We start from the raw sequence: 68783 nt of genomic DNA, 5'->3' as shown, positions 1-68783 counted from the left end.
CCCCACCCTCCCCCTCTTGCAGGCTCATGACAGGCCTGGGGTCCCTACAAGATGAAAACCAGGAGACAGCGTGGGAGAAGAGAAAGACGTGTTGCTTCTCAGGGTTGTCCTTGACTCCCAGTCGTTCCAGGCCTGAGAGATCCAAGCACACATCTTACGGTTCCCAGTCTGCCCTGAGGGTTGCCTCGGGCCACACTTTCTACTGCACTAGTGTGGGAAGGTTCCTGTGGGCTACCCCAGCTGTCCTGGGATAGCTCTGGAGAAAAGGAAGTCAGGGTAGCCCCAACCTGAGCCTGCTTCCACCTCCAATGCCCTAGAGCCACCCCTCTGCCTTTGGGAGCTTATTTCCCTTGTAAAGCAAGAGGTGTAGACATTAGACATGTTTTTGCCGTGGACACCTTCTGCCTTTGCCAACATGTGATGTCCTGTGGGTGGTGGCCCAGGAGACCGTGGCATAGATTACGACCCCGGGATGTGCCTAGTGAGGCCTCGGTTTTTCAGTTAGGTGCTGCTAAGAGGCTGTATAGTAAATAGGGCTGGCTCCTTGGAGGTAAAGGGCTCGGGGTGGGGTTTTCTATCCACACCCTGATTCACTGTGCTCTGGCCCTAGGTTTTCGACGCCGGGGAGATGTTTGGGATAATGCAGGTGGAGGAGGTGGAGGAGGCTGAGGATGAGACCGCCAGGGAGGCTCAGAGAAAGCAGCCCAATCCTGGGGGCGAGCTGTGCTACAAGGTCATTGTGACCAGTGAGAGCGGTGTCCGGGCTGATGACCCCAACAGGTAGGATCGGGATCTGGGCATTCATTGTTCTTTAGAGAGATTTCTTCTGGACCCTGTGATATATGTGGACAGTAGCATCTCTGCAGGCTTTGGGGTGATGTCTAACCTGTGCTGTTGACAGTTTCCTCAGGACCAGGAGTTGAGCTTGATGCCCCACAAGAGCACATCCCTGTGACCTCCCTGTCACGATCACCACCTCCTAGTGCTAGAGCTCCTGGTTTTGCTAAGGGAGAGCAAACTGAGGGAAGGAAGGGCTTGTATGAGGTTGTCAGTGAGCTAAAGATAGATACACATTCGAAACCCAGCAAGACCTGACAGAGCCTGGCTGTCCTGAGGACCTTTGTCCCCTCTCCCTCAGCCATGCTGACTCAGTCCTGGGGAAGGTTCCCAGGAAGCAGGAAGACCTGAGACCTAGAGCAGGCCTGGTGTTGCCCAGAGACTCAGGACTTCCCATCACCCGGGGACCTGGATGGGCCTGTGGATCCCTGTGACAGGGGCTTTGTCGAAGCCTAAGGAAGGAACTTCTTGAGTTTCCCTGGCATCCCTGGTGCCAAGCTTTTATCTTCCCCTTCACCAGACCGAGAGAGCAGTAGGGGCCACCCTGAGCAGCACCCCTGCCTGGGGCTCACATTTACCTACAAGTGACTCAGGCACTGCCCCAGGAGCTTGAGCCTCACTAAGCTCAATGCTATCCTACACCTCAGCACTCTGGGGAGTGGCTGGGGATGGACCCACAAACTGGTTAGAACCTGCCTTAGTAACCTCATGATAAAATATGCCAACCAGTCAGCTAAGGGAGAAAGGGTTTGCACTAGCTCATGGTGAAGGATACAATCCATCATGGAGGGTGGGCTGGGTGCAGGAGGGTCCAGCAGCAAGAGCTTGAAGCAGTCTTTCGTGACAGGTAGGAGAGGGTACAGGGGGATCCAATAGCAGGAATTTGAAGTAGTCTTTCTTATTGTCTGCAATCTGGAAACCGAACAATGAATGCATTGTTGGTACTCAGCTGGTTGTCTGCATTTTACGAAGTCCAGGATCTCCTGACCAGGGAATGTTACCTCCAGATGTGTCTTCCCACATCAGCTAACATAATCAATTCGGACAGTCCCTCACAGGCATACCCAGAGGCCCATCTCCTAGGTGACTCTCCATTCTGTCAAGTTGACATCTCAGACCCTCATAGGGCACAGGTGTCCTTTTAAGTCCCCTCTGCCCTAAGGACTTTGTCCCTTTGAGTTATTCACATTTGCCAGGCCCTGGAAGTTCTCGGCCCTCTTTACCCCACACCTACCTGGGTATGAGTATTGTCATACTTCATGGTCACCCCCAAGTGCACACCTCTAGGGCATGACTCTGTGTTGCACACTGTTGTGCAGGAATAAACCTGCCTTTGTTTCAGAATATACAAACAGACTAGGGAAGTAAGCACAGTAATATATTCCTGAACTTGACCTCAACCGATGAGGTCAAGGGGCTGTGTGCTCAGGGGAGGGGCTGCCATGTCCATTGGACACCTGTATATATGGATCTCCCTAATTCTGCAAAGCTTACTGAGGCCAGTATTAGGACAGCCCCAACCTCTCTCATAGGAAGTTCTTGATGCTTTTAGGTCCTGGGGTACATGTGCATGTACTCGTGTGCTGTGGTTCTGTCACTTGCCTGCTGGTGTCACAGGTGCTACCAGTCTGTAGATCCTTCGTGTGTTGAATGCTTGTCATTGCTAAGTCTGCAGCAGCAGAGTGGCAGCAGGAGCCTTCGCCCTGTACCTGCAGCCAGGCATTGACACTTCCGACATGGTGGCAGTCAGCGTGTCCACCTTTGTTCCATGTGATGCTTATGTCTGTCAGTGGGGACTCCCGTTGTCCTGCTCTAGAGAGGGGGAGCTTAGAGAGAGTCACACTGAGTGGGGACAGAGTGGTGATATAGATATTTATATCACAATTCATAACAGTAGCAAAATTACAGGTATGAAGTAGCAACCAAACAGTTTTATGGTTGGGGGTCACCAGGGCATGAGGAACTGTGTTAAAGGGTCACAGAGTTAGGAGGGTTGAGAACCGCTGACTTGGTGGCTCGTGTGTGGCTTGTGCCTGCAGCATCTTTCTCATCGACCATGCCTGGACGTGCCGTGTGGAGCATGCACGCAAACAGCTACAGCAGGTCCCTGGACTCCTGCACCGCATGGCCAATCTCATGGGCATCGAGTTCCACGGGGAAGTGCCCAGCCCAGAAGTTGTGGCCCTAGTGCTGGAGGAGATGTGGAAATTCAACCAGACCTATCAGCTGGCCCATGGGGTGAGCAGGCTCACTTTCTCCCAGTGCCTTTATCAGAAGTATGTTACCAGCTGGGCATGGTGGCACACACCCTTAATCCCAGCTCTTAAGAAGCAGGTGGATCTTTGAGTTCGGGGCCAGCCTGTAAATGCTGTCTCAGAATAACAAAAGATGATGATGGTGATGATGATGATGATACCACCAATCAAAACAGTCAAGTTACAGCCAGTTGTGGTGGTCACCCCTTTAATCTCAGTACTCAGGAGGAAGAGGCTGATATATCTCTGAGTTCAAGGCCAACCTAGTCTCTAGCTAATTTTAAGCCAGCCAGGGCTACATACAAGACCTTATCTTGGTACCTGGGACAGACCAACCAAGGCTGGGGAGCAAGGTACCTACTCTGCCTCTGTACTCATGGAACACAGCCCTGCCTCAGACCTCTAATCCCGGGCACCCCTTCCAAACACGTTGCCCTCTGTGGTTCTCGCCACCCTTGAGAGAGGAGAGCAGAACGCTTTGACTCACCTTCAGGCCTTCACCCGCCACCCTGCCAAGCTTCCAGGCTCCTTCCCCCCAACCCCCCCCAGACTTGAGGCCCTGCCCACTCTCAGTTGGGGAAAGCCATGCTGGTTTCTTCCGGTCTAGCTCCTTGGACCTCCCTACCTCAGCTTACTGTATGTGGAACTCATCCCCGCCATTACGGCACCTAGGCCCTTGTTTCCACAGGCCCAGGCTAGTTATTAGGATTGAGGGGACCTCCAGGCTCAGAAGTGGGCAGAGATGAACAGCGGTGGGTGGACATGTGGCCGAGGATTGTCGTATTCTCCCACAGACAGCTGAAGAGAAGGTGCCCGTGTGGTACATCATGGACGAGTTTGGCTCACGGATCCAGCACTCCGACATGCCCAGCTTCGCCACGGCCCCCTTCTTCTACATGCCCCAGCAAGTGGCATACACGCTGCTGTGGCCCCTGAGGGACCTAGACACAGGCGGTAAGTGGGGTGCCTTGCACACCCCAGAGGATGGGCCGTGGGAGGGCCTTCCATCACCCCCACTGATGGGCACGCGTGTCTTGGCGCAGAGGAGGTGACCCGGGACTTTGCCTACGGAGAGGCAGACCCTCTGATCCGGAAATGCATGCTGCTGCCCTGGGCCCCCGCCGACATGCTGGACCTCAGCTCCTCCACGCCTGAGCCTCCTGCCAAGTACTACCAGGTGTGGCCCTGCGCCCGCAACCTCGGGCCTGGTGTTCGGTGGTCTCTGGAATGTTCTCTGTCCATTTACCAAGTGTTAAATGTTGGCTGAATTCTGGTTCCAGACTAGCTACTCTGGCATGGAAGAGGCTTACTGTGCACCAGCTCCTGTAGCCACACAGTGTGGCTATTTGTCCTGGTCTAGATCCTAGGTGGCCTGGGTTTGGGAAGAGGAGCTCTGTGCGGCTAGATCTGGCCATATGCACTACTCTGTCTCTCTTCTCATGGTGCTCTCTCAGAGGGGACAAGAAGACACTAATTGTTCCTCAGTGTCCATGGGGATGGGTTGCAAGACTGAACGGATACTGAAATCTATGGGTACTCCGGTTTCTCACGTAAGACTCTCAGCACTGTCTCAGTATCCCTTGTCTCCCCTGGATAGTTTGCGGTTCTCAGTACAGTAGAGGTGCACTGTAGACAGTCATGTAGTTTGGGGACAATGACAAGCACACATTCTCTACTGAGGACTTTTTTCCCCCAAAAACACTTCTGACCTACTGTTGGTTGACTCAAATAGTGGAGCCTGAGGCTCGAAGGGCCTACTGTATTGTACATTGTACAACTCAACAGGCCGTCATGGAGTCCTTGCTGTCACTGGGAAGCCTGTACGTCAGGACCCTGCAGGTTCACTCAGAAGTGCCTGACTAATATGAGTTCACAAAGGCCCAGTACCAGTCAGAAGCACAGTCCCTAGCATCTAGAGAAATTATTTGGTGGTACAAGCATTAGCCGCTGCCACAGAGTGTCTCTATTCGGTTCCCAGCACCCAGGTCTGGTGGTTCACAGTCGTCAATAACTCAAGTTCATGGTATCCAACACCCTCTCTGGCCTCTGTGGGCATTGAACACATGTGTACAAATGCACATGCAGGTAAACACTCAACACATAAAAATAAGTCTTTAGGGGAGGTGGTGAAACCAGGCCCCTTCGAGAAAGGACCGCCTCCCTTGTTGAGTCGATACACACAGACGCCTGTGTCTGGCACCTCATAGATGGGCTGATCTGTGTTCACAGTTGTGTTGATGGTAAACAATCTGGGGTGTAAAGAAGTAGAGATCCGGGCTGGAGAGATGGCTCAGCGGTTAAGAGCACTGACTGCTCTTCCAGAGGTCCTGAGTTCAAATCCCAGCAACCACATGGTGGCTCACAACCATCTGTAATGAGATTCGATGCCCTCTTCTGGTGTGTTTGAGGACAGGTACAGTGTACTCATAAATGAAATAAATAAATCTTTAAAAAAAAAAAAAATCACATGTTTTAAAAAAAAAAAAAAGAAGTAGAGATCCAAACCTAGGGTCTACAGTGGCTTGCCAGAGGCTGCAGCCCTCACCCTACAGTGTTTGAGTCTACCCTGGCATGCAGAGGTCTGAGTCGGGGAAGGTTGTAGATGGGTTAAGCAGATTAACGTGGGTGATAGTAGGTGCTCTGTAAGATGCTAACTGGGCAGAACAGACCACAGTCATGGTCTCATGGCGCCTTGTTGAATCCAGAAAGACAGAGGAGGTGCTGTACCTCAAACTGGGGGTTCAGAGTTGCTCTCACAGCCTCCTGAGTACTCATACCTAGTCATGTTTGGTAAACACGGAGTTGGGTACTTGAGGCAAGGTTTGAGGCTGGCTAGGGAAGGTTTTGTTGCCCTCCAGCTATGTGTTGAGAATTGTCAGTCTCCTGGGGAAGCTGCTGCAGGAAAGAGTGGCAGGAAACCAGACAGTCCTCACCTGAAACCTGTTGGTTCAAAACCATGGGTCCAGGCTGTGATCTGGCCTTGAGGTGACCCGGGCTGGTGGCAAATTGCTCCAACAGCTTAGGACAGTAAATACTTATTGCCTCCCACAGTTTCTGGGGGACAGGAACTGGAGACAGTGCTTAGCAAGTGGTTCTGGTTCAGGGTTTTCTGGGCGCATAGACTGCCCCACAGCTGAGGAATCAGAGTCTTTCTGAGGCTGAGATGTTCGTGTGTAGCACTCGGGCTCTGAGAATCAAGCTGGCCGTGGAGAGGTCTCAGCGTCTCCACACAGGTGCCTCTCTATGGGCTTCTGAGTGTCCCTGAGGTATGGCAGCTGGCTTGAGCCAGTAATCCAGGAGCAAGCCGGAGGGAGTTGAGCCTGTGATCTGGACTCAGGTCTCCCTCTTGCTCTCTGCTGCTCATTCAGAAGTAGCTCCTTGGATCCTGGGATGAACCACATTCTGCCTTTCAAGGGAGTGTCAGAGACTGTGGACATATTTTAAACTGTTAACCAGCTTAGCCCAGGAACAGCCCTGGGGGGGCTCCCATCAGACTGAGCGGCTCCTCCCAGCACAGGTTTGGCACCCCTCGCACTGTGTCGGGAAGGCACCATGGAGAATGAGAACAATGTGTGTCTTGTTCTTTGTCCAGCCTGGATTCTTGGGGATTTGAGAGGCCTGAGTCCAGCGCGTCAGGTCAGGTAGCCCTGGGCTGCCACTGAGAGAGGCAAGGATGTGAAGGGTGGGGGCCTGGCACACAGGGTGAAGAAGCTCGTGGTTGTTTGCTTCCATTGTTGAGGTCTGTTTCTGTCTCTCTTCGATTCTAGGCCATTTTGGAGGAGAACAAGGAGAAGCTGCCACTCACCATTAGCCCAGTGTCACGTCCCGAGGGCCACATCTTCAGGTACACAGCCCTGTTCTCTGCTGTCACTGAGACTTGTCTTCTATAACAAGACTTTTCTGGGCCCCAGGTCAGTTGCTGTGTCCTGGAGGCTTGGAATCTAGATGCAGTGGCAGTGCTACCAGAGTACTTAAAATCACAGAGGAGTGTGAGAAAGCAGGCAAGGCTGCCTGGAGGAGGCGGCTGTTACACTTGCCCTGGAACATTAGAAACAGCTAGGCCCAGCGGCCTTCCTATAATCTCAACATGAGAAATGGAGGCAGGGCCAGGCGGTGGTGGTGCACGCCTTTAATCCCAGCACTTGGGAGGCAGAGACAGGCAGATTTCTGAGTTCTTGGCCAGCCTGGTCTACAGAGTGAGTTCCAGGGCAGCCAGAACTATACAGAGAAACCCTGTCTCGAAAAACCAAAAAAAAAAAAAAAAGAGAGAGAGAGAGAGAGAGAGAAATGGAGGCAGGAAGATTAGCACAAGTTCTCAGGCATCCTGGGTGAGATAGGGTGAGACCCTGTCTCAAGGGGGAAAGGCACCTAGATTACCAGGAGAGCCAATCCAAGAAGTCTGAGGGTGTAGGCAATGATGGGGAAACTGTACCTCCATGCTGCCGGGCCTGAGTACATGCCACACTTACCTAGTGCTGAGCAGGGCCGCTCCCTACAGGCTCCCAGATGTCATACCTATGGCTACTCACACTTGGTACAGCTAGAATTGGGCTGTGTGCTCCACTCTGTCCAAGTCCACCAGGTCCTAGGGTCAGCCTCTCTCTACGGGGTCCTCCTCTTGCCTGAACCCAGAGCCCTAGCCAAGCAAAGGATATGTCTCCTAAGAAACAGATTTGGCTGCGAACCCCACTCACACACACACCTCTTCCCTCTGGAATGGACTGGATGGGGACCCCATAAGTCCTGATTGCAGCCATGGTTCACACGCAGTCTAGACTCAGGCAGGTTAACTGCCCAGTGCCAGCCCCATCCCAGAAGGCTAGGCTCACTGAGCCCTCCCACAGCAGCGTCCTCCCAAGCTGCCTCCTCACTCACCCTTGTGGCCTGAGTCCTCTTTGCTTCACACTTAATAACCTCAGAAATACAGCCACCTCTAGGCCCTGTCCTCACTTCTGTGCTGGCTTTGAAGTATGACCTAAGACCTGTGCCAGGTCATTGGAGCCCTGCAGATTCAGGAGAGCCCTCTGGGGAGCACTAGTACTCCTCACTGGCTGAGATCAAGCAGGACTGGGAGGTGGCTGCTCTCAGCCTAATTGCAGCGGTTGAGTGTTTCCAGGTTTTTAGTCTCTTATTGGAGAAAGAAATAAAAGGCCAGCAAGATGGCTCGGCCAGTAAAGGCACCTGTTGCCATGCCTGACACCCTAAACTCAACCCCTAGGACCCACATGGTGGAGGGAGGGGACCAACTGCCTACTGCAAGTTATCTTCTGGCCTCTGCCCACGCGTGTGCACACGCATAAACAAATGAATGTAAGAAGGAAAGTTCACACAGATCATAGAGTAGCAAAGGAGCATATTGAAAACAGAGGTAGTGGAGATTGGAAGGGAACACGCTGTCCAGACTGATGGTGTGGGCCACAGACTGGAGATACTCGGGTTCCAGTCACTGTTTGGGGTTTCCTTGTATGGAGTTCAAGAGAAAGTTAGTTCCTAGGGGTATAGCTTGGGTGGTTCTTGTTGGTGATGATGTTGTTTGAGACAGGGTTTCTCTCTGTAGCCCTGGCTGTTTCAGAACTTGCTCTATAGACCAGGTTAGCCGTGTATTAGAGACACGCCTCCCTCCCTGCCTCCCTAGAGCTGAGATTAAGTGGAGCCCCACTATACCTGGCTTCTCCATTTCAACTGAGAGGCTTAGATCCTTAGCCCTTTACTCACTGTGCATGTCCAGTCCCATAAAGCATCTGACCTCAATCAGATCTGTTGCCAATTATGCGTGGGCATAAGATGGTAAGTAACGGAAGGGTTCTCCCTAAAAGTTCGCTTGAGGACAGGTGTGGCTTATTGCCCTTCCTCCCTAAGCCAACTCAGGCCAGATTGACCCTCCTCCAGAATGTAGTTTTGAATAGGAACTTTTCAAGTTTGGTGTCATTACACGGAGGAGAAATTTGCTTCATTGTTTGTTGTTCAGAGTGGAGTGTGTGTAGCCCAAGCCAAGCGGAGTCCCAGATGCTAAGCTCTCCCTATGCTTGCCTGAGTCCTAGCCATCTGTTTTCATATGAGAAACCAGCATCTACCAAACATCTAAGCCATCCCGTCATCCTGATGGCAGATGTGAGACAAGCGCTGTGGTACCATCTTCTATAGGGAGCCTGGGCATAGGAGTGTCTTCCTACAGCTGGGCAGAGGGGATGAGTATTCCTTGGGGCTTGCAGACACAGGAGAGGGGTGAGCAGGAGCTCCTGCCTGCCATTGGGCCACTGCTCACTCGGGTCTCTCCACAGAGTCCACTGCGACGTGCAGCAGGTGCTTGGCCACCTCACACACCCTCGCTTCACCTTCACTGACAGTGAGACCGACGCCGACATCTTCTTCCATTTCTCACACATCAAGGACTACATGTAGGTACCTTGCAGCCCTGCTCCACATACCCAGGGCCTCTGATGGCTGTCACACTCCCCAGGATGTTAAACTGACCTCTCTGTTGGCCATACCTGTCTCCACCCATAGGAAACTCAGCCAAGAGAGCCCACAGGTGCTACTCAACCAGTTCCCCTGTGAGAACCTGCTGACTGTCAAGGACTGTCTGGCCTCCATCGCTCGCCGGGCTGGGGGTCCTGAGGGTCCCCCCTGGCTACCCCGAACCTTCAACCTGCGCACTGAACTGCCCCAGTTTGTCAGCTATTTCCAGCACCGGGAGAGGCGGTAAGTTGCCTAGACTCCAGACAGGGCGAACAGACCCTGCTGCCCAGTTCCATTATGAAGCTGCAGCTCTGTCCCCGTCCTTATCCCATGCCCAGCCTGCTCCTTAGCTGAGCACCTAGTAGCTTCTCTTGTTGCTTTGGGGTGGAGGGGGTGGGGTTCCTCCCTCTAACATTCCTTAGGTTCCATTACATTCCTAACCTGGTATGACGTTGGGTTTCCTAAAAGACATGGGCTGGCCAGTCTGCCTCTAACTCCTCAGGACACATTGTCTGAAAGGCAGGTATAGCTCAACTGTCTTCTCTTAGGGGTGAAGACAACCACTGGATCTGCAAGCCCTGGAACCTGGCCCGCAGCCTGGACACCCACGTCACCAACAACCTCCACAGCATCATTCGACACCGAGAGAGCACCCCCAAGGTAGGCACACAGCTCCCCCAACCCAGGTGCTCCAGATACAGGCAGAGACATCAAGGAGAGTCAGCTGTGACTTGGAGTCACTCAGCTCGTGGGGATCAAGTCATACCACCGCAGCACATGGCTCACCACCCACGGAGCCCCCAGGTCTGTGGAGTGATCCTGTAGAGACAGGACTTCCTGGGGCTGTCTGAGGAGCTGTGTCAGGACACCAGGGGCTCCTCAGCCATGGCAACGGTGCTGGGGCACATTCTTGGCACAAGCCGGAAGGAAATGGACTTTGAGGGCTGTCAGTCATTGTTGGGGACTTGAGACAGCAGGCGGGATTGGATGGAATATTGCTGAGAAGCTGCCAACTAGAGCTCAGGCAATATCTCAGTGGGTAAAGAAAGTGCTCGCTTTGTAAGCATGAGAACTGGAGTTCATTCCCTTAGCCCATGTAAAGGGGAAGGGGAGCCAAGCACGGCCAGCCTTGCCTGCTTGTCACACTCCGGGCCAGTGAGAGACGCTGGCTTTAAAAAAAAACATACACAGATCACACCTAAGGAACGGCACTCGAGGTTGACTCAGGCTTACACATGTGTGCATACACAAATGCTGAAACTCAGTGGGATGCTGTCTCTTTAAATAAAAAAGGTAGGGATTGGAGCGATGGACCAGTGCTAAGAACACTTGGCGTTCCTGCAGAGGACCTAGGTTCTGTTCTCAGCATCCACATAGCGGCTCACGGCTGTCTGTAGCAGCAGTCCAGGACATCCAACACTCTCTGGAGGACAAGCACTCTTACACACAAGGAGATCTTTAAAGTACAAAATCAGGGTGAACATAAAGAGTCTGCCCTGCCCTAGCGAGAGTTTGAAAGTGCAGGAGGAGGGAGCAGCCACAGCTGGCTGAGGTGGCATCACATATGGAGTCCTTTTGTGGACACAGGTGAAACCATCGTGGACCAGTCTGGTGCAGGAGCTCCCAGATGCTCTATCCTGCTGGGTGAGCTGGGAGCTACTGGCAAGTCTCCGTCTGTCCTCCAGGTTGTGTCCAAATATATTGAAAGTCCCGTCTTGTTCCCCCGAGAAGATGTGGGGAACGTCAAGTTTGACATTCGCTACATTGTGCTGCTCCGCTCAGTGAGGCCGCTGAGGTTGTTTGTCTATGATGTGTTCTGGTTACGCTTCTCCAATCGGTGAGTGGGCCAGGTGGGGACCGAGGGCTGAGGGCTGGGCGGGGGAACCCCTCCTTCACTGTAGGGCCAGAGCGCCTGCACTGGGCATCATCACCACATCCCAGAGCCCACAGCTCCTCAAGTGTTTGGTGACATGATTGCTATAGTAAATGTGACACTCATGGACCTCAGTGCAGAATCATAATGACATACTGTGGTTTACAGAGCATCTCCACAGCACATCACTTGTCTTGACTCCCAACTCAGGCTGAGGGGCTATCCTAGCCCACAGACAAGAGGAGCAGTGTACCCCAGCCCCAGCAATGTGTGGCTGCTCTCCATAGTGCTTGGGAGCTCATGCTTGCCTGTCCTCTTGTCTCTCAGGCCCTTCGCCCTCAATGACCTAGACGACTATGAGAAACATTTCACCGTCATGAATTATGATCCGGATGTGGTGCTCAAGCAGGTAGGGCCTGGTGGGGCCCAAGAGCAAGTCTAGGTTCCAGCTGTCACAGTCAGGTTTTGTGTCCTCTCTGGCTATCACAGTCAGGTTTTGTGTCCTCTCAGGAAGTCCTTCCCAAGGTGCTAAAGAGCTCCCAGTATTCACAGTGGAGAGGCAGGGTTCCCTGATCCCAAGACCAGTAAGTGGATTGAGGTCTCTGTAGGGGGCACTGCCACACAGTGGGTACAGTGAGATCTGTATGTCAGGGCTAAAGGCAACAAGGCAGAACTCAGACCAGCAGTGCATCTGGGACAGTAGGGTGCAGCACCAGGTCCTGACTCTGGGTATGTGTTGGAAAGGGAGCTAGACTATTAGATTTGTTACATCAAAGTCTCTGTCCTGGCCAAGGAGTATAAGTACATAACACCTACCCTGTCTGACAGGAGACCAGGAAAGCCCCATGCTATCTCCCACTGCCCTCCCTTCCTAAAGTGTGTGATTTTTCCTCTGCAGGCACACCTGAGTTCTTTTTAAAATTTATTTCAGTTTTTTTTTTTTTTTTTTTTTGACGTTTTTGAGACATGGGCTCATGTGACCCAGGCTGGCCTTGAACTCTCAGCTTTTCTGCCTCAGCCTCACATTGTGGATATTGAGTGCAGAGACTGGTGAACCTCACAGTAACCTGTTTCCCATGGCTAATGACTCTCTGAGGTGCCTCTCTGTGCCCTGCCCAAGCATCTTCTGAGTGGGTTGTGAGAAAGGAACTACCACAGCTGAGTGGCTGCGCTGACTCCGATTCCCTGTGGGGCTGAGTGGCAGCCCTGTCGCTCCTTTGATTGGATTGAAAGCCAGGACCCAGATTACCCATCGAGGCCCCTACCATTGTTGAAAGGGCCGGTGCTGGCTTATTGTTCTCTGGGAGAAATCTCAGCTTCCTTATTCAGATGTTTTGGTAAAATCTTGGTCCAGGGATCTTGTCCTGGGATGCCTGTGGGGGGGCCCTGGAGAGTGGGTCTGGGCTCTGCTGCCAGTAGGCTGTGCTGAGCTGGGCATGGTGGCTGTACCTGACAGCCTCCTGAGGCCTGGACCTTTCATTCCCAGTTTGAGCCTTGCAGCAGCCCAGCAGTCAGTGGGCTGAGCAGGGAGCGCTACTCTTCATAAAAGGGAAAACTGAGGCTCGAAGTAGTGAGTCTATCTGCCTAGCCTCACCTTGGCCTCCTGTCCTCCTGACTACCCTGAGGGCCAGAGCTGGACCGAATCCTGTGCTGTGAGATTAATGTCCTACTTCATCCTAGAGGCAGTTGTTGCCATGGTAACTGACTCTCATTTATTGCAGGTTCACTATAATGAGTTCATCCCCCAGTTTGAGAAGCAGTACCCAGAGTTTCCCTGGAGTGGTGTCCAGGTGAGTCTTGGGCTCTGCCAGTTTGGGGCTGTGGAAGCCACACCCTTCCTAAACAAGCAGTGGGGTCATCTTCCCGCTGAGACAGGTAGATATGGCTGGGCTAAGACCATCCTCTCCCATGCACTCTGGGCCTGTGTGTGTCAGTTCTGGAGGCTCTTTAGAATATTCCTAAGAAGAAGAGAAGAAATTCATAGCATCCCAAGGTAGCCTAAGAGCAATAGGCTCCAACAACTCCAGGAATCCAAGCCCATTGGGGCCGGGAGTCAGGGGATTAGTCTTAGGACAGGAAATGTGCAGATTGATGGAGGTAGAGTCCTGCACTGGGCAGAGCTCAGTGACAACTGCTTGTCTGGAATGCTTGAAGCACTGGGCTCCTTCCTTAATACAAAGCAGAAATGGACTCCAGCAGTGGGGGAACAGGCTGACATGGCCATTTGGCCAGGCCTAGAGACAAAGGATGTAGGAAGATGACCTGGTCTATCTTCAGGACAGGGTTCAGACAAGGACTGTGGGCCTTGTTAGTCCCAAAGTCAGAGAACACCATGTGACAGCATGGCTTGTCCCTAGGCTGAGATCTTCAAGGCCTTCACAGAGCTGTTCGAAGTGGCATGTGCCAAGCCACCGCCCATGGGCCTCTGCGACTACCCCTCATCTCGGGCCATATATGCCATTGACCTCATGCTCAAGTGGGACAGCCACCCAGATGGTAAGGGGACTCTTCACACCAGAACCTTCTACCTCATCCACCCAGGCCTAGACCAGCAGCACCTGGGACAGCCCTGGCTGCAGGAGGGTTTTTGATATGGCATAGTTTGCTTTGGTTGTTTTATGTATTTGAGAGTTCTGTCCGTGTGTGCATGCAGGAGTTAAGAATGGTTATAAGCCACCATGTGGATTCTAGGAACTCAATCCAGGTGCTCTGCAAAGACAGCAAGTGCTCTCAACTACCAAACCATCTCTCTAGCTTGTGGCTACCATTTCACTGGATAATTAGCCAGGTGGTCCAGGTTGGGTATTCTGGCCTAATCCATGAGGGAAACACCTGCATCAGTTCAGGGGGAGGCGGCCCACAGGGGCCATGAGAACTTCTGGGGCAGGAGGGCTGGAGCCACCCTGCCAGCCCCTCATGCCACTCCCTCTGACCAAACTGCCCATCAAAGCCTGAAGCAATATGCCCTCGTAGCCCTAGGGGTAGGGGGAGCTTCAACCTTCCTTTGAGGACCAGGCCTCAAGCCAGGAAAATGTACATTCTAGATCACACCTCTGCACACACACACTGGGGATTGAGGCCTAAGTCTGTACCCATCACAGTCCCCACCTGTCCTTCCAAGGCAGATTTGTACCCCGACCTTGCTACCATACAGCCTTGCCATCTCTGTCTCACCATCAGGAAAGCGGGTGATGCAGCCCCAGATCCTGGAGGTGAACTTCAACCCCGACTGTGAGCGAGCCTGCAGGTACCACCCCTCATTCTTCAACGATGTCTTCAGCACCTTGTTTCTGGACGAGACTGATGACTGCCATGTCACCCGCATCATCTAGGTGCCCAGAGCTCTGCCTGTGCTCGTAGCCAGTTCCAGCCTGTGCTCACAGAAGTGCGTCTGCAGTCCCAGCCTTCTCCTCTCTCTCTTCTCTCCTTCCCTCCCTAGCCAGAGCCTTGGCCTAAGTAAGGCTCAGCCCTCCTAAGCTGTGTTCCTGCTTCATATGTGGGCTATCAGGTCCATGTGTGGCAGAGCTGGACAGTGAGTGGTATCCCAAGGGCTGGGTTCTGCCCAGAACTCTCTGTACCTCTTAACACCCTCTCTTCTCTGAGTGTCTGCAGCTCAGCCAAGGGCTTTTCTCCTGGCGTCTAGAGAATTTGCACACAAAGAAGTGTTCTACAGAAACAGGGTTCCACGCGGAAGTGTTTGGAGACCCCGTATCCATTAGAGCCAGGGAGTATTCTCTCAGAGTCTCTGTCCTCCTGTCCCATGGCGGCTGTAAGCAGGGTACGAGTACCCTGTGCTGCACTCACAGGCCCCAGAACAGCCAAGGGGAAACACTTGCCAAGCTGGCCTTATGCCTCGGCACCCTCCACCAGAGCCTTCACCAGCAGACTTCCCAGCCATGCCTGCCCTTGGTAGTTCCCATCTGGGAAGCTGGGCTGTTCAGAGTCCCATGGTCTTGGTGTGCTGGCACCTCACCAAGTCCCACTGTGCTCTTGTGGTAGACAGGGTGCCAGGGTGCTCTGGGGTTGTGACATTTCATGGCAGAGTCCAGGCAGGGGTGACTGGAAATGCCACAGCTGCTAAGATGGCTCTGGGGAGAACTTCATGTGGGAATCAGGCTGCCTCTTGCCAAGGTTTGGGGTTGCCAAGGTGCTGAGGTTTGGGGTTTGGTTTTCTTTTAACCTACAGAAAGACAGTGTAACATCGAGTTCCTAATTTTGTTGCTGGAATTTGAAGTCAGCCACACAGTTGTTCTGTAACTGCTGGGCATCTACATCCAGCACCCTAGGAAGTGGGTGTGTTTAAATGGGTGGGAGGTGCTTCCAGACTCTCCTGTGGGCGGGGCACTGTGGTGTGGTGGCTGTTGTACTTGTGAAGGTAAAAGTGACCCTCTCAGCATAACTGGACATGGTTCTTCCTGCTCATCTCTGGGCGTGTAGGCCACCTGTTAGGGAGTGCACCCATCCATGTTGGGTCCAGCCACCATTGGGGGCAGGGTAGACACTTCTGGTGGGCCTGTCCCTGGAAAGCTGCTGGCCTCTGCCCTTTTATACTGCAATAAAATATGCCTTCTTTTCACCTGGTCTTTTCTCTTTGGAGCTCTAGAGGCACAGGCCTGGGCTGGCGGGGCAGCTGTGTTCCCCCAAGGTTGCAGGCAAACCCAACATGTCACCATGTGTGCTTTGAGAAGAGAAAGAGACCTCCGCGCTCCCTCAGACAGCTTGGCTTCCTAGTGAGAGTCCCAGTTCCAAGCTGGAGAAGAGCTCTGAGCCACCCTGTCTACACCACCAACCCAAGGGGGCTTTTGAGGTCACAGGGTCTGAGGCTTGACCCTACATGGTGTCCTTGAGAAATAGCATTCTCTGTGTTATCTATTTGTTGTGGGGTGAGAGGCCACAACTCATGAGGTGGTTAAGAGGCTCTGGGGGCTGACAGAGAACCATCAAGTAAAAAATGCCTGCTATCAAGCCTGAAGACCTCCCTGGGAACTACAGGGGAGAGAACCAACCCCCACAGGTTATCCTCTGACCTCCATGTGTATACCATGGGACATGTGAGTGGAAATGCATGTACACACAAAAATTTAAAAGTTTTCTAAAGAAGTCAGGTGCTTCACATGCGCCAGCTGGCCCAGCATCAGGCCTGGCCACCAGCCAGTTGTAAACAGTGGTTATATCACTGACAAATCCTCCTGGTATTCATCCATACCCTGATCGCTTTCTCAGTTTAAGGGGCTCACCAAAGGCCAGCACGTGCCCAAGGTGGGCACGTGCAGTTGGCTAGAGAGCCCAGGCAGCCACAGCAATGCTGCTGAAGGAAGTAGGAGCTGAGCCCTGCAGGCCCTTGCTTGGGCTCCAGGGAGATGCCACTGGCTGACCACAAACTGAAGTGTTTGACAGCTCCTAATCCTAAACCAACATGGCTCCCATGCTGATAGGTGGCTGCCCAGGTCCTCTGTAGCCAGTTGGCTGGGGACGTCAGTGTAAACGGTTGAGACTTGTGCTGTGGGAATGAGTACAAACCAGAGACCAGTCTAAACCAGCAGGCCAATGCCCTTCTCATTAAAGGTTGCAGAGAGCTATTGTCCTAAAAGCTGGTGACAGCGTAGGAGAGAGGGCGCCTCCAGTGGTGGGCAAGGGAGGCACATCTGTAGGTGGCAAATGATGCCCCCCACCACCACCATTTCAGCAGAACACTGGGGAATTGCTGGAGCTTTATGACATGCATTCCTGGCAGTGGGAGAGCACTGCTAAGAAGCCCTTCCCAAGTCTTGGGTGCACTACCCATCAAAGTATCCAGCATGACTGCCTGTGATACCTGATGGGTCATTTGTGCCCTATAGGGACCATATATACCCATGAGGCATATGGAAGCAGGCTGAGGCAGTACCCATATGAAAGGGTACTGGGACTGGATACTTTCTTCATGGCAGTTGGGTCACCCTAGGTGGAAGACCTGGGTGGTACAGCCCTGATAGACACAGCCTCAGCAGCAGAGCCATCCTGCATAGCCACCGTCTACCTGTCAGGCCAGATGTCCCACTAAGTACAGAGTCTGTTACACATGAAGTTAGAGACTTTATTTAGCTTTAAAAGGCCTACGCTCCTCAGGCATGCCTGGAGCAGTGCAGAAAGGCAGGGACAACTGTCCCTGCATGGGACTTGGCACTGACCACCTTGACATACCTGGTGGCTTCCTGGGCTAAGACCAGATAGACCAGTAGGCCCAATGGTCATAAAAGCATGTTGGCCACTACCCACAGTGCCTGACTGGAAGGGGTACATTCCTGATGGCTGGGTGCCTTCACTCTGCAAGCCGGGAGCCCCCTCTCCGGCCAGAGTTATCACGCCATACATAGTAGTTGAGCATGGTGGCAAAGGCCAGCCAGGCCAGGTAAGGGTACAGCAAGCGGGCAGCTGGAGGGCTCACTCGGTGCCAAGCCACAGTCGTGGCGGTTGCCACACCACTGACAAGCAGGAGGTCGACCAAGGCCTGGAAAGACAGAAGGTGGGAAGCCTTGCCAAGTCTAGAAGGTTCATTTAACCCTACTGAACCTTAGGGTATGATGCCTGCCTCTGTTCTCAGCTTTCGTTTCCTTGTCTGCAAATCCCTGCCTGACTGTGCCATGTGTGGAGTATGGATGAGAGCCCCAAGGGGACACAGCATATCCAAGAGGGAAGCAGCAGCTTAAAGGCCCCTGACCTGAAGATGCAGCATTGTAAAGTGCTGACCCAGGAGGCCAGTGTAGGGGCCAGACAGCTACTGCTATGGTACACACTCAGTGGCTCAGCCTTTTTTTGTTTTTTTTAAAAACAGATCTCACTGTGTAGTCTTAGCTGACTTTGAACCAGCTTTATAGACCAGGATGTCAGACTTACAGCAATCCTCCTGCCTCTGCTGGCACTAAAGGCCTGGCATGCGTCACCAGGTCTGAACAAGAACATTTTTAAGGAGAGGTTTTGTCCTCATGTGTCAGAACACAGAACACCAGATGTAATGCCAGTGTCTCACACCATTGCTTCTATACCCAAGATGGCAGCCCCACCCATTTCAGCCTGGCCCTCCAGACTTTCTTCATGGAGAGAAGATGGACTAAGATGGCATTAGTACACACAGGTCCCTGTCACCTAGGCTGGCCTAGCCCTCTCCTGAGCTCAACCAATTGTCCCACTTCAGCCTCCCGAGAGCTGGGACTACAGGAGCCCCATCGTACCAGACTCATGAACTCCTAAAGGGACTGGCAGGCCTCCCCCACCACCTATAGATACTGACCCCATCTGAGATGTGATGTCACCTGCTCTCCCAGGGCCATCTCCAATGACCCAAGAGTCAAGTTACAGCCATACTTACCCAGCCCATCTGCCGGGCACCAAAGAAGATGGGGGGCCACGCCCAGTTCAGAGCCAGCTGACCAGTGTAGAGACCCAAGGGAACCATTGCTTCCTCTGTGAAACCTCCCAGCTCTTTCCAGACTATGTAGGAGCCATACCTGAAACAGACAAGCGATCAGGACATCACAGGGCAAGGCCAAAAGGAATACCCTCTTCTGAGACCCCACGGCGATGGCTCGAGTATGCCCTGCTACTGACTTCTGTATGATCTCAAAGAAGCTGCTTGCCCTCTCCAGGCCTTCCTTTCTTACAAGATGGCTACAGAGATTTGAGTTGAGAATCCAAGTCAGTATGTGGCTACAGAATGAAGGCTGGGGGTGTGAGGGAACAAGCAAGCGGTAGCTCGGTCATTACAGGCTATTGAGGCCATGAGGCAACAGCCGCAGAGGGCTTATGGGAATGGACCACACCAGGGCCTGGTGCTGTAGAGAATAATCAGGAGATTGTGGCTGCCTCGTGCTTGCCTTGGCGTGTGTTGCTATTGTCCACGCTGACCTTTATACATGGGACAGCCTCAGTAGTTTGAGCCCAGTCAGGGTTCCCAGAGGCAAGCAGGAAAAAGTTCAGTCTTGCAACGCATAGGTTGGCAGCCTCACCACCCTTCCTTTCTCAATGAGAAATGATGCCACTCCATCCATGGGCCTCCTTCTGCAAAGGCACTCAATGCCCAGCCTGATTCCAGAGGGACCAGGGCACTGCATGGTAGCGCCTCCAACCACCTACCCCATGGCCGAATACAGCGTGCCCCAGATGGGAGCCAGGGTCCAGCGAGGAGGATGCCAGGAGGGTTTCTGCAAGCTAGCATACCAGCGGAGGCCCTCACCACGCACAAAGTAGGCTCCCATGAACCCCCCGAGGCTGGGCACCAGAGTGAGGCCCACGGCGGGCACCCAAGATTGAGGCATAGCGATTGCAACTGCTGTTCTGGAAAGATCTGAAAGAGAACACAGGGTGGGGGTGAGGGCAGTTCTACAAAACCTTGGGGGTCAATCCATCACCGCCTTCAGCACCTCTGGGGTCCTGTTCCCCAGGATCAGCCAGCCCACCTATCCCTGGTGGGTGAGGAAGGACAGCGGAGTCCCCACTCCACCCACACTCATGCCCCTGCCCAGGGGTGCCACTAGGGCTCCACCCACCTTTTTCCTACTTCTGCTGCAAGCATCTGTTCTTTCACCTCACCCTCGATCTGGGGTCTCTTGATGTGTGACCTCTATTCTCTGTCCCTCTGTCAGTTCTGCTTCACCTTAGGCCGAGTGTCACTCAGGGATGCTGGGAGGTCGGTGCCTTGTGTTGCAGGGCTTCATCCCACCATGCATTCATTCATTCCCTTGGTGACTGGCAACTGGCAAAGCTTGGCTCCCTCAAATCCTCTTTCCACACTCACCTACCATGGCCTCAGAGAAATCACTTCAACCCTCAGTTTCCATCTATGTACAATATAGACGCTGTCTACTTTAGTGTCCCCAGGGGGCAGCATAGAGTATCATGTTCCTCAGGTGTCTACCTCAGAGGCCAGCCCCATGCACCAGAGGAGGACAGCCTAGGCCAGGCTCTACTCTGATCACAAAGTTACATGAATGCTCAGGAAAACGATCAAGACTGGGTCCCGGCCCTCTTTCCGAGTCTTAGAGCTGGTCTCGGGCCCTTTGCAGTCAATCTCTGGGCTGAAGTTAAAGCCCTGTGAGCTTGAGAATGGGAAATCCTGGTGTGGAAGTCCGGGCCAGCTGTGCCTCTGCTTGCTATAGGAGTGCTAAGCCAGTCAATACCCTGACTGGGACTCAGTTTCTCCATCAAAAAATAGTTCCCACTAACACATACACACTGTTAGTAACTAGAGAATCAGGTGTCTGCTTGTTGGATAAGAAGCCACCCTGGGGAAGTGGCTCAGTATGGTAAAGCATTTGCTATGCAGAGTGTGAAAAGTGGAATTTGGATCCCCAAAAATCCATATGAATGCTGTGTGGGTGTGGTAATCCACCTGTCATTCCAGCACTGTGGAGGCAGAGACAAGATCCTCAGAGCAAGTCAGCTAAACTAGCGGGAACTGCCAAACTCTGGGTTCAACAAGAGACTCTACCTCACTCAATAAACGGGACATCTATTGAGGAAGATACCTGATTGAGGCCAGAGGTCCATGCCTGTGCACAAATGTGCATCGCATCACACACACACACACACACACACACACACACACACACACACACACACGGGAAAGAAGGAAACAATCTCCTACACAACAGCTCAGTGGTAGGTAAACAAAGGGCTTCATTAACAAGACCCCGAATTCAGTCTACAGTATGACAAAAACAACCTCACTGCCTGTAGTGGTTTGAATAAGACTGTCCCCCATAGGCTCAGTGATTTGAATATTTGGTTCCTGGTTGGTGGTGCTGTTTGGGGAGGCTTAGGAGGTGTGGTCTCCATCACTGGGGGCAGGCTTTGAAAGCCAAAAGCCCTGCCTCCTTCAGTTTGATTTCTTTGTTTCACACTTGCAGTTGAAGATGTGAGCTTTCAGCTTCCTGCTGAAGAGGTCAGCTCAGAAACTTTAGAACACTTGTTCCTCCGGAAAAGAGAGGCTAATTAACATTCCTCAGACCAGGGCTGGAGAGATGGCTCAGCGGTTTAGAGCACTGACTGCTCTTCCAGAGGTCCTGAGTTCAAATCCCAGCAACCACATGGTGGTTCACAACCATCCGTAATGAGATTGGATGCCCTCTTCTGGTGTGTCTGAAGACAGCTACAGTGTACTCATAAATAAATAAATCTTTAAAAAAAAAAAAAACATTTCTCAGACCAAAAGGGGACCGACCTGCAGGACGGACTATTGGCCATCCACAGACAAGGGAAGTCCCTGCCACCTCATTCCCTAAAGACCAATCAGTTTAAAAGTCACACTGTTCTGCCAATCATATTGTGCCTAGTTGCTGTTTCTCTATGCTACCCCTGGAAACCGTATAAAGGTCCACCGAATGAGCTGCCTGGGGTCGCCTCTCCTTTTGGATGCAGGATGACCCCAGCATACTGGAACAATAAAATTCCTCTTGCTTTTGCAACGATCCCCCGGCTCAGCGTTGTTCACTCAGGGGGTCTCTGGTAAACTAAGGCTCGTCAGAGTCTTACACTGCTCCTTGCAGTATACCTGCCCACTGCCGCGCCTGCCGGTCATGATGGACTCTTACCCTCTAACCTCTCCCTTCTATACCTTGTCTTGGTTCTTGTGTTTTATCAAAATAACAGAAAAGTAGCTAATCCTGTACTCAAGAACAGGGGAGTCTCACGCACTCCCTCCAAGCTTCAGAAGATTTATTTTTTTGTTTATAAAGTGTTTGGCACGCCAGGCAAGTGTTGTGAGCTGTTCTGCTAGCATGGAAGAGAACTTTTTTCTTACTCTTTTTTTTTTTCTTGTTGGTCCTGAGAACACTGAACCTAAGCCTTGTATATACCATGGCTTAGAAAATCTCAGATATACCAGATGAGCATTTTACCACGGAGTTGCATGCCCAGATCTCTTTATATTTTTTGTTTTGAGACAAGATCTTGATAAGTGTCCTAATTAGATTTTGTTTGTTTTTGTTTGTTAACTTGATGCCTCCATCAGAAGACTGGCTGTAGGCAAGTCTGTGGGGCCTTCCTCTGATCCATGATTGATGTGGGAGAGCCTAGTTCACTGTGAGTGATACCACTCCTGAGGAGGTGGAGGTTCTGAGTTCTATAAGAAAGCAGGCTGAGCAAGGGAACAAACCAGTAAGAAACACTCCTCCATGGCCTCTGCATCAGCTCCTGCCTCCAGGTTCCTACCCCGACTTCCTTCGGCTATGGACTATAATCTGTAAACTACATAAGCCCTTTCCTCCACAAGTTGCTTTGGTCATAGTACTTTATCACAGCCGTGGACAGTGAACTAGAATAGTAAGTAACTAGGCTGGCCTTAAACTCATTCTGTAGCCCAGACAGACCTTGAACTTTACAACATCCTGCGTAAGGCATCCAGTCATGGCTTAGAGGACATTTTTAATGAGTTGAAAACAGTTTTCGGAATGAACTTTTTTGGGAGAGCAGGAGTGGAGACGGGGTTTCTTTGTGTGGCCCTGGCTGTCCTGGAACTCACTCTGTAGACCAGGATGGCCTTGAACTCAGATCCACCTGCCTCTGTCTCCTGAGTGCTGGGATTAAAGTAATGTGCCACCACCACACAGCTATTTTCAACATAACCTTAAGGCAGACCAAAACATTTACTTCTCGGAGATGGGGTTGGCAGCCCCTCCCAGTACAGACGAGGCAGTAACCAGCATTTCCTGCATCTTTACTGAGTCACAGGATTCATCCCTCCTTGAGAAAGCTGGGGTACAGGAAATATCTGCCCAAGACTGGCTGCTCACTTAGCTCAGCCTAGTGTCACCTGGGGCAAGCCTGGGCTACCTCTGAAGCTGCTTATCTCTGCAATGGGGACATATCCCGCCTTTCTAAGAAATGCCACAGCAGTATGGTATCCAGGGAGCTGGAGGAGGCCATGACCAATGCATTAATTAGGCTTCCCCTGGGTGTCAGCATGGTCAGAGAAAACAGGAAACCCCTGCTTTCTCACACCGTGAGAAACTGAGGCCCAGAGGCAGAGTGGAGAGCCGTGAAGTGAGGCACTGAGTGCCCTGATTATGTTCGGTTTCTCTCTCACTCTCAGAAGAGTCCCTTCCACAGATGACCGGAAGCTTGCCATCTCTACAGCGGACATGGACATCACAGTCTCCTTGGGCACACTTGGTGATCTTCTTGTCAAACCTTGAGCCTGGGCCTGAGCCTAGAAACACCAGGAGGAACCTCAAGAGGAGCCTTCAGTACAAAGACTGACAGTGCTCAGGGTCCCTGGAAAGCATCGGCTCACAAGGTGAAGAAAGATGGGGGAGGAAGCCTGGAACTGTAGAAGATGAATGATGGGAAGCAGGGTGGGCTCACTGGGGCCTGTGTGGGAAGGTGGCTCGTTCTAAAGGTCAAACCTGAACCTGAATGGGGGTTGGGCGGAGTACCTGAGTGTCTGAGCAGCTGAATGGGAGGACTACCTGGAGGTATGAGAAGCTGAATGGGGGGAGTACCTGGGGGTATGAGAAGCTGAATGGTGGGGAGTACCTTAGGAAATGAGAAGCTGAGTAGGGGGGAGTACCTGGGGAAATGAGAAGCTGAATGGGGGATGTACTTGAGGGTCTGAGAAACAGACTGGGGAAGGCATCTCTGGTTTCTGAGACTAGGGGGAGGTAGATGGAGCCTGTGGGTCATTTTTTCTGCATTTGGGCATTTGTCAAAGTTTAAACAAGAAACTGCACTGTCCCTCCCAGCACCATAGCACATCTTGTAATCCCTGAGCACCGAGGCCCAAGGCAGGAGAAGTCTATACCGGCATGGGATACAGAGGGGACTTAAGAGGAGGTGAGGGAAGGAGAAGGAAAGGAATCAGTGTCCCTACTTAAGATCCTGTTGCCGAGTCCCCTTCACAGTACCACTCCTGCTCCACGGCCTGGGGACACCTGTGAGGGTTTTCAATTGGCTTTGTTGTTGTTTGTTTGTTTTGTGGAGCCCAAGCTAGCCTGGAACTCACTCTACAGCCCAGGCTAAGCCTTGAATGCAAGATCACCCTACTTCAGCCTCCCAGCTCCTAAGGGCTCAGATTACAGATCTGCAGGCCTGCACTGCTACAGCCTTGTTTATACTGTTGCCACCTCTCCTCTCCCTCTCCCTCTCCCTCTCCCTCTCCCTCTCCCTCTCCCTCTCCCTCTCCCTCTCCCTCTCCCTCTCCCTCTCCCTAGGATTTATTTATTTATTTTATGTATGTGAGTACACTGTAGCTGTCTTCAGATACACCAGAAGAAGGCATCAGATCCCATTACAGATGGTTGTGAGCCACCATGTGGTTGCTGGGAATTGAACTCAGGACCCCTGGAAGAGTAGTCAGTGCTCTTAACCACTGAGTCATCTCTCCAGCCCGCCTCTCCTCTTTTATTAGGGGCACAAAGATAATCATCACATAGCCCAGACCAGCCTCAAACTAACTGAGATAGTCTTCCTACCTCAGCCTCCCAAGCACTTAGACTACCGGGCAAGCACCGTCATTCCTGACAACAGGTTTTATTAACTGAGGTGAAATTCCTCAAATGTAAACAAATAATCTGAAATCACACAAGTCAATGATATTGCTGTCTCCCCAGCCTTCGACACCGAGTTCCAAACATGTACACTTCCCACAAAGAAACCAGTGCCTGCTGGCCACTCGATTCTTGTTCCAACCCAGCCCTCCCCATAACCAGCAAGTCCCCTAGGCCCCTCAGCAGCTGCCTTCTCTGAACAGTCCCTAGCAGGTCAGAGCCTGTATAACTGAGAACCCTACCTTAGAGGGTTGCCAGCCTGACGCCCCCACCGGTAGTACCTCTTCCCTCTCACCATGGCCCTGAAGGAGAAAGTGCTTTCATCATAGCAATGGGAAGGAGGCATTCTCTGTGTCTGGGAAGTCCCCAATCAGGACCAACCAAAGTCTCTAATGATAGGGTGATGGCTGTCCCAAGGACATACCATAAGGACAGGATTTAGGGACAGGACACTGAACTCCAGGCTCCTACTCCCACCCTCCAGCTGCCCTGTGATGGCTATTCTATCTTTATGCTCTGCTGCACTAAGGGGGTCAAAGGGAGGACCCCCTATTTCCATCCAAAGTCACAAAATAGGACAGTCTCCTTGAAACTGAAGGAGAAAGTTAGGCCAGGGACCTTCCAGGGGCCTCTTGGAGACTGCCCAGTTCCTGAGTCACCCACATGGAGGGGTGGTAGACAAGCAGGGGTGGGGCCCACGAAGCTGAGTCACCCCCTCAGCTAGGCTGAGCTGGGCAGGAGATGAGCTCAGGGTGGAGTCCCAGGATAGTACAGAGAGCAGGATAGGGATGCTCAGAGTGGGGCGAAGCTGCCCACTCACCCTTTATTTCTTTCTCTTCTAGAAAGCACGTAACATCCCAAGCTTCAGCCTGTTACCAGCTTGCTCAGGGTCCTTGGGGTGTTCCAGGAAGGAAGGACAGGACACCAAGACCTCCCTGGAAAACTCCACACAGGATTGTGACTATCCGTGGGAGGACCACTCAGCTGCTTCCTCTAGGGGAGGAGCTGGCTACTTCTCCACTTCTAGAGAGCATCTTAGACAGATGGACTAGGACAAGACAGAGCAGTCTGGTGGTAGGCCTTCTCCGTTTTCACCACCCCAGGACTTTACTCGAAGACAGATTCTTTTGCTCAGTCTGTCAAAGCTTCACGTATTCCTCACAGTGGCCACAGGGCAGGAGTCCGACACCTCTCTTTGATCCACAGTCCCTGAAGGGGGTTTATTGCTAGTGTCACTTTCCAGGTGAAGAAACTGATGGGGAGACTGTAGAACATTCCAGGTTGGTATCTCTAACACCCATAACGACACACGGCCATTCTCATATAGCTTTGTCACCTCATCTTGGGATACAGTGCCCTGGGCAAGGATCAGGTAGTCCACAGGTTTGTCATTACTCTTCTCAGTGTCTGATGGGTCTCAGGCCAACAGCCTCGGGCCCCACATCTTAGTAGGATAGCCAGAAAGGAGAGCCCTCCTTCTCCTAGGCTGGAGTCTACAGCCTCCATAATCCTTCACGCCTGGCTAGGCAACCTTAGACCTGCTACTCAACGTCTGAGTCTGTGAAGCTGGACAGAGCCAATGGGCCTGGGGTACCTGTTGCTCTGGGACTTCCCTAGAGACTATGACCCAGAAACAGAAGGGAGCCAGCCATGCCCTCTTCCCTCCACTGAGCGAAGCGAAGCTCCTCCCCATCCTTGAGCTTTCCTTCCAGCGAGCCGATTCTGTCCCGAAGAATTTTAGGACTTTCTGTTCTTAACGAACTTGCCAATTGTCCTTATATCTATTGCCAGCCTTTCTCATTCTGAAAGTAATCACAGTGCCAGCAATAGGTCGGTTAGGACCGGTAGGAACTGGTCATCATGAGCTCTGGGGTGTGGGGAAATGGCGTTGCGGAGTGGCAACTTTTTCAAACAAAACTAGCTTTTAGGCGCGGCTTGCACAACCCCTAACAAGGGGAACCCAAACAGGAGAAGCCGAAAACGCCGATCAGAGAAAAGCTTAGAAAGCAAGCCTGCTGTCTGTCCGTCTCATCCCCCAGGTACCCACTATCAGGAGTTTCTGGACGCTGGCGGCTCTCAGCCCCGCCCGCCCCAGCCAGGCACAGACACGAGGCGTCCACACCACCCACGCAGGAGGAGCAGGCTTTGGTCTCAGACAACTGGGGCTCAAGTCCTGCCTTCTATGCTTTGCCGTTGCACAGTCTCAGTTTCCCACGGATTCCAACACTCTCCTGCAAGGGAAACAGAATTCCCAGCAGCCAGAGGTTCCCTCCTCTCTCCTCCCAGCTGCCTCCGGCAGCAGTAGCCGCCCCCTGTTCCACCGAGGCACAGAACCTTGGCCGCTGTCCCCAGAGGCCAACCACTCCCAGCAGTGCAATCTCGGGAGGAGTCCCGCCCGCTTGATCTTGGTCTCAGTTTCCCTTTTCAGCTCCCCGCTGTCAGGGTCTCACCTATCCACAACCTCGCTCCCGCAGTCGCTGGCTGCTCTGTGAAGGACACTGCGCACAGAGGTTGGTAGCCACTGACCCCGCCTCGTCCCGCCCCGCCCTGCACCACACCCGGAGGCACCCTGGCTTCCCAGGCCCGCCCTCAGCCAGGCACCCCTCTTTTTTTTCTCTCTCTCTTTCCCGATGGTAGGCCTGGACACAGAGGGAAAAGATCCCTGCTTTGGGCATCGCAGACAGGCCACTATTCTTCAGATAACGAATGCCACAGTGGTGGCACGTGCTTGTATTTCATATGGAAGAGGCTGAGACAGGAGGATGACAGACGCAGCCAATCTGTGCTGCGTATTATATATTTTTTTCGCCTGTGTCTGACTGAATTCTACCTATCATCTTATTCCGTATTTTGTTTTTTTGTTTTAATGAGGGACTTGGGATATAGTTCCATTGTGGAGTGATTTCTTTGCACGCAAAGGTCCCTGAGTTTCAATCCCTAGCACTACCCAAAATAAAAGAAAACAAAACTAACCGCTCTCCGCCTCTTGTGTAAGGCCCTAGGCACTACGCCTGGCCACACCCACTTGCTGGCAGCCCTCAACCTCTTCCTGTGAGTCAATTAGAGTAGGCTGGCGGTTAAAGAGCCCCAAGGAACTGCCTGTTTGAACCTTCCGGGCCCCAGGATTATAGCTGTGCACCGCCACACCCAGGGTTTTAACACAGGTTCTGGAAATGAAACTCAAATCCTGGTGGCTGCAAGGTAAAGGTTAGTACGTGACCCACTGAAGCATCTTCCCAGTTCCAGGCTTCCTGTTCTTAACTGGTAGCACAGCATCAGAAGGGGTCTGGTTGCAACGTCTCTCAGCACACCTCCGGAGCCTTGCCGATTCCTGTGGCAATGGCTGTACACACCTTGTACATGCCCATAGCCGTTCAGTCTCTTTGCACCCCTCTGGCATATCTTTGCCTCTTGGATGGTTTTCACGTCCTGTTGTGTATTTGTCGAGTCGTGAATGTCCCCTGGGAGGAAAATCTCTGGTGAAAATTTAGTCCCCATGATGAAGAATCAAGAGGTGGGACCAGGTGGACCTTGAAGAGGTGACTATGTCCCAAGGATTCATTGTGTGGCCCCAACCCATTCACGATTCATTCAGGAATACATCCATCAGTTATCCTGAGTGTAGGTCTGTTATCAAAGCCAGCCAGTGCCGGTTTTTGGAGGTGGCCCCTCTTGCCAGATGAAGCCCTGTATCCTTCGGATTCTGCAGTCTCCATCAGCAAGGAGGCTCTTGTCAGATGCAGCGTCTGACCTTGAACTTTATAACCCTGAGGACTGTAAGTGAAATAAACTTGTACTCTCTATAAATGGCCCAGTCTGTGAAATTCAGTAATAGAAACAGAAAATGGACCGAAGCATCTTCCCCCTTAGTGGCCACTCCACTTTGTCTAGGTTGGCTAGTCCCCCTAGAGCTCTCGCCAGAGTGCCTGGAAGATGACTTTATAAATGTGCTCTCCACCTCGGTGGACTGACACCTCTCTAAGAAGTCCCGCTGTCCTTCAGAACCTTGAAGGTGTGTTGTGGTCTAGCGGCCTTATGCTGTGTGCTGTGGTGTCAGAATGCAACTGTATAGGTCACTGGTGCACGTGGCTGTTGATGCTACCTTCTTGCTACAGCCTGTGGATGTAAGTTTGAGCTGTGAAGATTTGATATTTTATAAGCACAACCTTCTATGGGAGTTTAAGCTTAGTCCACTGAGCCAGCACTCAAGGGACCCGACCTTTTTTATTTTTGTTCTGTATGTATGGGTATTTTGCCACATATATGTATGTGTACTATGTCTGTGCCTGGTGCCCACAGAGGCCAGAAGAGGGCATTGGACTTCCTAGCACTGAAGTTAAGAAATGGTTGTGAGAACTGAACCCAGGTCCTCTGGAAGAACAGCCAGTGCTCTTGACCTCTGAGCCATCTCTCCAGCTCCCATTTTTGTTTAATCTTTATTTTTGGAGTCTTCTGTGTAATTCAGGCTGACCTTGAACTCATGATCCTGCATCCTGACCTCTCAAATGCTGGGGATACAGGCATGCACCATCATGCTTGGTTTCAGCAGCCCTTGACTGTATGGGAAAGCCTTCCTTTTTTTTGTTTTTGTTTTTTTTTTTTTTCCAGTTTCCCATCTTCTGTTTCCTCACTTCTCTTTCTGGAATGCCTGTCACTCGGAGCCCTGGACTTCCGGTGTTGCTCTTCTCACTCTGTTCTTGCTTAGTTCTTCTGTTTCCGCTTCTTTAGTCCCCGCCCTCCCCCAGTGGTTTCTTCTGGACTTCACTGAGGGTTTCAACTCTGCTTTGCTGTTTGCTTTCAACTGTTTTACCCATTTCTTTCTTATAACTGCACTGTCTTACTTTCTGAAGAGGTCAGTGATATTTTTTTTAATTACTTTTTAATTTTTATTTTATTTTTATTTTTGGTTTTTCAAGACAGGGTTTCTCTATATAGCCCTGGCTGTCCTGGAACTCACTCTGTAGACCAGGCTGGCCTCGAACTCAGAAATGCGCCTGCCTCTGCCTCCCAAGTGCTGGGATTAAAGGTGTGGGGCACCACTGCTGGGCTTTAATTACTTTTTTAACATTTATTTATTTTGTACATGAGGTCAATGGGAAACTTGTCAGGCTTGGTTCTCTCCTTCCATCACGTAGGTTCCAGGGACCAAATTCAGGGGTTCTGCCTTACTAGCAAGCACCCTTACCTTACAGAGATGTTTTAGGGGCCCTAAAGTTAATGTTTAAAAACAATTATTTACTTCTTTCCTCAGCTTCCAAATTCTATATGTTGGCTTTCTTTTCTGCCCATCAGAGGCTTGTCTTAGATGCATGGGAATCCTTGGATGTCTTCTTACAATTAAAAAAAAAAAAATGTACAAAAGCTGTTTGTCGGGAGACAGGCAGGTGGATCTCTGAGTTCAAGGCCAACCTGGTCTACAAAGCAAGTTCCAAGACAGCCAGGGCTGTTACACAGAGAAACCCTATCTCAAAAAAGCCCTATCATCATCATCATCATCATCATCATCATCATCATCAAAGAACAGAAAAAAAAAATAAAGCCTGTGGGTGAGACTTCAGTAGTTTCAGTTCCTCTTCTGCAATATCAGTGACCTCAGGGGTTTCTTCCCGAAATGCTTAGTATTTGCCAGGGCTCTCCAGTCCTTTACTTGGAGGATAAGGGTCTGACTTTAGGATTCCAGGAGCTTTCTGAAGCAGAGCACTGGAGAGGATCTCTATAGTCAGCATTCACTGTGAGCCTGTTTCAAAGGAATCCCTGAATTCATGCCCCATCTTTCCCTTGATCTTTTCCTCAGATGATTTCAGGAATAGGGAACAGGTAAAGGCTCAGGGATCTAATCATTTTTTTCAAGGATATTTTCACATAGATTTGCACTTTCTTTCTTCCCCTATTGCTAGAAGAAGTTGCTATTGCACACAGCTAAGCTTTAAAGGATGCTGTTAAAGGAATGAGACCTGGCTTTTGTTTTGTTGTTGTTGTTTGGTTTTTGTTTGTTTGTTTTTTTGTTTTGTTTTGTTTTGTTTTTGAAACAGGGTTTCTCCGTGTAGCCCAGGCCCTCCTGGAATCTGTTGACCAGGCTGGCCTCAAACTAGAGATCCACCTGCCTCTGGAATCAAAGGTGTGAGCCACCACCATCAGTGAGACCTGTTCCTCAGTTTTCTCCATGTCTGCTTATCTTCTTTCTGTTTTCAAGACAATCAGTTACTAGGGTTTCTATCTTCTTTCTGACTGTGGAATTTATGTCTTTTTTTTTTTTTTTGGTTTTTTGAGACAGGGTTTCTCTGTATAGCCCTGGCTGTCCTGGAACTCACTCTGTAGACCAGGCTGGCCTCGAACTCGGAATTTATGTCTTTTTGTGTTTTTTTTTTTAAACAGGATTTCTCTATGTAGGTATCCTGGAACTGACTCTGTGTCTGCCCCACCACTGGGGAGGCAGAATGCAGGGAGTTTGCACTTACCCAACACCCTCTCTGGCTGCCAGGAAGCACCAAGACACTGCTCAGGGGTAGGAAAGCTCAGTCTGAGATGTGGGAAAGCCAGAGCTAGTTGGGGGGGGGTCTCATACCTGTGGCAAGGCCAGGGCCTTGGGGTTCTCAGACCCTTGGACGTCCAGATGGGAGTCTCTGAAGAGCAGAGAACAGAGTTGGGGGTGGTGGCTTAGACTGGGGACAGCATCTAGCCTGGGGCCAGAGATCAGAGGACAGGGGGCAGGGGGAGCCCCAGCTTGTCCCATGGGTGATTCTCCTTAGCTTGGTAGAGACAGACTTGGTGGCAGTTGGAGCTGGGAGCTCAGAGAGGCCTTTTATGGGAGATTAGGTTGCAGCTCTGTAGCCTTCTTCATGGCTCCCCAGGGTGGATCTTGATTAAAAAGACCATCCACGGTTCTAAACAGTTTATTAGTTGGTCGTGGTGGAAAATGGTCTATACACATTTTCTCAGGGTAGGCCTGAGATTAAAAACCTTTTGCAGGGAGGAATGTCTGGGAAGGGAAGCTCATTGGCTAAGCCCTCCGGGGCCTCTAGGAACCCCATTAGCATGGAGACCTCTGTTTTGGGGCCACATGGCCATAGGTCACATTTTCTTATGTGAGGATCGTGGCATGTGTTCCAGACTGGGAATCTGGCAGGGAGCAGGGAGTCGCTGATCCTCAGTTGTGTGCCCACTGAGTCTCTGGGTCTCAACCTGCTCTACTTACCAAACTTCCTTTTACAGCCCACATCACTCTGTAGACAGAGGTGGCCTTGAACTCACAGAGATCTGCCTGCCTCTGCCCCTGAGTGCTGGGATTAAAGGCATGCACCACCACTGTCAGGCAGGAATTTATGTTCTCATAAAGATTCCTTTGGGCCAGGGAGATGGCTCAGTCAGTAAAGCATTTGCTGCACAAGTTTGAGGACCTCAGTTCAGATATCCAGAGCCCATGTAAATAAGCCAGGTGTGGGAGAGTGCGCCTGCAATGCTAGCATTCGGGAGGAAGAGTCGGGAGCATCTCTGGAACCAGCTGGCCATGCATGAGCATCTCTGGAGCCTGCTGGCCAGCCCTGCTAGGTGAGTCAGTGAACTCCAGGTTCAGTGAAATATCCTGTCAAAAACAAGGTAGAAAGCGATAGAGAAAGACAACCAATATTGACTCCCTGCCTCTGCATACGTGTACACATGCATGTGTGCACATACTGCCATGGTGCACAGATCCCACTCAAGCATACACATATGAATACCATGTGAAAACAGAACAGTCCTTGGTTGTCTATTTCTGGACCCTAGGCTGAAGAACTCTGCACCATTTTCACCCCACCACCGGATGCCCTGGTCATGTTTCACACGGCAAATTTCCTCTAATGGGATATGACCTTTTCCTTATCAAAAGCAAGACCTCAAGGCTAGAAAACGATGACCCAGCAATTGAGAGTATATCTTGCAGAGAACCTGAGTTCCGTCCCCAGCACCTCCATCAGGTGGCTCAAAATCACCTATAATCCCAGAGCCAGAGGATACAACACCCTCTTCTGGATTCCCCAAGCTCTCACACATATACAGATAACTAAAAAATAGCCACGTGTGATGGTACACTTCTTTGATCATAGCACTCAGGAGACAGAGGCAGGTAGATCTCTGTGAATCTACATAATGAGTTCCAGGCTGGCTACATAGTGAGGTTCATTCTATCTATCTATCTATCTATTTATCTATCTATCTATCTATCTATCCACCCATCCATCTATCTATCTTACACACACACACACATGTGTGCATGCTTTCACACATATATTAAAACATAAAATGATAAAATAAGACTGGACAACCTGAAATGCTTATTTGATTTTCTTCAAACTCAGTGAAATGTGCTTGGTGATGTGGAGTAAGTACTAAGTGGTACATCTCCTCCAATATATCAGATTCATATATTGAGCCTTAATCCCCAGGGTGAAGGCATTTAGAGGTAGTTAGAGGACACAGGAGGGTCAGGGCAATTAAGTAGACATAGAGCCTTCATGAATTAGATTAATATCCTTATTAGAAAACGCCCCCATCTATCATGTGGAGATTAATAGGACTTCCCTACTGACAAAATAAGCCAACTCAAGCCCAATTAAAAGTATAAAAGCTGGTTTATTGGGGGCAGCTTTCGGGCAGGTTCACTGGTCTCAGAAAAAAAGGAGGCCAGGGAAACTGTCATGTAGAGAGGGAGGCAGAGAGGGGGGAGCAGAAAGAGAAAGAGAGTGTCTGAACAAAGAGAGATCTGGGGTGGCTGTACACACCTGGCATAGCTGGCTAAGGCAGGTGATGAGGGAAGCAGTTGCTGGGTCCCTGAGAGCAGGCCAGTGGAATTGCCTGTATACTAACAAGAGTTAGGGGATGAGGGGGTCTGGGTTTGGAGCCTAACAGATATAGAAAGCTAGTCATCGCAAACACTGAATTCAGTCTTCCCAGACACTGAATCTGCAAGTGCCAAGCTTGACCTTGGACTTTTCAGCCTCAAGAACTCTGACATAATTTCCATTATTTAGGCCGTTAAGTCTTTGGCATTGGTATGCCAGCCAGAGCAAACTGAGACCTACCTCCACATAGACTTTCTCATCATGAAGACTGTGGTGAGAGTATTGGGGGTGGGGGTGGATTTCCTGGGCACCTTAACAGACACTGGCAGGAAATGAGAACAGATCAAAGTTCTGGAAATGGAGTGCAGGGCTCAGGTAAGGATCAGTGTGACCCAGACTCAAAATAGCTTCCAGAGACAGCATAAGCAAAACTTCCAGTCTTCATTCTGTGACTAACTATGTGGTACTCAATCTTTATGACATTTGTCTCCTTTTTTGTAAACTAAGGATTTACTTACTATTATTTGAGACAGGGTTTCTCTGTGTAGCCCTAGCTGTCCTGGAACTGCTCTGTAGACTATTCTGGCCTCGAACTCAGATCTGCCTGCCTCTGCTTTTGAAATGCTGGGATTAACCGTTTGCGCCCCTACAACTCGGCCATAAATTAAGGAATTTAAAAAGCGAATCTGACTTGGTTCAGATTGTGGACCTGGTTCCACGACACAGAGATTTACTGGCTTCTTATTATGAGCCAGACACCTTAGTTGTGCTAAGCACAACTAAGATAGCAAGAAAACTGTTTGCTTAGTAGAGTTGGCAGAATCATGGGCAAAACCAAACCAAAACCAAAAAACAATCGCGGTACTTTCACGTTCTATTGGACGGTGATGCATAATTTAGTACGTAAATACTTATTGAAGGCTCACTATGAAGTGCTATCTCCGGTTCCTAGCTGGGGAGGTTTAAGGAAACTCACGAACCACTCCAGAACCAACACGCAACTGCAAATAGTTTGAGAGCTGCTAAGATTAGTTACATAGGAACGTTTTTTTCCTGGCTGCTTAGGTGACCCGACCGGAAATACGCGAAGGACCTCCCTGTTGCGCAGCCGCAGTGCGTCTCAGCCGCCGCAGTAACGAACACCCGCTCTGCGTCTCGGTATGAACGCCCGTGTAGCTCGGGCCCGGTGGGCCTGGGCCTCCTGGGGCCGCCGCGCCGCCTCGAGCCTCCGGGAGCCGCCGCCGGACGCCGTGGACGTAGCGGAGCTGCTGCGGGACTCCAGCGTGGCCGAGGAGGGAGTCCAGGAGGCGGTGGCGCGGCGGCCGCCCTCGCGCTGCTCCGTGCTGCTCTTCCCGGGCCAGGGCTGCCAGGCGGTCGGCATGGGTGGCGGCCTGCTCCGCTTCCCGCGTGTGCGGCAGCTCTATGAGGCCGCGCACCGGATACTAGGCTACGACCTGCTGGAACTGTGCCTGCGGGGGCCTCAGGAGGACCTGGACCGCACAGTGCATTGCCAGCCCGCCGTCTTTGTGGCTTCGCTGGCCGCCGTGGAGAAGCTACATCACCTGCAGCCGGCGGTGAGCCGAGGAACGAGGACCGAACCCCGCCTGCTGGGTCTCAGGGCTCCTCAGTCTGGTTCTTATTGGTCCCCTTTCTGTCCTCGTTGATAGTATTGTAGACCTACTGCACAAAATAAAGATCCCTGCTCCAGGGGAGTTTGCATCTTGAGCAGACAGTTCACACTTAATTCACTGAGTTAACATAGCACATTAAAGATTTATGTGTTGGGCTAGAGATATGGCTTAGAAATTAAGAGGACCTGGGTTCGGTTCCCAGAACCCATGTAGTAGTTCACAACCATCCATAACTCCAGTTCCATGGGACCCGATGCCATTTTATGGCCTCTAGGGGTATCAGGTATGTGCACCACGTGCACATAACATATAAACACGCAAAACATCCATACACAAATTATTTTGTTTTTTTGTTTTATTTTTAGATAGGGTTTCTCTGTGTAACAGTCCTGGGTATCTTGGAACTCGCTTTGTAGACCAGGCTGGCCTCATACGGAGATCCTCTTGTCTCTGCTTCCCAAGTGCTGAGATGAAAGGCTCATGCCACCACACCTAGCCACACACATAAAAAAAAATTTGAGGGGCTGGAGAGTTTGCTCAGCGGTTAAGAACATTGTCTGCTCTTCCAGAGGATCCTGGTTCAATTCCCAGCACTCACATGGCAGCTCACAACTGTCTATAACTCCAGTTACAGGGGATCTGGCACCATCATGTAGAAGTACATGGAAGTTACAATACAATGCACATAAAAAAATTTAAAAACAATTTTTTGAAGATGTGTGTCAGAGAAAGAAATATACAGTAGGGTAAGGGCCATGATTTTACATGAGGTTGAGTTGCTGGAGTAATTATTAAATGCTAAAGATTTAGGTATGGGTATTTTGCAAGTATGTTATGTCTGTGAGTGACATCCATGTCTGGTGCCCCCAGGGGCCAGAAAGGGATACTGAACCCTTTGGGTTTTGAGTTAGAGACAATTTGTTACTATCTTGTGGGTGCTGGAACTCAAATCTGGGTTCTCTGGAAGAGCAGCTCTTAACTGCTGAGCCGACTATCTCTCCAGCCCTTTTAAGATGTTTCTATAAGATGACTTCCTTAAATGAAATCTATTTAGAAATTGATGTTAGAGGCTCAGGGATGGCTCAGTCATTAAGAGTATTTGCTGCTCATGTAGAAGTTAGTTTCAGTCCCCAGGACCCTGGCTCATAAAATGCCTGTAACTTGAGATCCAAGACATCCTTTGCCCTCTTCTGGCCACACACACACAATCTTTTTTTGTTTGTTTTTTGAGACAGGGTTTCTCTGTGTAGCTCAGGCTGTCCTGGAACTCACTCTGTAGACCAGGCTGGCCTTGAACCCAGAAATCCGCCTGCCTCTGCCTCCCAAGTGCTGGGATTAAAGGCGTGCGCCACCACTGCCTGGTGCACACAATCTTTAAGAAAGAAAAAACAGGCAGATGTTGCTGAGTTCCAGGCCAGTCGGGGCTACATAGTGAGACCCTGTCAAAAAAGACAGAAAATGGCACAGCAGCTATTAGAGCATGTGAGTTCACTTGCTGCTGAGATAGAGTAATCCCAGGACAATACATATTAACTGGTGCCGAGACCCTCTGTTCTACCTTCACAGTCACCTTCTGAGGTAATTGTTAGGAGTGACAGGAGGCTCAGATAACAGGAACGATCATGGTCCTGTGGCACATTCACTCAATGCTTCTCTGGGCCGAGCCTGTGCTGAGATTTTATAGATACTAGCATTACCTACTTTATGTTAGTAGTAATGTGAACTAGGTCTGGGGTACTAAATCTGCTTTTCTGTGGCCTGGAAAATCATATTTTTTTTATTTTTTTTATTTTTTTGGTTTTTCGAGACAGGGTTTCTCTGTATAGCCCTGGCTGTCCTGGAACTCACCCTGTAGACCAGGCTGGCCTCAAACTCAGAAATCCACCTGCCTCTGCCTCCCAAGTGCTGGGATTAAAGGCGTGCGCCACCACCGCCCGGCCAAAATCATATTTTTAAAATGTATGTGCATTGGTGTTTTGTCTGCATTCGTGTCTCTGAGGGTGTTGGATCCTCTGGAATAGAAACAGTTGTGAGCTGCCACAAGGATGCTGAGAATTGAACTAGGGTTCTCTGGAAGAGCAGCCAGTGCTTTTAACTGATGAGCCATCTCTCCAGCCCCCAGAAAAACATGTTTTATGCCTGTACTTTTGTTTTTGTTTGGGAGCATGAGAAGGGTGAACTGTCCTGTAGCTGTGTTGGCACTGAATCCAAAACTCCTTAGCTTTAGCCTTCTCTAGTGCTGATTACAGCCATGAGTGGCCCTAGGCACTGTGCTTGTAATTCCTATACCCCATGTGCCCAAGAAGCCACTCTGGGCAGAGGCAAGAGGAACCAGAGCTCTGGCTGGTGGTGTGACTAGGATTGACCTTAGCTGCCTTGCTAAAGTCCTCATCAATAAAGGGGAGTACCAGAGAATTGGCTCATGGTGACACTTAAGTGCCCTGACAGTTATGGGGGGGGGGGGCATATCCCAGGACTGAGTTCTTTGGAAGATTCGGCCTCATAATCTGCTGTCTCCGCAGGTCATTGAGAACTGTGTTGCTGCGGCTGGCTTCAGCGTGGGAGAGTTTGCAGCCCTTGTGTTTGCTGGAGCCATGGAGTTTGCTGAAGGTACACAAGAAGTGTCGCTTGTTCAGGTTGTGTTCTTGCTGGGCTCAGTGGGGACAGGGGACTTTGTGGACAGTGGTGCTGGATCCATGCTAGGGGTGTTGGGAAGGGAACATAGGACTATAGATGACACTGGATCTCAAGGACTGGATTCCACCGATCCCCTTTGAAGTCTCTAGGATTTGAGGTGTGTTTGCTTTCCATGTGTAATTCATGAGGTCCAGATTTTCTTGGCTGCCATCCTTCACTGTCCTCTGCATTGTTTTTTTAATTACATAAAAGTGTGTGTGTGTCCATGCACATACCTTAGCGTGTGTATATGTATGTGTATGCATGTACATGTCTCGGTGTGTGTATGTGTATATGTGTGTATATGTCTCAGTGTGTGTATATGTATGTGTGTATGCATGCACATGCCTCAGTGTGTATATGTATGTGTATATGCATGTACATGTCTCAGTGTGTGTTTATATATGTGTGTATGCATGCACATACCTTGGTGTGTGTATATGTATGTGTGTATGTATGCACATGTCTCAGTGTATATATATGTATGTGTGTATGCACATGCCTCAGTGTGTGTATATGTATGTGTATGTATGCACATGTCTCAGTGTGTGTATATGTATGTGTGTATGCACATGTCTCAGTGTGTGTATATGTATGTGTGTGGATGCACATGTCTCAGTGTGTGTATATGTATGTGTGTGCATGCACATGTCTCAGTGTGTGTATATGTATGTGTGTGCATGCACATGTCTCAGTGTGTGTATATGTATGTGTGTGTATGCACATGTCTCAGTGTATGTATATGTATGTGTGTGCATGCACATGTCTCAGTGTGTGTATATGTATGTGTGTGCATGCACATGTCTCAGTGTTTGTATATGTATGTGTGTGGATGCACATGTCTCAGTGTGTGTATATGTATGTGTGTGTATGCACATGTCTCAGTGTATGTATATGTATGTGTGTGCATGCACATGTCTCAGTGTGTGTATATGTATGTGTGTGTATGCACATGTCTCAGTGTGTGTATATGTATGTGTGTGCATGCACATGTCTCAGTGTGTGTATATGTATGTGTGGATGCACATGTCTCGGTGTCTGTGAGGATAGTAGAGGACATTGTTTAGAAGTTGGTCTATTCCTTCTAACATGTGGATTTCTAGGATTGAACTCAGGTTGTTAGCTTTAGCCACAGGTACCATTGAGCCCTCTTGCTGGCCCTCCTTAAAATGCTTTGCATTTTAAGACTATCACATTCTATACCTGTCACACCTGGAAGATGTTCAATACATGTTATGAAAAAAAAAAGTAAGTGAATACTTTATTGCCTAGTGTTTGCAAAGCCTGTTTCAGCACCCAGCTGGAGTGCAGGAAACTGAGCTTGGGTTCTCTACAAGAGGAGTTAGTCCTCTGAACTGATGAGCTATCTCTCCAGCCCCATTTCCTAAGATCTTTTTATTTATTTATTTATTTATTTATTTATTTATTTTGGCTGAAACTGGGCAAAGTATCATATGCTTGTCGGCTTGGTTGCTCAGGAGGCTGTGGCAGAGAGATCACTTGTGCTGAGCTTGGGACTCGTGCCCTTAATCCCAGCCCTTGGAGAATGAGGAAAGGCAGGTGGATCTGTGTGAGCTCAAGGCCAGCCTGCTCTACATATCAAGTCCCAGATGATCCACCAGGGCTACATAGTGAGACCCTGTCTCAAAAAGGACGGGGGGGGGGGCCCTTTTGTTTTCATCTCGCCCATAGGTAACACTCAGTCTGGGGGTGGGGGAGAGGGAGGGAGGGAGAGGCAGAGATAGACAGACCACTCACATGCACGCGCACACACACACACAGACCACACACACAAAGAGAGAGACAGAGACAGAGAGACAGAGAGACAGAGAGAGAGAGAGAGAGAGAGAGAGAGAGAGAGAGAGAGAGAGAGAACATCACACAAATGCCTGGCAGAATGATTCACTGATTGACAGTCTACTTTATAGTTGAGTTCAGGGAAAGGACTTGAATGCACATTTCTAGGGAGATGAGACCCAGATGGATGATAAGCCTATGTTTACTGACACTGGTCAACAGGGAAGTGCAAGACAGCCCACACGAACTTCACTTCGTACCCTATGGGAGATGAAGGTTGAGAGTGTGCAGAAGTCAGCCCAGGTTCCTGCTTCTGGGAATGTAAACAGGAGAGCTACTGTACAGTTAAACTGTAATATGAGTGTGCACAGGACACGAGTCTAGTTGGTAGAAAGGGCAGATTAGAGCCTGCTGGGGTTGGGAGAAATGGGAAAGGTGTTCTTGAGGGAGTAGTGCTGGGCATTGAACCTGTGGCCCCAAGCATGCTAGGCAAGCACTCCGCCACAGAGCTATATCTCCACCCCAGTGCTGTTTTTAAAAGCATTGCTATCATGGAAGGGCTAGCAGTGTGCCCACGTCTGCCAAAACCGCTATGTTGCAGTACTGTGTGCGGTTTGCAGAATGACAGTGGGTTCATAGGTGTGTGTGAGTGTCTGTGTCACCGTCACTGCTTTACCACCCCCACAGGAGAGGGTCACACATACCCACTACCTCCAGTGTGTTCTGCTTCCTGTCACAGTTCTGCACGTGTATGCCCGACAGTTGCCTGGGACACAGAGCTGTAAATTCCATACGAACATACCCAAGTGCTGAGTGAATGGCGTGCATAGAGAAGGGTGTGAGGCTGCCTCCCCTCCAGGTCCTTGCTCTTCTGTCAAGCCCCAGGCAGTGCCTGTGTCTCTCCTTGTTCCGGTCAGCCTATCCTGCCCAAGGAGCAGACACTGGGAGAGGACAGGAGTGTCGTCATAGTCCTTCCTCAGTGTCTCAGCCCTGGAGCTGTACCTGAGCCCATTTCTACTCCTGCATTGGCAGTGCTGGGCTCTCATGCTCCGCATGGATTACTCCTGCCTGGTTAATGACAACCATGTTTTATGTGTTCATGTGCGTGTTTGTAGTTTCACAGCTGCCTGAGTGTCTGGTGCTCTTGACTGTTGCTTTTCGGCTTTTCTTAAGTAACAGCCCAGGCAGAGTGGATGTTGTAGGTCTGGATCACACAGCTCAAAGTTGGACCTGAAGCTAGGGCTTGCCCCACACCAAGTCTATTTTTCTCTGCCCCTCACTGAGCTCTGAAGCACTCACACTGATGTTTGCGACCAGGGGATTCTAGTTTTCAGGATTTTCTTGATCACTGTAGGGTGTTCCTTGTCGCAGGACTCCTGGTCTTTGTCCATCACTCTCAATAGAATCTCTGACAGTTGTGACAGCCAAAAAGAGGCTTCAGTCCTGCCCTAGGCAGGAAGCTCCTTGACTTAGATTGATCTGTCTTTTCATGTGTATGTGCTTGCATGAGTTTATGTGTACCATGTGTGTGCAGTGCCTAGGGCACTAAATTCCCTTAAACTGGAGTTTCAGGAACTTGTGAGCTATCTCAATATGGGTGATGGGAACAGAACTCTAGTCCTCTACAGAACAGAAACGTGCTTAGATGCTGAGCCAGTCTCTTGCTGCCTCTGCCTCCTGAGTGCTGGGACTAAAGGTGGGCGCCACCCCTGCCCGGCTTGTTTTTCACCTTTGTTCCTCCTCTCCCTTCCTCCCTACCCCTCCCGTTCTCTCTGTGGTTGTATGCATGTGTGTGTACTATGTATGTGCACCAACAGATGCTAGAGAAGACCAGTGTGTGTCTTACCACTCATTCAGCTGAGACAGGGTCTGTCCTTGAACCTGGAGCTAGGCTGGCCCACCTCCTACTTTGCTTGGTTATAGGTTTACAAGCCATACTTGACTTTCTATGTGGGTGCTAAGGGTTTGACTCAGGTCAGTCCTATGCAGTAAGTTCTCTTCTGTGCTGGATGTGGCCACGCAGCACACACATAAAGATAATTAAAGCTGTGGCCCTGGGGCTGGCAGTCAGCACCACTGTCCTTGTTTCCCTGAATGACGGCTCACCCTCCACTTCACAGTTAGACTTCCAAATGCACTTCCCTCTGGCTAGGTCTGTATGCAGTGAAGGTCCGAGCCGAAGCGATGCAAGAAGCATCAGAAGCTGTTCCCAGTGGGATGCTGTCTGTCCTCGGCCAGCGTCAGTCCAACTTCTCCTTTGCCTGCTTGGAAGCCCAGGAGCACTGCAAGTCTTTGGGCATAGAGAACCCGGTGTGTCAGGTGTCCAACTACCTCTTTCCTGACTGCAGGGTCATCTCAGGACACCTAGAGGTTAGTGCTCATGGGAGCCGCCCTCACAGCCTCCAGTCCTTTGTGCTGTAGTCTGCAGAACATGTCTGAGGGTGGAGAGCATGTGTTGCAGAGTGAGGGCTGCAGAGGGAAGCGGAAGCCAGGAGAGTGCCTGGTCCCCTGCAGACAGGACATTTGTGACCCAGCTGCCTGGCTTGTGGGTCAGGTCAGAGGGCTAGGTCACACCATGTCTAGGCCTTTCCATACTGTGTTCTGGCTTCTTAAGAGCCTGAGGTCTGGCTGCTCTTGGAAAAGAGCCGTCTTCTGTGATTTTGCTTGGCTTCTTAAGTGTCTGATTTTGCATTCAAGTGCTTGCTGCTCTTCTTCAGGTGTCAGCAGGACATTCTGTGTACCAGCACTAGGGACACAGACCCATTAGTGTTCATCTCATGAGAGGAGCAGCAGCGGAACAAGGCCACTCCAGTCCAGGAGCACAGTAACGGGCAGGGCAAGCAAAGGGCCTGAGTGGAGGGGTAGGAGCCCTATGGAAGTGGGAGCTGGGGACTCTGTTACCTGAGATGTCAGGAAAGTGGCCAGAAGCCATGTCCGGGCCAGTTAGCATGTCTAACTCCTGCACTGCCAGTCCACCATCTAGAAGGCGTCTTTATCCCATCACACAAGTGTAAGCTGAGGTGGAGAGACAAGAGCCAGAAATCTGAGAATCTTTCTGTGCAGCCAGTGCTGACCCTGCACTCAAAATCAAATGCCTCAGCATTTGCCACCGAAGCCATGGCAACCCAGCACTTGGGAGGTGAAGGCAAAAGGATGTGACATTTAGGGCCAGCTTTGGCTACATAGTGAGTTCAAGGCCAGCCTTACTTACCTACGACCTTGTCTCAAAAACAGAAACATATAATCAGGTGTGGTGATGCACTTCTTTAATCCCAGTACCTGGGAGGCAGAGGCAGGAGGATCACTCTGAGTTCAAGGCTAGTCTAGTCTACATAGTGAGTTCTAGGCTGGCCAGGACTACATGGTGGGAGCCTGTCTCCAAAACAAAACAAAACACACACAAACACACACACACACACACACACACAAACAGACATAGTTCTTTGCCACTAAATGCGTGTTCTCACACTGGTGGGTCCCTTGCTTGGCCAATCTTTTTGTCCCCACTGTCTGGGTCACCTTTGCTGGATGTCTTCAAACACCACCTCTGAACCTGTGAGCACTGCAGCCCCTTGTTGACTAACATGACACGGTAGAGGGTCACCATGCTCACCCCATGATTTGTCAAAGAAGCACAGGAGGCCCCAGGCAGGCAGAAGTCTGCTCTACCACATCCAGTCTGCTTCCTACACCTGGGAGACCCTGGCTAACATGCCAGGTGCTACTCTGGTAGCCTTGGCAGTGCTACCCCAAAAAGCTCAGGTGAAGACTGGGGTTCTACTGAGCCTAGAGTATATTTCCATCAACTGATACGGGAAAGGCTCCTTGGCTTTTGGCAGTATTTAGAACTGGAGCCTTTATAGAGGAGCCTTCTGGATCTAGAGACTGTGGCCTATCTTTAATGGCTTTGAGATGATTAATCCAGAACTCTGCCTGAGAGGCACTTGGGGACTCCGCGCCTCAGGAAGTGTCACTGAGCGGCTGTATGCATTGATGCCTCCATGAGGTCAAATCCAGGCATAGTGGAACAGATGGTGTTATAGGGTCAGAAAGTCTCCCAGTTCCTGAGGTGTGTCCTCAGTGGGTGTCCAACACTGGGGTTGAAAAGAACTGGAAACAGTAAGAGCCCAGGCCTCTCGTGGCGTAGAGTGCACACCTGCCCTGCCAGCTCCATGGCTGACTGCTGGGCTGGACTGGGACTTGGGACAAAAGACAGGATGGAGGTTTGGGCTTCATTGTCAGAAGTCCTACTCCCATGCCCAGGGAGCCGTGTGCATTCATCAGGGAGTGGGGCACAGAGATGGGCAGACAGCCAAAGCAGCACCGTCCGAAACCAGGAGAGATGGCTACAGTGTAATTACGAGTGGTATGGAGTGAGATCCACCAGTCAGTCCTAGGTCAAGACATACTGCATTTCTGTTTAACAGCCATGGTCACTTCTCAGTTGGGGCAGATCAACATCAGCTCCCTCCAAAGACAGCTGGGGACTGGAGGTGACAGTACAGTGGTTGGGGACTGGAGGTGACAGTACAGTGGTTGGGGACTGGAGATGACGGTACAGTGGTTGGGGACTGGAGGTGACGGTACAGTGGTTGGGGACCGGAGGTGACGGTACAGTGGTTGGGGACCGGAGGTGATGGTACAGTGGTTGGGGACCGGAGGTGACGGTACAGTGGTTGGGGACCGGAGGTGACGTTACAGTGGTTGGGGACCGGAGGTGACGTTACAGTGGTTGGGGACCGGAGGTGACGGTAGAGTGGTTAGGGGCACTTGTTCTTGCTAGGGACTCACGTTTGGTTTTCAGAACCCAGATGGTGATTTTCAGCCACCCATAACTCCAGTTCAGAGGACCCGATGTCCTTGTCTGTTGTCCTCAGGCACTGGATGTGCATGTGGCATCCATGCAGGCGAAACATTCATGCTCATAAAGATAAAGAAAAGACAGACTCAGGAAGGGACACTGACTGTGCAGCCAAGTTAACTAGGAGTAAAAGAATGAACTACGGTTAGAGCTGAAGAGTTTACTGGCCACATGTGGTGCACACCTTGTAATCCCAGCATTCAGGAAGTGGAGGCAGGAGGATTGAGTACAAAGCTAGTCTGAGCTCTGTACCATGGCCTTGTCTCAAAAGCCAAGGGTTGTGGATGGAACTCAGTGGTAGAAGAGTCTTGCTTGTATGCACAGAATTCCACCTCAGCACTGTGCATGCATACGCAGACACACACACACACGCACACGCACACGCACACACACACACAGCCGTACATCCATGAGGATGCCAGCAACAGCTGGAACCTTGGCTTCTGTGAGATTCCTTTTATTTTCCCCTCCAGGCCCTTCAATTTCTCCGGAAGAATTCTGCTAAGTATTACTTCAGGCGCACCAAGATGCTGCCTGTAAGTGGAGGTTTCCATACCTGCCTCATGGAGCCAGCTGTGGACCCCCTGATGAAAGTTCTAGGCACAATTAACATCAAGAAGCCACTGGTTGCTGTCCATTCCAACGTCAGTGGGCAAAGATACACACATCCACAATACATCCGAAAGCTGCTGGGGCAGCAGGTGGTGTCGCCAGTGAAGTGGGAACAGACCATGCACTCTATCTACGAGCGGAAGAAAGGCATGGAGTTCCCCAGCACCTTTGAGGTGGGCCCCGGGCAGCAGCTGGGAAGTATCCTGAAGTGCTGCAACAGGCAGGCCTGGAAGTCCTACAGCCATGTGGACGTGATGCAGACCGTCATGGACCCTGACCACTGAGGACCTCGAGTGGCGTGGCCCCAGGGCGAGCCTCTGCGCCTGCCTGCCTCTTTTCCTCAGACTTAAGGACAATGGACACTGCAGTCTCAGCTGTGGCTAAGCCTTCCTCAGAGCATAGCCTTTGAGTGCCAATGTGTGACTTAGCCTATCCTCCGACTGACAGGGTATCTGGCTGCTGGGGGAAAGAGCACCGTGCAGACTACCTCAGCCAGAATGCTGCTCTGCGTCTGCACTCAACCATGTTCCTCAGTGAATCCAGAAGGGCTAGCCTGGGGCAGTCTTAGACTTATCCTGTGGGTGTTATGGACACACTGCTTGGCTTCAAGCCAGGTATGGTGCCAGAGGAGCTTCTCAGCCGCCTGTGACACACTGCCCTCCCAGGGCCAACATCTTAGCTCCTTTGGCCTTGAGTCTGTCTGGTGGCCTTGTTCTTTGTTCACTTGACCAGTGGGAGATCGAGTCCATATGCCATATGTTCCTGAGAAGCACATACTAAGTGCCTATGTACGCCCTAGAGTGGGTCATCCTTTGTATAAGAAACTAGGAGACCGGTGAAGGGGTGGGGTGTGTCTAGGCAGGAAGGATGGCTGGGCACTCTGACCTTCCTAGGCCAGCCCCTGTTCATTCACACAGAGACACTACCACCAGCAAGTCTTCCATGGACAGTGTGTCCCATACTGTGTCTATGGCTTCCCTCAGACTCTCCACAGCAGGAGTGTAGCGAAGGTCCTGGGAAGACACATAATACACATGAGCCATTCTAAGCTGCCAGCTGGCTTTCTCTTTCAGTGATGGGGAGTCCTGGGAATGAGGCCCATGAACTTGTTTTGTTGTTGGAAAGGCCTGTGCCTGATCTGATAGACTTGTCAGCAGAGCTGTCAGCCTCTGGACAGGACCTGTCCTACTGCCCAAGTGTCTCATTCTTGTACAACTGTCATTGGTCTTGACCAGTGGTACTTGCAGGCCTTTTGACCCCCAGATGCCCAGTGCAAATAGTTTGTACTGTTCTGAGCACACTGTCCTGCTGAAGCTGGAGAATGGTGTTAGCAGCTCTTGAGTTTGACACAAGCAGGCAGTGCAACCTGCCTGTAAATGAGGGGGATTCTGGAAAGCTGGCAATGTTTGCTCAAAGGGAGTAGGTCCAGGGTCTGGAGCACCTTAGCCTGTCTGTCTGTGGGGACAGGTACTATCCTCTCAGAAGCTTGGGCTCACCTCTCCTGAACCCAGCATGAGGTCAACTGGCTTACAGACCTAAACCAGAGTAGCCCATGACAGCACACAGGAAGTGGTCGGTCCCATCCAGTGTGGTCACATGACAGGATCCAGACATTCCCACAGCCTTGTCACCCGACAAGTTGCCCTCCTGTCCCAGAACCTCCATCTCAGTGTGCCCTGGGCCTGCTGCAGGCAGGCAGGCAGTTACACACTGCTGTGACAAACATGACAAGTCTCCATCCCCACTCTTGAGCACTGGAGCAGTCCTAGTGCTGCTGTTAACTGGGGCTGGTCTCACCGAAGTCTGTGAGCCTGTGTAAGACAGCTATGGGTGGTGACCTGGCTTGGGCTCTGGAGTTTAGTTCTGTGCCCTGGAAGAGTAGGACCCAAAGCAGGTGGCCTCTGTTTTCTGAACAACTTCATGGAGACCCTGTGGGGCCCAGGGCAGCTGTGTGAGGATGGGAAGTGGCACCTGCTGGGCTGAGGCCACTTCAGAGATACCCAAGGCTTAGGAGCTGTGGAAAACCCAGAGAAACAGGCTGACCTGCACCTGAGAGGGGGTGCCCCAGGTGCTCTCGGTGTGCCCCCAGCTTCCACTGCATGCAGTGAAGCTCCAACGCCTGCTGCCACCATCTCCCCAACCCTCCTGGAGGATCAGAGGTGCAGTAGAGTTAGCTAGCTCATGTCCCAAGGAATGAGCCAGCTCTGATGGCCAGTGTGGATCAGTCACCTCTGGTCACAGTCCTTCAGGCCGAGATCTCACCAGCCGCTCTCCTAACCCTTGGTCTTGATGCCAGGTTGCCCCATCTCCAAAACTGGCTTTTCCCAGGAAGGCATTTCCTTCATGGTCCCATCCTCCTGGGAAGGGCACTGGGGCTGCTAGGTAAGGCCAAGGTGGGAAAGGGGAGCTCAGGACAGCAGGGGTGGGTACCTCAAAACAAGCACCTCACCCAGAACTGGATAGTGTGGGACAATTCAAGGACACAAGGCATTTGGGAGCCCAAAGGAAGTGGTCACAGCCACTGGTAGTCATTGGGGGGGGGGGGGACAACACTGTTTTGGTGTCAGATGGGAATGGGCAGATGGAAACGAAAGTTCCAGGCTCCACTGCTGGAACCAAGTGGAGGCCCCGGTTGGTCTAGAAAGATAATAGGCCAGGCCTGGGGGAGGTATGGAACCTAGTAGTGGGAGGCCTGGCCCTCCTCTTGGTGTTCCTTGTGTAGCACACCCCAAAACCACAGCTCTTCAGAGAGCTGCACCTGCGCACACAGGAGGCGGACAGACTTCCCCATCAGGATGTCAGGCAGAAGGGGACACGACAGTGCAGTGGAGCTAGGCATGACAGCACAGAGACAGGCAGATCTCTGCATTCAAGGCCAGTCTGGGCTGCAGAGTGAGTTCCAAGACAGCCAGGGCTACACAGAGAAACTGGGGGGAGTGGAGCAACTTTGGGAGGCATTCTTATGGCCCTTGGGTACAGGTATGGTGCACAGGACTGGGGGCAGAGGCCACTTTAAATTCCCCCCACCATCTACATCCAATACCGCAGCAGCCCTGCAGAGGATCTAAGGGGAGGCTGGCTGGAGACATTTATTGAACTCTCCTGGAAACAACACTTTATTGAACTCTCCGCCCCAAAGGAATCTAGTCCAGTAGATTCTGTGCCTCAAGGCTTCACAGACAGGGGTGTGGCCAGCACTCCCCCCACTGGTGGCCACAGGACCAGCCTGCAGAGAGGAAGGTAGCAGGGGGTCAAGAGAGAAGGGCCAGCCAGGCCTCAGGGGCATTTAGCCAGTAATGCTCCTGAGGTATAGTGAATTCATTTGCCTTACAAAAACCCAGAAAACCTGTATGAAATCTCAGCACTCTCCTGAGTTAAATATAAAAAAAAAAAAAGGGAGTCAGAAAACAGCATGGTTAGGGTGCCGGCACCTCTAGGGGTTGTGGGGCAGAGGCCAGCCCTGCCCCAGCTGCACCTCACTGAAGCTGCAAATGCCAGGCCCCACCCAGCAGCAAGAGGACCAGCAGCACCATGGGAAACAGCTGCCCAGGGTCCTGATCAGGTGACACCTGTGGGACCAAGAGGGAAAGGTGAGTGAGGCCCAGGGACCACCCGGGGTGAGGAGACAGCTCTTGGGGACTCTATGCACAACCGGGGGACCTGGGACATAGTGTGAACATGGGGGTGAGCAGGGGAGGTGACCCAGAGACCAAGACTAAGAGCATCAACTTTTAGAGGAGGGCTCCCTGCAGGAAGTCTGTGGCCTGTGTGTACTTGAACCATCCCTCAGTTCACCAGCCAGTCAAGCTGTTGCTGCACACACTAAGGCTGCTGGGATGGGACAGTAGTGCGAAGAGATGGGGAAAAAACTCTAGAGAGGGGTGGAGACTGTGGCTAACTAGACAGCATGGCTAAGGAACTGCTGGCGGCCCTATGGGAAGGCTGACACGTGGACTAGAGGCTTCAAGGTTCTTACCCAGGCACCAGGAGTCAAGACTCTCCAGGACCAGATATTTTCCCTGAGGTTGGTGAGGCTTCCAATCAAGCTTCTGAAAATACCTCTGACACCTGTCTGGCTGTAGGTGACAGCGAGTCTGGAAGACGTGAGATGAGCAAGATGGTTACTATAGCCGGATAGGCACTGGAAGTGTACAAGTGTGACCCATTACAGCATGGTCCACAGAGAGCCCCTGTGCTCCTCTGCCTCTGCCCAGAGCCACCCCCAAGGAGCAGCTCCCACTCTGAAGGCCCCTGAGCCTCTGGGGCCAAACTCACTGCCTTGTGAGTTGGGATCTCTCAGGACTCTCCAGCCTGAGGGGCAACAGAAAGGGCCTGGATGGTGCTTGATCTACTGCTAAGGCCAGAGGGGGAATTGGGGGACCCACATGGGGGCTGGAAGGCAAGGGGTTTCAAGCTTGCCTGAGAACTTCCATGCTCTCTTCCAAGGTTTGCAGGGCTCCCTTGGGGCCCAGCCCTGTCTGGTTCCACCTGGGCAGCTGGTTACCTGTGCATAGCAATCCCAGGCAGCTGGACCAGACGGGGGCTCCGCAGACACAGGTCCATCTCATCACCGATGCAGGCCAGCCTCAGGGCCACCTGGTTTCTGCAGGAAGGCATACAGCAGTTTGGTGTGGTTAAGCTGAGGAGGCCATACCACACACCCAGCCCAGTTTCTATGGGACTCAGGACCCAGCAAGAGGAAGGCAGTGGGATACTGGGGGGGGGGGGAGGTCAGCAGCAAACCTTCCTGGTGTCCCACTCATCCATGGGTACACTTATATGAGTAAAAGCCATTTCAAATGTGCCCCCGCAGGATAAGCCACAGGCTACTAAGATACTAGGCAGAGGGGCCAACCTGGGACCTATCTCAGCCTGTACCCCATGTCTGCCTCTTGTGGAAGTCAGGGAGTGTCTTGTGAACCTGACTGGAAGTCAGGGACGGCTCACCCCAGAAAAACACCTGAAGTTTCCTTTGGGTCTTGGGGAAGGGCCTACCTACCTGGTGGGCTTTAGTGGTAGCCCTGGATGGTAGAGAGAAGCAAGTAGGGGTGTTTGGAGCCCCCTTCAGTTTGCTTCCTACAAACTTCCTACATCCTCCTGCTCCAAGACCTATCCCTGGTTCCCAGACTCAAAACACCTTCTCCAGAAGGTGAGCTGGAGAGCAGTAAACCATATTGAAGTGCATGCCTTCAATATGAGGAAATCTCAGGCTGGAGAAGTAGCTTGGCAGTTAAAGGTACGTGTTGGCTCTGGCAGAAGACGTGATTGTTTACAACCACCTATAATTCCAGTTCCAGGGGATGCAGCCTCCTCCTGAGTACTGCAGGCACCAGGGTTGTACACAGTGCACAGATGTACGTGCAGGCAAGCACTCATGCACATAAATCTTTTGAAACAATAAAAATTCTCCACTGAAACAGGAGCCACACTTGTGTGGTGAATACACACACACTGAAACCAGTCTGGCTAAGCCCTTCCTGGGGTTTGCCCACACATTCCACACCAGCAACGAAGCGGCTCACTGGAAAGTCCCTGCGGAGGGGATCTCGAGGGCCACCTGTGTCCTGGGTCTCTTCCTGATTCTGCTGGTCACAAGGGTTCGAGGAACCTGGAAGGGTTGCCTGGCAACCGGGTTGAGAGGTTTTAGTCCCGCCTATTCCCTGGGAGACCCCGCGGCCCCGCCCCCCCCCAGGAAAACACTGTCCCTAGCTTCAGTTCACTCAGGAATGGAGCAGAGAGTGAGGAGACACTAATTCCATCCTAATTCCACGGCCAGAGTGACAGCAAGCCCTGAAGCTGAGAGTGCACATGAAGAGCCTGTGCTGACCTGCCTGTGTGCAGAAGGACTCGCCCTGGCCAGTATAGCTGCTCTCTTTCTGCTGGGAAGTGACTTGTGGGTCTCAGAGCCTGAGCAGGGAGGGACCTTGTCTTCTAGACAGAGAGGCAACAACAGATAAGCCCTCTGCTAGTGAAACCAGATGGCCCAGCTTCAGGCTGCACTGTGCTGGTCCAGACACCCAGGAAACACACTGGAGCCCTGTGGGGGTGAGGAGCACCTCCTGGAGCTCCCTGCCCTATTTTCTCCCACCCTGCCTCCAACCCCCCTCTATCTAGAAGGTAGTGTTTCAACCCAGGTCCAGTGGAGGGCACTGGTCATTGGTCAGGCCCTACCTGCCTTCCAGGCACTCCATGAGGTCCAAGTCTCTCACAGAACTGACATTTTCTCCCCCAACAGGCTCCTTCATGCTGGGAGCCCCAGAGGCCACTGAAGGTTGGGGGACCTGGTCCTGTGGAAGAGTCTTGATGATGTCTCTGGCCATTAGTCTCGCCTCCGACATGTCTTCTGTAGGACAAAATAAGGCAGAGTGTGACTAGACCCTCAGAACTATGCAACGGTGACTACTGGGGCTCAGGACAACAGACCATAGTAGGCACTTGGTATGTGGGGTAGAGGAAGCCCCTGGGGACTGCAGGGCCTTGGTATCTGAGTGTTCCTGATTTCACATAAGCGAGACCATCTATCCCAAAACAGGCCACAAAGCTTCAACAGGCTTCTGGTCCTCTGTCCTTGTCCCTTGAAGATCAGGACATTCAAAGAATCTGAATAGACTCCCCACTGGCCCCACCCCAGTCTGTCACAGAGCGTGCTAATGCTGTTTGCCCAGCTAAAGCTCTGCACACCACCACCCAGTCACCAGACCTGAGCATCCAACCAAGTTTCTCCAAGGGCTGGGAGAAACTTAGACCATCGAGTGCTCGTCTGTACCATACAAGCATGAGGCCCTGACTTAAGACCTCCAGAACGCACGGCAGGGCACAGTGCTACATGCTCGGAACTCCAGTCCTGGGGAGCTGGAAACAGAGTCCATGGGGCTTGCAGGCCAGCCAGCCCAACTTCATCAGTGAGCCCTAGGTTCCAGATTCTGTCTCAGAAACCCAAGTCAGGGCTGGAGGCAGGGGTTAGTCAATTAGAGCCAGTGTGTACTGCTCTTGCAGAGAACCAGAGTTCAATTCCTAGAATCCAAATCAGCAGCTCACAACCACTTACAAACTCCAGGTCCAGGGGATCAGAAGCCCTCTTTTGTCCTCCAAGGGCACCCGAAATCTCACACACATATGTATACAACAGCCTTGAATACACAATTAGAAATCTTTGGGGGGAGGGGACCCAAGGTGAACAGCTCCTGGGAGAACAGCACCCAATGTTGACCTCTTCCCTCCACATGTGTGCACACACGAGTACATACATACACACACATGTATACACACCCACACATAAAACATGCATATATGCCGGGCGGTGGTGCACACGCCTTTAATCCCAGCACTTGGGAGGCAGAGGCAGGCAGATTTCTGAGTTCGAGGCCAGCCTGGTCTACAGAGTGAGTTCCAGGACAGCCAGGGCTACACAGAGAAACCCTGTCTTGAAAAAACAAACAAACAAACAAACAAACAAACATGGATATACATAAAAGTTCTTCATGACTCCAGGTCTTCATGCCTGAAGGCTCCGGTGAGATAGAAAAAGTGACTGTCACTTTTCTCTTTCTGACCATCTATGACAGAAACATGGGCCATGACCCTAGTAATGGGGGAAGGAAGAATGTCAGACTCTGCTGCTCCACATGTAAGAATAACCTTCTTGCCTCTGTGACCATTTCTTCTGAGCTGCTTGGGCCACCATCCAACTCTCGACTCTCCCAGTCCCTCCAATGTCCTGCTCTACACAGGCTATGTGCCTCAGCAAGTCACCAAGTCCTGGGTCTCTGAAGTGAGCAGATGCTCAGGGCTCCAGCTCTGTCCCTGGGGTCCTCAGCCCTGACTTTATGAAGAGCACAACTCACGGGGTTTACTGTTTTCGTCCTGGAGATGGAAACTGAACCTCATGTAAGACAGGACAGTGTGTGCCACTGGACTACACCTCCAGCCTTATTCCTTGTTTACTTACTTATTTTCTTAGTCTAAGTGTGTGTGTGTGTGTATGATAGAAGGGGACAATGGCACAGTGGCCATGGGGAGGTAAAAGGACAACTTTGTGGAGTCTGTTCTCTCCTTCTGTGTTCACACAGGTTCTAGGAATCGCACCGAGGTCACTAGGTTTGCAAAGCAAAGCACCTTCCACACTGAGCCTCCTCCAAGGCCCTCAACACTCCCTGCCAAGGCCCTCAACACTCCCTGCCCCCCACCCGATTTTGAGACAGGTTTTTTATGTAGCCCTGGATGTCCTGGAACTGTCTCTGGAGACCAGCACCAGGAAGCAGAAGCAAACGGATCTCAAGTTCAAGGCTGAGATTAAAGGGATGGGTCACTATTCCCCTCCCCTTTTGTGTCTGCTATTCCTGTGGAGTAATTATGGCAAATGGGCAAAATGAGATGAGAGACCTCCATGATCCCACACTGGTCAGTCCTTCCTCTGAACACTTTTGTAGCCACATTCGCATCTCCCAAACCAAGGTGGCTACGTAGTGCTTTGCAGCCCCCTTTCCCTCAAGCTCTTGTCAGAGGCTTCATTTTGCTCTCTAACCATCCCTCAACTCCTGCCAGGATCTCTTCTGCACCAGCATTCATGGAGGTCCATCAAGACCCCCACACACATTATTTTAAGTAAGTATGTGAGTACACTGTTGCTGTCTTCAGACACACCAGAAGAGGGCATCGGATCCCATTCCAGATGGTGGTGAGCCACCATGTGGTTGCTGGGAACTGAACTCAAGACCCCTGGAAGAGCAGTCAGTGCTCCTAACTGCTGAGCCATCTCTCTAGCCCTTATCTTGTATTTCCTACCCAAAGAAATATATGTGATCACCTCAGAGACCTTCTATACAAAACCAGAAGGAGGGTTCGTTGTGACAATGATAATTATGATAAATGAGTCACAATATGTGATTAAGAAACATGGTACCGCTAGTGGAGAATCTGTTCATAAACTTAATAATTTCTCAACTAGAAGGAGTCAAGCAGCCAACCATCAAACAAATCCAGGAGGCAGCCCACATAGAGAAGGCCCAGCATGGAGTGGTCCAGAAGCACCGTTATCTCTTTGATGTTCAGAGGAATAATATTGCCGTGGCCTTGGAGGTCTCTCTAGCTATACAGAGCACGTAAGGAGGTAAAGAGTCCCCTGGACCACCATATTTCTATATTGGCCGTGATGCACCGCAGGAGGCAAGAGCATATGATAATAAACGGGTGGAAACCTGAAGAGCAGAGCATCTCTGTACAGCAGCAAACGGAGACCATTGCTGAGGGCACTTCGGATCTAAAGCTGCTCACAAAAGCAAGCTTGGCCAGTTAAGTGAACAAATCCACCTCAGCTGAGACTGGCAGAGAGCTACCTAAATGGGAACTAGTCGGTGTGACAAACTCTTCCCGCATGCCATCTATTGAAGTTACAGTGTACCTTTTCTAAGAAATGACCAAGGTCCATTTAATGGCTTAAACCCACTGTCCAGTCCACAGGTATTTCTGACCCTTGCAGCTGAAATTGTCTGCAGATCACTTGGGAATAAGCAACTAGCAGCAACTTGCTGCCTGACTAAAACTAACAAGTTATAAACTTATCATAAGCTATACCTCCTTACAAGAAAGTGACAATTAAAACAGAAGGAGAAAGGGGGTGGGGAGAATGAATTAATTCAAGAATTCAAGCCAGGGCAGGCCCCCTCCTGACTGTCATGAACGTAGAGGTGAAGCCTGGAGCTTCAGAGCTGCAGCATCCAGCCAAGGACAGTAAACGGGGCAGTAGAGCAAGCCAGTAACCCACTCCCTGCCTTCCCAGTAGGTTCAAATTCCCATTCAGGTTCCAATTCTTGCGGTCAGAGGCTTCCTGAGCTCCCAGTGGTGACTCCACATCTGTAATGACTCCACCCCCATGAGACAGGCTAGACTCTGACTTCCCGTAGTTCACCCCACATAGTACCCAGCAACCAATGATGGTGTGGATCTTAACACCCCAACACAAACACTTGTAGCCTGAGATAGTCCTCAGGAGGCTAAGGCAGGAGGATTGCTTTGAGTTCAAGGCCAGTCTAGTACTTTCTAGTCTAGTCAGGGCTTCAGGAAGCAGAGACCTTTCTTAAGAGAGAAGGGGGGGGGGGGTGGGGAAGGACGAGGGAGAGGGGGGAGGAGGGGGGGAGAGGGAGAACTAAAGAAATAAGTAAAGAGAGAGAGAGAAAAGAAAGAGAAAAGGGAAAGAAAGGAAAGGAAAAGAAAAATGAAAAGAAGGCATTGAGCAGCCCTAAGAATCCAAAATTCAAAACCTTGAGCCCCAATATCATACCACATGTCTGATGGCTTAGAGTGTGAGAACTTTATCCCATGCACAGAATTATGTAATATTTCATATAAATTACCCTCAGCCCATATGTGAAAGTGCGTAGGAGAGGTAAGGGTAACTGAATTCATGAGTAGGCTCTGACCTGGACCCTGTGCTATTTCCTTGTGTGTGTGCGCGTGTGTGTGTGTGTGTGTGTGTGTGTGAGTGTGTATACAAGTATGCATGAAAAGGCCAGAGGTCAGCATACGTTGCTGTCTTCCTTGGTTGTCCTCCGCTTGTTTTTTGAGGCAGGGTCCTTCCCTCGGGCCTGGAGTCCTTTCTGCTGGGCAGCAAGCCTCAGCGATCCTCCTGTCTCTGCTGCTCCTGCTCTAGGGTTGCAGGCAGGCATGGCCAAGCTTGGCTTTCTGTTTCCGGTGCTGAGGAAATCAACAGCCATCTTCCAGAACCCAGCCCTTAATATATCTCATTATATATAAGCAGATGATAGCTTAAATCCCAAACAATCCTAAGATGGTACAAAGGTCCTGCTGGCTTGGGCCTGCTTCCCTACCCTGCACAAGGCTGTGGTCAAAGTGCTTGTAAAGATTCCTTTATTTAACCTCCCAGCAATCCAGTGAGGGGCAGCGCACTTGCCTAGCATGCACAAGACCCCGGCTTCATCCCCAGCGACACACAGAGACACACAAGAACCACCCTGAAAGTGACTTTCTGTTCAAAGAGAACAAACACTGGGTCTTAAAAAAGTTCATACTGAGCCAAGAATGGATGGTGACCTAGGACTTCCCGTCCGTTTCCCAGGCAGACTAATGTCCATCGTAAAGCGGAGTGACTGCAGGCACAGTGCACAAAGCCATCCTCTAGAGGGCACGAGACTAAACACTGGTCTCCATTCACCGTCACTTCCTGTACTAAAGAAAGAGACGGCTGGAAGTCTAGGCACTTGGGGGACTAGAACATAATCTGGGACCCCCAGGTGTCTCAGGGCTTGAGACAGGTGACTGTCAGCAGTGCACCTCAAGTGCGAGGGCTCAAGGAGCCTAGTGCACTCAAGGTAACATCATCAGCCACAGCAGGCATGAGGGCGTTGCAAGCTCCAGGCTTTGAGAATCCATATAAGGGTACCATTGTTCTCCCTTCCAGAAGTGGAAAAAGAATACACGTCCAGAGTTTCTGTCTCAACAAAGAGGTGGCTGTCTCCCCTTCCTGAGAGGAAGGTGGAGAAAAGGTGGACATCTGTTCCTGATGAGAGCTCAAATCTCACAGGAGCTGCAGGAGCCAGGCTGCGAGGATAAGAAGCGTAAACACAGCCACAGCCACAGCACCTGCTGGGCAACACCTTTGCCTGGAGGCAGAAGCTGTGGACTACAGCGGGAGGGACAGGGGCTCCACCTGCTCAGTACACCTGCAGACAGAGCTGCAAGACTATAAAGTAGGAGCAAGACCCCTAAACCCCCAGGTCAGGACCTGTGGAAGGGGGCCGAGCAAGGTCCCCCAGAATCACCCGTGTGCTCAAACAGGTACCTCAAAACTCTTGCCACATTTGTCCCAGGGAGTACTTGCCAGGAGTTACAAAGAAAAGGGGAGAGCAAGGATCTGGAATACAGAGATGCCAGCTTGTCTTTAGCTAGCTTGGCTGGAAGCCACTCAGAGCCTCGATGGGCCATGACAGACCCTTTCCCAGGCTGAGCTTGGACTCCATAGGAGCCATTCCCAACCCTGGCCAGCAGCCAGCAATGCCACCATCTATCTCACAGGGGCAGCCTGACCTCATGACCCTGTCACTGTGCTGCCAGCTTACTGAAAGGCAGGGAGGAGACAGTAGGGCTGACATAGAAGGCAGGACTCGGAAGCCACAGATGTCCTGCACGGGGGCAAGGACTAGGCTCAGCATTAGGACACCTGGGGGGTCTCCTCCCTCCTGCTAAGCCTCCTTAACAGGTCAGCAGGTGTGTGTGTCTCTGTAGCATCATACTGTGGAATATCAGAGTAAACAAACATAGGTCAATACGCCAAAGTCACTAGCTCCATACACCAAGCCAAACGGATTTCACTGATCAATCATGGTGGCATACACCTTTCATCTCAGCACTCCAGAGGCAGAGGCAGGGGGATCTCTGTGAGTTTGTTCCAGCCAACTTGGTCTATATAGTGAGTTCCAGGCCAGTCAGGGCTGCATAGTGAGATCGTATGGAAACAAAACAAAACCAAAAAACCAAAAAAGCCAGTTGAACACAAATGCATTTTTTTTGGCTATCCTTTCCTTTTTTAAAAATTTTTATTTATTTATTATATGTAAGTACACTGTAGCTGTTTTCAGACACACCAGAAGAAGGCATGGGATCCCATTACAGATGTGAGCCACCATGTGGTTGCTAGGAATTGAACTCATGACCTCTGGAAGAGCCGTCAGTGCTCTTAACCACTGAGCCATCTCACCAGCCCAACACAAATGCATTTTTTACAGTAACAAAAAACAAAACAAAACCAAAAACCAGTTGAACACAAATGCATTTTTTACAGTAACAAACAAACAAAAAACAAAACAACCAAAAAAAAAAAAAAAAAGGAAGGAAGAGGAAAAAGAAGGCTTCAGGTCAAGTTAACCTTGTAAGATCTTCATACAGAACTCTAAAGCTCCTACGTAAAGGATGGGAAAGAAGCAGGTGTTATGGCACAGGCTGTAATCCCCCGACTCAAGAGGTGGATGATCATGAGTTTAAGGCCAGCCTGGTCTACATACCAAATTAGAGGACATCCTGAGCTACCTGAGGCTTTATCTCAAAACACCAAACATAAAATAATAATAGATACCATCAAAGATGCAGATAAAGAGAGACACGGACATGCTTATAGCCAACGTGTCTTGGCGTGGTACAGACTAGCAGAAGCGTGTGCAAACGTGTGTGTCTGCATGTGCCTGTGAGTGTGGGCCTTTTGGGTGGTCCTTGTAGAATTATGTCCAGAACCTCGATGCCCTGAGGCTCAGGCCAGGGGTGACTCAGCATGCAAAACCATTTCCCTGGGAAAGCAGGCCAGGCCCTAATTTGCATCTGTCCCCTCCTTCTCTTCCTTCTCTCCCCAAACTCCAGCTTTCACCTCTCTACCTTCAGCTCCACCTCAGAGCAGACCCATGTTCCCAACCCACCCCAGGCAGGGGCCACAACGGGATGGAACTTCAGCCCTGAAACTGGACACCTAGCATTCACCTTGACCCTGCCCTGACAAGCTGAGCTGCAAGCATCTCCAGCACCAGGTGGCTGCTGATACCAGAGGCCTGAGAGAACCAGCCCTGCAGGAGGGTCAGACACCCATCTCTGGCTTCCTTAGAACCCTCTTGGACTCCACAGCTTACGTCTTGATGGGCCCAGGACAGTCCTCACTCTGACCTCATCACCATCCTAACTAACCTCAACTCACCTTTCCCATCTCCAGGACTCAATTTTCCTACATGCTGTTCAGTGGCGATAAGGCAGCTGCATTGCTGGGGCTCCATTAAGAGTCCTAGGGCTTGCCCCTGTTAGAACCTGAGAGGTGTGTAAGCAAGGGTCAGCTGTGTGTGGATCTGCTCCCTCTGTGTCCAGTGTAACTCGTCCAGCGTAACTCTCCTTCCGCCATCAGAAACCAGCTCAGTTCATCTAAGCCCTTCCCATGAGCCTCTGTGTCCACCTAAGGTCAAGAATCAAAATGCAGAGGGCAAACACACGTGACCCAGGGCTGGGTAGAGTCCCGAGAGGAGGGTCCTTGCAGAGGCATTGCTCTGCTGTCAATCATCCTACCAGCCCCACCCCCTCCCAGGCTCATCTCTAGCAGACCCCCACCAGGCAGAAGCCTCAGAGCTGACCTACCACAACTCTGGATCCCCAGACCCTCCTCCCCCTCACACACATCCCTATCGAGTGCCACGCTACACTTATTCTTTCTTTCAGCCTTGGCCTTTGCTCTGACCACACCCAGGAACTGGGCCATGCTATGACCCTAGACCTTTGCAAATGCAGTGACCACCATCTGCGCATGCTCAGGAAATCAGTCCTTCCTATGTGTCCGGAAGAGCTCAGCTCAGGTATCGTGTTCTCAGACGTTAGGAGCCCTCAGAGTTCACAAATGTTCTCTGCCTCTCTTGACCTCTGTCCAACTCTAGTGGATATTGCTGTTTCCTTTGTGATTTAGAGCATGGACACAGGCTGCTGGGTGTCCTTGGGCAGGTTAGTAAACTGACTGAGCCTCATGTCTTCTCGCTTCTAGGCTGTGTAGGGGCCCAGGGATACAACCCATGTTGACAGACCCGGTAGAGAGTGAGCAACTGAAAAACAGGACTGCTATTAGTGTCTGTGTCCCACTTCCAACATACGACCTGACACGGAGCAGGTGTTTGTTCAGAGAATAAATGAAGGCTGGGTATTCCCAGAAGGCCCAGTGTGACACCCCCAGGAAACTGCACTGGTTTTTATTAACAAGGTTACTTCCTTCCTTCCTTCCTTCCTTCCTTCCTTCCTTCCTTCCTTCCTTCCTTTCTTCCTTCCTTCCTTTTCTTCTGACAAGGATCCTTCCATGAAAGAACACACCTACCCAAGTCTCCATCCAGGCTGCAGCCCACACCTACCTTACTACGTGCTCATGGTAGAAGTACCTGCTGCCAGTTCCGAGCCCTGTTTTACCCAATGAAGTCAGGATGCAAATCCAAGCTGACCATACCACGCCACAGATGAGCAATGCAGTGATCCCCCACAGGCTAGCCTGTCTTTGGTGACCCACTGTGCCCTCAGCTGCGTGACCACAGGCTCATCTGGAAACCGGGCATGCTCTCTCCCTCCCAGGAGCAAAGACAGATCTGGCCAGTTCGGCCCTGCAGGCACCAGGGTGGCTTCAGTCCCTGGCAGTAACCCCCATGCTACATCTTGTCAGGTGTCCCTGACACCAAGGAGGCAGGACTCTGCTGCCCACCTCACAGATGTTCAAACCAGGAGCAGATGGGGTCTGTCTGGGGCTACATGGTCACCTGGCTGGGTCGCTGGGGGATGTTATTTCTGGTCTTTACCATTAGAACTCCTTACTGCCCTTCCCAGGAACCATCCCAGTCCTGGACCTTGAAGTTGGAATGTCCCGTGCCAGTAGTGTATCCAACTTGGGAACAACATATGGGGAAGACAGACCCTACTCTGTCTCTACTATGTGACCACAGACCAGTCACCTAACCTCTCTGTCCCTAACTGACAGAATATCCTGGAAAGGACTGACTACTACAGGGGTGCTAAGATGAGAAGACACACACACACTGTTACCCACTTTCTGTCACCGACCAGGGCTTCCATTAAAGCTGAGCCATTGAATCAGCAGAGTCGAGGTAGTCAGAAACACAACCAGCAAGTGACCAAAGCCCCTATATTCCACTCCAAACAGGTAAGTTCACTCTCTCGGGAAGGAGCGACAGCTACCAAAATTGTGCATGCGCGTTGAGACGTATGCGCCATGTGACTTCCTCCAGGCATCCTGCAGGTACCCAGCAGCCTGGGGAAACTGAGTGGGCAGTGAGTTCGAATTCTCAGCCTCCATACGAAAGCCTGGTATGAGCTGTGCTGTGTGGTGGCAGCGTGCACCTTTAATCCCAGCACTGAGGAGGCAGACTCAGATGGATCCCTGAGTTTGAAGCCAGCCTAGTCTACAGAGCAAATTCCAGGACAGCCAGGGCTGTCTCAGCAAACAAAAACAAACAAGCAAACAAAAAACCAAAGCAAAACACAAAAGCCTGGGCTGCTGGGGCTTGGCCTGACTCTTGCCGAGGTAGGAGGATCCCCAGGGGCTCACTGCCCGGGGGCAGTCTAGCCAAATCGGTGAACTCCAGGTTTAGTGAGACACTCTGTCCCCCAAAATGTAGGGAGTGATTGAGGGAGACACCCATCACTGACTTCTGGCCTCTACACACCTGTCCGTTCACATACACACACAGGACATAGATACACCTACACGCACAAACTTATCTCTCAAAGGAAGAGAGCTATCAGGATGGGGGAGGAGGGAGGCCATAGAAGGGGCGTGGCATTTCTACCACAGATGCGTCCACCATCGGTCATTCTGATTCCATGCCTGTGGAATCCAACACCAATTCAAAGAAAATCAACAATTCCCGTTAATGGCTCAAACTGGTGGGAAATAGAGATGGCTGTCTTAAAGTATTTTCTTTTCCCCAATCCGGACTCAGGACCCCATTCCCAGGAACCTGCAGACATCCAAAACAGTTTGCTTGGGGGTGGGGTGGGTGGGGCTCATTTCCCAGCAGTGACACAGAAGCAGTAGAAAAGGAAGGAAGACAGGGAGGAAAGAGAAAGGAAGGGACCATTTGTCTGTGGGTGTTGTCCAGTAACTCGGAAAGTGGTGGCCTGGAAGTAACCCCACAGGCTCAAACCCTCAGTGTGGCCTGTGTCTGTCACCGACAACTTCAGCGCTGCCCCTGAGCACAGGCGCTGTTAGAGTGATCTATCTTATTTCTTGTGTTTTGCCTGTATGTATGTGCACCTGCACATGCAGTGCCCTTGCAGGCCAGAAGAGGGCATCGGGTCCCCTGGAACTGTAGTTACAGGTGGTTGTGGATGGCCTACCCTGGATACAAATATTCACGTTTCACGGGTCATGGAGCCATTCATAGTTATCTGTAAAAGACCTCACAGAAGAAAGATTTAGAAGCAAACCTTTGAAGAGGGCAACGGAACTTACAGAAGTGATTGCCAGGGGACAGGGAGCAGTCCTTAGCTTAGACAGCCAATGTAAACTTTTGTTGTTTTAGACTAAGTACCCTGGGTTTAAGGCTGGCCTTGAACTTCTTCTGATCTTCTTGTCTCTACCTTGTGAGTGCTAGGATTCCAGATACACTCTACCATGTTTTCTGCAGTACTGGGAAAAGACCCCAGAATTTCATGGAGAATTTCATTTCATGGAGCCCACTGCCAACTGAACCATCCTCTGCCCCAAGCTTAAATGTTGGACAAAGGGCATTTAATTGCTTATCATCCTGGACCCCAGCACCTAGTTGCTCTCCAGGTCCCTAATTTGCCCTCACCTCCAGTGCCCCTGAAGATTGCACAAAGACACATAAGGTCATTCAGCTGTGTATCGGGAAGGCACCCACTCAGGTTCTGTTTCCCTCTTGCCAGGCACATGACCAGAGAACCTGCAAGTGTTTTGTTTAACACGTATTTCTCTGAGGGAAACTCCCCTGTCAAGACAGGCCCTCTGAACCTCTGGGTTCTGTGTAACTTTGGACAGATTCCCTTAGGCCTCCTGGACCCCTAATTCCTTTTCAGGGAACAGAGGCTCGGAGGTATGTTTGCCTGGTTAATCCTCTTTGAGAATACTCCAGTCTGGGACTGCAACTCTGTGGTAGAGCACCTGGGCAGTACACCAGAGCCAGGCCAGGCTTTGTCCAGTCTGAAGGGGAAATATAGCGATGTAACAATTCTCCTGATTGCCTGATTGAGTCTAGAATCAAAATCAATCTCTCTCTCTCTCTCTCTCTCTCTCTCTCTCTCTCTCTCTCCCTCCCTCCCTCCCTCCCTCCCTCCCTCCCTCCCTCTCTCTCTCTCTCTCTTTCACACACACACACACAAACACACACACACACACACACACACACACACACCAGAACTCTGTGCTTTTCTGTCCCCATTAGAGAAGGCCTGAGTAGCAAGCTACCTCCTCCCCTTTCAGCTTCTAGGTTCTTCGTATGCTCTGGAATGTTTGAGCATGAAGAGGAAGCACCAGAGCTGACTGGGTTCCTCTGGAAGGCGGATTCCATCCTCTCCCTTCCTTCCGGTGGTGTTGGGCTCTTACCTAGACCCTTTCACTACACCTTTAGCGTTCCATGCCCCAAGTAGGCCAGGGGACCTGCTTGCTTTTCAGTCCTCTGTCTTCAGGACAGAATTCAACTGCTCCTGATAGAAATCAACTACCCCTCATTCTGCTGTCCCAGCAGCTTCGGACCCCCGACTTGGATAGGGCACTTGGCCCTTTATGGCCTCATTAAATGTTTGCTTGTCTGTCTACCCAGGCAAGGTTCTCTGCAAAAACAGCAAGAATGAGCAGCTCACGGGGACGGGGTGGACAGTGCCCCTGCGTGGATGACCCTGACGTGGTCTCCAGCACACAGCCTTTCCACCAGATGGTCAGGCAGGCTCTCCTTCACTGCCCTTCCCGGCATGGTAATCTTCCTCTCAGCTTGGGTAACTGGGCACCAAGTTTTCTCCCATCTCCAGAAAAACAGGTTTGCTTGGCAGTGCCCAGAGAATGTTTTGTGTTGTCACAACTCAGTGTTGACACTAGGTAAATCAGCTGCCCTCTCTGTGCCACCCTGTGCCCTGCCCTCTGCCGCCTGCCTTCAGGGCCAAGAAACGGGCCTGGAATGTATTTGCTAACACTTTTCTCCTAAGGCTTGGCTTCAGCCAACCAAGGACAGGAGAAAGGAAACCGCCACATGCGTCCAGTCCAGACCCACTGCTGGCTTCCTGGTGGCCACTACCAACAAAAGCCGGGCATCGTTCAGCACTTCCTTGAAACAGCTTCAGAATTGTTCTGGGCAGAGAGCAAAACAGCGATTCCTCTGGCAGGATTCGCTCCGCCAGCCGCAGAGGAAGCAAGAGCCATTAATTGTCCATGAATGTAAGCGATTCACTGAAAACAGGATGCTTTCCAGGGAGAGGGGGAAGTTCTGTCTGTGGCAGGACAGCTTGAAGTCTCACTGGCCAGTATGGCCTTCCAAATACCCCTGCCCTTCTACTAAGAGAGGTGGAAGGAGAACATAAGACAGGATGGCGAACTGTACCCTGTTTCTTTTCTTTCAAGACAGGGTCTCCTGTATTCTAGGTTGGCCCTCCAACTCAATATGCAGCCAAGAATGAATGACCTTGAACTTCTGCTCCCTCCTGGGTGCTAGCTAGTGTTGTCCTCCATCCCTGGTTTATGCAGTGCTGGGAGCTGAACCCAGGAATCTGTGTGTGTTATCCAGCCTCTCTACCATCTGAGCTACATCTCCAGTCCATGAGCTCTGGTTTCTTTGCTCTCAGTGAATCCAGCAGTGATTACGTGACTGTATATCAACCACTTTACAGTGACCAGCATGCAGGTGACCCCTCCATCCAGAGAGGGTCCAGGCTATAATGGGTACCCTAGACCTAACATTTGATGTTCCTTGTCTCACAGTACCTGCAGGCTACAGAAGGTCAGGACACGAATACATGAGATTATTTCAGACATCCCAGGGCTTAGGACAGTACAACTAACGGGTGAGATGACAGCAAGGGCAGACGTGGAGGGGTTGTCAGAGAAGGTGTCTGGAAACAAAACAAAAGGCAACTTTAAAATGTTACCGGGGGACAGCTTAGAAGGTAAGTTAAGTGAACTTGTCACCAACTGGGAAAGTGACACTGTGTTTTCTTTTTCTTTCTTTCTTTCTTTCTTTCTTTCTTTCTTTCTTTCTTTCTTTTTTTTTTATCTTTTTTATTTTTTGAGATAGGGTTTCTCTGTGTAGCCCTGGCTGTCCTGGAACTCTCTCTGTAGACCAGGCTGGCCTCGAACTCAGAAATCCGCCTGCCTCTGCCTCCCAAGTGCTGGGATTAAAGGCGTGCGCCACCACCGCCTGGCAACACTGTGTTTTCAAGCTCAGGCTGGAAGCCAGCATCCTCTGGCAAGATGCACAATTTAAGTTAAGAAAATTAAAAAAAATAAGTATCATAGGTCCATAACCCCAGGATCTCAGAGGCACAAGAATCGAGAGTTCAAAGACAGCCTGAGCTATAACGTGTGACCCTGTCTCTGAAATACTAAAGAGCAAACACACAGACAACCTTGAAAACCTAACTCTGGAGGAACAACAGAGAAACAGCGGCCAAGGTCACTGTCAGCTCTGTGACCTTGAAGGGAAGGTGCTGTGGTTAGATATGATGTGTGTATGTGTGTGTGGGGGGGGTCTCCAAAGCTTGGAGTGTTGACATTTAGTCCCCCTTGTGAGGTACTTGGGGGGGGGGGAACTCAACCTCACTGTGAGGTGTAGAGGATAGACCTTTGGGAGGTGGGTAAAATGCACAATGTATGTCTTCTGCCAGTGGGAGGGCGTCACCCAATATGGCCCCTCAACCCTACATGAACCCAGAATCGTGAGCCAGAATAAATTTCACTTCTTTACAACTTAATTCAACCTGAGGCATTGCAGCTTACTAGCAACAGAAAGCAAACTAAGAGTCAGCTCTCCGGAGGCAGTCAGGATTGAGAATGCAAGGCTAGCCTCTGCCACATAGTGAGGCCTTACTTAAGAAAAATGGCAGTACGCACAGAGCCCTGAGTTCCATCCCCAGCTACAAATAAACTGGGCACAATAACTATACCTGGAATCCTAGAAGTCAGGTGGTGAGGGTATGAAAATCAGGAGTTTCCATCCTCAGCTACATAGTGAGCTGGGGGCCAGCCTAGGCTACATGAGACTATGCCTCAAAACAAATAAAGAGTATAGAGGGGAGAAAATTGCGGGGGTGGGAGTGGGGTGGGGGGTGGGAAGAGTGAGTCATGGAGAGGGGCAAGGGTGGGAGATCAGGAGTGCCACCTGTCCTAGGCAGGACACTAGATCCAAAGGCAGCTAAGTGCCCCAGATGACCCTTCAGTGGATGTCTGTAAAGTGGCAACAGTACGCATGCCTCAACGTAGCATTGCTGAGTAGCTCAGCCGCTTCTTGGGTGAGGTCCCTCCCCACCAGGCTACACCAGGATGCATTTCAGAAACTCAACAAACTGAGGTCCAGAATGGCGGAGGAGCCTCTGGAAAGCTACACAGTCAGAACAGAAAGTAGGTCACGGGGAGAGGGGTTGTTCTGGCTTCTAAGAAAACTCTCCAGCCTTTGAAGGCGCCAGCTCTATGTGACTGCTGGGACATAAGCCTGTTACTCTATCTGAAATGAGGCCTGCTTCCCGGAGGTTAAAATTAAGGTTCACTGATAACTCAACCCGCACTCCCCAAAGTAGGTACGCAGCTGGCTCCAGACCACAGAAACAGTGTTATCACCTGCAGCGACAGCAACAATAAACAACAACACTTTGCAGGGGTGGCTCAGTACACTTCAGAACAGCAATTAAGTTTACAAAACCACCTGCAGCCTCATCCTCAAGGCTACAGGGCCGGAGAGGACAGCAAAAGTGACGCAAGTACTGAGCCCCCAGTGCTGGTTGTGGCTGGAATGCGGGCGACCTTGATAGACCCTCGGATGCCCGCCCGGTCCCTGCGCCTGGGCGCGGGCAGGTGGCGAGGAGCTTCGGGGAAGCAAAGGTCTGAACTACTCAGGTCGCCTAAGAAGGCCCTTCTGCTGCCCCTCGTAGATGTATGTCCTCGGGTCCCAGAGGGGACAGAAGCGAAGCTGGGTTCTGTCGGGGACAGGTGTGAACTACCAGGATCCTCCAGGGAGGGACAGATGCTAACTCTCGGGTCCTCGCGGAGACAGGTGCGGACGCCATCTTCCGCCTGCGGCCCGGGCTGAGCCTGGCCGCCCTACTGTGGCAGTGCCGCGCCCTGGTCTCTAGCTGCTCCCCCTAAGTTTTCGACAACGAGGGCACGGCGACAGAAAGGCCACTTGCTCACCGCGTCCTGGAGCCAGGACGCAAAGGCCACCCCAATACACGGACGCGCAGCGAGACACGCGGACTCAGCTAGCACCTTCTGGGGTGTCAGACGCGGAGGGGACGTTTCGGAGCCGGGGCCACCGAGGGACTTGGACACGGGTCCCCAACCTTCCAGCCAGTTGGGTTAGGGCTACCCGGCGCTTACCTGCCGGGCTGAGCTGGCGTAGCGGCGGGCGAGCTGCCCGAACACCTCTCGGCTGGGACGCCGGTGGCGGAGTCGGGGGCGCTGGCTGGGGGCGGGTTATTGTGAGCGGCGGGCTGGGCTCTGATAGGTGGCCGCGCCCGCCCCACCCCTCTCCTTTAACCCCTCCCTCCGGGACCCCAAATCCCAGTCCCCAATAAGTGGCTATGGAACCGCTGTTTTAAAGTCGTTAACTTGCAAACGTCCTGCCACGGTGTCTGTGCCAGTGTGTCTGCGAGTGTGCTCTCCGCGCCCGAGTATCCGTAGACCCGCCTCTGCCATCGCCGTGGTCAAGCCTAGCAAGGGCTGCCTACTTGGTCCTCACAGTACTCCTAAAGGCTCGGTGATTTTCCCTGACCACTTACCCATGTGAAAACTGAGGCTCAGAAAGGACGATGGCTTGTATGAAGCAAATATTCAGAACTCCGCGCTTTTCAGGCTGCTACGCTTGGGAGTTGGGTGTCTTTAAATCTTCACCAATGTCGAAAGTTCTTCCCAGAAACCAGCCATGAAGCCTATGGCTTCCCTTTACTCCCGCCAGCTACAAGCTTTGCGCTGCACCTCCCAGTTTCCCCACCCCCTTTCCCCACTCTTCTCTCTCCTGGTGTACTGGGAGTTCTCCCAGCCCTCCAGCGGAAGACAGGGTGAAGGAGGGGATCGGTAGGAGATGAAATCTAGAATTACAGGTGAAGTGAGAGGAGTTCAGTCTCCAGTTCCCTGGACCCCCGGGCTCTGAGGTGTGTTTTGATGGAGGGCTGGCGGAATTACAAAGTAACCACTAACTGTACAACAACAAAGCTTGTTTATCCCAGGTCAGCTGCTCTCGGGGTAGCAGAGGTCAGAGTCTGGGGCAGGTGCCTCCTACTGTGTGCTTTGTCAAGTAGTCAGCTGGGCTCTTCCCTCGCCTGTCAGGAGAGAGATGATACTTGGGGTTCCTTAAATGTTCTCCCAAACGGGAAAACAGCCCCTCCCTCCACATGTTAGAGGGTCCTAGGCAGAATTTAATCTCAGAGTCGTTCCAAACCTGCCACTCAGACCTTTCCAGTTTTGTGGTCCTTCTGTCACCTCCAGGCCCAGAAGCAAATTTAACCCTGACCTTGGTCCTAGCCATCAGGGATTGCCACAACCCGGAGCTGGGGGGGGGGGGGGGGCAAGCTTGAAAACTTGAAGCCTCTCTGCCAGTCCATTTTGCAGATGAATTTGCACTCTCTGCCAGTCCATTTTGCAGATGAATTTGCAGAAAATTGAGACAGAAGAGAGAAACAGTGACTAGGGTTCTCACAGGCCAGAAAGACTGGACAGGTCTGTGGATGTGTGCAAGGGCCTCTGGAGGCACAA

General features: G+C 51.3%; 4 protein-coding genes across 6 annotated transcripts in view; 2 read left to right on the top strand and 2 right to left on the bottom strand.

The window, feature by feature from the left end:
• Positions 1-16000, top strand: part of Ttll12 (tubulin tyrosine ligase like 12) — a 19057-nt gene extending 3057 nt beyond the window's left edge. Inside the window, exons 2-14 of the mRNA XM_028788779.1 lie at positions 611-780; positions 2877-3075; positions 3887-4046; positions 4136-4269; positions 6860-6936; positions 9374-9490; positions 9600-9794; positions 10100-10211; positions 11237-11388; positions 11752-11833; positions 13146-13214; positions 13782-13920; positions 14605-16000. Of these exons, the coding sequence (XP_028644612.1) occupies positions 611-780; positions 2877-3075; positions 3887-4046; positions 4136-4269; positions 6860-6936; positions 9374-9490; positions 9600-9794; positions 10100-10211; positions 11237-11388; positions 11752-11833; positions 13146-13214; positions 13782-13920; positions 14605-14756 (1758 nt within the window). The 3' untranslated portion in view covers positions 14757-16000. The remainder of the gene's footprint in view (positions 1-610; positions 781-2876; positions 3076-3886; positions 4047-4135; positions 4270-6859; positions 6937-9373; positions 9491-9599; positions 9795-10099; positions 10212-11236; positions 11389-11751; positions 11834-13145; positions 13215-13781; positions 13921-14604) is intronic.
• Positions 16001-17479: 1479 nt separating this feature from the next.
• Tspo (translocator protein) lies at positions 17480-27465 on the bottom strand. Of its 3 annotated transcripts, none has more exons than XM_028788785.1 (4): positions 27395-27465; positions 19537-19747; positions 18773-18911; positions 17480-17914 (listed from the first exon to the last, which is right to left on the bottom strand). In XM_028788785.1, the coding sequence occupies exons 2-4, from the start codon at positions 19716-19718 to the stop codon at positions 17726-17728; spliced, it is 510 nt and encodes a 169-aa protein (XP_028644618.1). In that variant the 5' UTR covers positions 19719-19747; positions 27395-27465; the 3' UTR covers positions 17480-17725. The 3 variants fall into 3 exon arrangements, with proteins under 3 accessions (XP_028644618.1, XP_028644621.1, XP_028644620.1); XM_028788788.1 differs by lacking the exon at positions 27395-27465 and adding an exon at positions 26992-27388; XM_028788787.1 differs by lacking the exon at positions 27395-27465 and adding an exon at positions 19950-21448.
• Positions 27466-34923: 7458 nt separating this feature from the next.
• Mcat (malonyl-CoA-acyl carrier protein transacylase) lies at positions 34924-46395 on the top strand. The gene is made up of 4 exons (XM_028788780.1): positions 34924-35337; positions 37917-38004; positions 42020-42237; positions 45202-46395. The coding sequence occupies exons 1-4, from the start codon at positions 34924-34926 to the stop codon at positions 45622-45624; spliced, it is 1143 nt and encodes a 380-aa protein (XP_028644613.1). The 3' UTR covers positions 45625-46395.
• A 2037-nt stretch (positions 46396-48432) lies between these two features.
• On the bottom strand, positions 48433-67502 carry Bik (BCL2 interacting killer). The gene is made up of 5 exons (XM_028788781.1): positions 67410-67502; positions 51512-51683; positions 49845-49943; positions 49317-49434; positions 48433-48909 (listed from the first exon to the last, which is right to left on the bottom strand). The coding sequence occupies exons 2-5, from the start codon at positions 51676-51678 to the stop codon at positions 48817-48819; spliced, it is 477 nt and encodes a 158-aa protein (XP_028644614.1). The 5' UTR covers positions 51679-51683; positions 67410-67502; the 3' UTR covers positions 48433-48816.
• Between the last annotated feature and the right edge of the window lie 1281 nt (positions 67503-68783).

This window comes from Grammomys surdaster, unplaced genomic scaffold (genome assembly GCF_004785775.1).
Source record: "Grammomys surdaster isolate TR1022 unplaced genomic scaffold, NIH_TR_1.0 125767, whole genome shotgun sequence".
NCBI classification, from domain to species: domain Eukaryota; kingdom Metazoa; phylum Chordata; class Mammalia; order Rodentia; family Muridae; genus Grammomys; species Grammomys surdaster.
The sequence above is the reverse complement of the archived record's forward strand: the minus strand, read 5'-3'. Positions and strand labels throughout refer to the sequence as shown.

Bases quoted from the DNA above. Each gene is read 5' to 3' on its own strand.
- Bik (XM_028788781.1), bottom strand. From the start codon at position 51,678: ATGTCGGAGGCGAGACTAATGGCCAGAGACATCATCAAGACTCTTCCA. The intron at 49,944-51,511 runs GTAGGGCCTGAC...GCCTTCCTGCAG, and splicing joins ATGGAGTGCCTGGAAGGCAG to AAACCAGGTGGCCCTGAGGC. The intron at 48,910-49,316 runs GTAAGAACCTTG...TTGGTCCCACAG, and splicing joins TCTTGACTCCTGGTGCCTGG to GTGTCACCTGATCAGGACCC.
- Mcat (XM_028788780.1), top strand. From the start codon at position 34,924: ATGAACGCCCGTGTAGCTCGGGCCCGGTGGGCCTGGGCCTCCTGGGGC. The intron at 35,338-37,916 runs GTGAGCCGAGGA...CTGTCTCCGCAG, and splicing joins TACATCACCTGCAGCCGGCG to GTCATTGAGAACTGTGTTGC. The intron at 42,238-45,201 runs GTTAGTGCTCAT...TTTCCCCTCCAG, and splicing joins TCATCTCAGGACACCTAGAG to GCCCTTCAATTTCTCCGGAA.
- Tspo (XM_028788785.1), bottom strand. From the start codon at position 19,718: ATGCCTCAATCTTGGGTGCCCGCCGTGGGCCTCACTCTGGTGCCCAGC. The intron at 18,912-19,536 runs GTAGGTGGTTGG...TGTCTGTTTCAG, and splicing joins ACGCTGTATTCGGCCATGGG to GTATGGCTCCTACATAGTCT. The intron at 17,915-18,772 runs GTAAGTATGGCT...CTGTCTTTCCAG, and splicing joins GTGCCCGGCAGATGGGCTGG to GCCTTGGTCGACCTCCTGCT.